This window comes from Tachysurus fulvidraco, chromosome 1, assembly GCF_022655615.1.
Source record: "Tachysurus fulvidraco isolate hzauxx_2018 chromosome 1, HZAU_PFXX_2.0, whole genome shotgun sequence".
In the NCBI taxonomy this organism is placed as follows: domain Eukaryota; kingdom Metazoa; phylum Chordata; class Actinopteri; order Siluriformes; family Bagridae; genus Tachysurus; species Tachysurus fulvidraco.
In genome coordinates this window covers 24143154-24215242 of record NC_062518.1, presented here as the reverse complement: position 1 = coordinate 24215242, position 72089 = coordinate 24143154, and the positions used below count along the sequence as shown (strand labels likewise).

General features: G+C 38.9%; 2 long non-coding RNA genes, 1 other non-coding gene and 1 pseudogene across 3 annotated transcripts; all 4 read left to right on the top strand.

Moving 5' to 3' along the window:
• Positions 1-15800: 15800 nt before the first annotated feature.
• trnav-cac lies at positions 15801-15873 on the top strand. Its single transcript has one exon. It is a non-coding gene; the product is annotated as a tRNA-Val (tRNA).
• Positions 15874-33300: 17427 nt separating this feature from the next.
• On the top strand, positions 33301-35882 carry LOC125138997. The gene is made up of 3 exons (XR_007138084.1): positions 33301-33418; positions 33700-33841; positions 35734-35882. It is a non-coding gene; the product is annotated as an uncharacterized LOC125138997 (long non-coding RNA).
• A 4097-nt stretch (positions 35883-39979) lies between these two features.
• LOC113633907 lies at positions 39980-48219 on the top strand (annotated as a pseudogene).
• Positions 48220-66632: 18413 nt separating this feature from the next.
• On the top strand, positions 66633-67001 carry LOC113664093. The gene is made up of 3 exons (XR_003445595.2): positions 66633-66662; positions 66737-66799; positions 66886-67001. It is a non-coding gene; the product is annotated as an uncharacterized LOC113664093 (long non-coding RNA).
• The last annotated feature ends 5088 nt before the right edge of the window (positions 67002-72089 follow it).

Genomic DNA, 72089 nt, shown 5'->3' with positions numbered 1-72089 from the left:
TGTGATGTGGGACTCGGGGCTGCTCTCATGCAAAGAGATGACAGGGGCAGAGATGTTGTGGTGGCTTATGCAAGTCGCACCCTGCACAAGGCTGAAAGACCGTACTCTACCTCCGAAAAGGAGTGTTTGGCGGTCATATGGGCGTTGGAGCACTTCCGGTCGTACATTGAGGGTCTTCACGTGACTATTTTCTCAGACCACAACAGCCTCCATTGGCTAATGTCTCGCCCTAACCTCTCTGGCCGGCTGGCTAGATGGTCTCTGCGGTTGCAGGACTTTGACTTTGATATCATTCATAAGCCTGGAACATGCAACCAAGTTCCAGACGCTCTTTCTTGCAACCCTGTTTTTTCTTGCGAAACCCAGATGGACATTCTCCCTGATTATGCTGTAATCGGTGGTCTGGATTTGCGTACTTTGCCTCCGGTGATTTTCTCTGATAGAGAGCGCCTCAGACAAATGCAGCTCAATGATCATGATACGGTTAAGCTACTGCAACTGTTGGAAGGCCAGGTGGAGAATACGGGAGCTGTCTCAATTCAAAATCCAGGACGGACTTTTTTACTTTGTGGATAGCAAGGCATCCTGTAACCTCCACCCAATGAAGCGACTCAAATTGTATGCGCCTACAGCCATGAGGAGGAGTTTGCTGGAATACTATCATGACCACCCGTTGGCTGGACACTTGGGAATGAGTAAAACGATTGCTAGGCTGAAACTTCGGTTCCATTGGCCAGGCCTATCGTCGGATGCTAAGCAGTATGTCGCCTCCTGCCCAACATGCCAGTTCACAAAGCCTAGCCAGAAAAAGCCTGCTGGTCTTATGATCCCCATCCACCCTCAGAGGCCCTGAGAATATACAGGTGTGGACTTTGTGGGTCCTTTGCCAAGTACTCCTGGCGGTAATGCGTACATTCTGGTCTTTGTAGACTATTTTTCTAAGTGGGTGGAGATTAGCGCGGTGAGAGAAGCTACTGCCCGGGTCGCAGCCAGCAAGCTGTTGTGCGATGTCTTTGCACATCACGGTGCCCCTACTTACCTGATCTCCGACAGGGGGTCTCCTTTTGTCAGTGAGCTCTTTGATCATGTTCTTACCACTTTGGGGTCAGAACACAGACTTACGACAGCGTATCACCCGCAGACAAATGCGACAGAAAGGGTGAACCGCTCTCTTAAGACTGCTATACGTGCGTATGTTGGTAACAAGCATACGGCCTGGGATCGTTACTTGCCACAAATCTGCTTTGCCTTGAGGTCAGCGACCCATGAGAGCACCGGCCACAGCCCGTCCATGTTGTTGTACGGTCGGGAGTTGAATACTCCTCTTGATATCATAACCCAACCTGACGGTGATGGGATGGATGAGCCAGGGATTCCTTAGCCTGAAAGTTTGGAATCTTCTATCAGGGATGCACATGATCATGCTAGGGCTGTGTTGGATGATAGCCATGCTAAGAGACAAAAGGTATTATGATCAGAAGCGTCGATTGGTGTCTTATTCTGTGAATGACTTGGTCAGAGTTAAAACCCATCCTCGATCAGATGCCCTCGCTAACTTCTCTGCGAAGCTTGCTCCTTTATATGCGGGCCCTTACCGGGTCACACAAAAACTGTCGGATGTGAATTACCGACTCGTTGATGCGGATTCAGGGTTGGATGCAGGGGTCTTTCATGTGGTAAACCTACTGCCTTTTCGTACCTGGGACTCACCCAAGCCTGGGGCCAGCGATGACTCGAATGACGTGTTAATTGACTGTTCTTTGTTTACAGACATGCAGGAACACGATGTATCCGTGCATGATCTCCAGTGTGAGGCCACCTGTGGTCAGTCACTGGGTTCTGATGACCGTGTTCTTACTGACCATGTTGATGATGTAGATCGCTTGCCTACCCAACAGCTGGGCGGTGATGAACAAACAGTTGTGTTGCCTGTGGGTGGGGGGAGTTCGATCAGTTCTCCCTATGCTCTGAGACCTCGGCATGTGCTGAGGATCACCTCTGATTGGTCCTCAACCCGGTGGATGAATGTTTATCACACTGATAGAATGAATCTTTAGAGGTGTTTATTCTGATGCCCTGTGGTTGTGTGTTTTGAGTCGGGGTATGCTTCAGGTATGTGTTATGTTCCATGGCTCAAATGTTTGACTGTTGTTACATTGTGTACGGTTCTGTGTTCTGTTTATGGTTGATTCCCTACATTTATTTTTCTATTTCTTTATTTGTTTTTGTTTTTTTTCTCTCTCCATGTGCGAGAATTGTTTTGCTACTCCAAATGTTATTCTTTGTGGCTGCTCACATTGCCTTGTATGTCAGTGTGTGCCTTTCTGTATCATGCCGTGTGGTATTGCATGTTTTAAATGACTTCATGTATGTGGTTGTTAAAATACGGTACTCTGTTGTGTACGGCTGAGGACAGCCTTAAAGTACCTGGGGGGATCTGTAATGGCCACTTTAATATTGTAAAGGTTTATGTGTTACTGTGCCTTTATGAGAGTTCTGCTGATGTATGCACTTAGACAGCTGAGTGCGCATGCGCCAGACAGAGCTAGCGCGAAGTTAAATGTATTCAGACGTGTTGTTATTCTGCCTTCTGAGTTGAGCAAACCAACGTTTTTCTTTTGTTTTGTGACGGGAACCGAGTGTTTTGTTTCTCCTTCGCTTTTACTCCGTTTATATGTGTGTATGCTGGATGTGATTGCTGAAGAGGATCAAATACAAAGGCTTTTTTGGGATAACTTGCTGTGTGCCTCGAGTGTTTATTCCCTTTATAAGTCACCTTGTTTTTCTCCGGGTCAAACCTAACACTCCGACCACGTTACACTTGCCACTGCTGCCTGAGTCACCTCAGACTTGCTCATAGGGGGATAAATACATACAGATTGTGAACTATTTATATCTAATAATAATCTAGAATTTTTTATTCTGTCAATTCTCTTTCTTTTATTATTTGTTATTTCCTTTATCATTAATTATGTTTAACTTCTGCTTTATGTTTATGTTCTGTAAAGCTGCTTTGAGACAATGTCTTTTGTAAAAAGCGCTATACAAATAAACTTGAATTGAATTGAGTTGAATTGTAGGTTTGAGTCCTTTTTAGGGGTGAGCTGAAGCATAGTGGTGCAAAGGAAGAGTGCTGGGCCCATAACCCAGAGGGTGTTGGATCGAAGCCATCCTCTGCTAAGAGCAGCCTATACAGTATTCTAACTGAAAAGAAAATGCCTTAAAGTTCAGAATTGTTGCTGTCATCCCTAATTGTTGCCGGTCAACCCTACGATCCTGGTGGCCTACTGGATTATGTTTTGGCCTCTTGCATAAAAGACAATGGGTTTTGTCCAAAGACTTTTCAGTGTAGCTCTTCGATGCCTCCAGCAGAAACTCAAAACAGCAAAGGCGTCCTAAGCCAAGGATTGTAGGTTTGAGTCACATCTGGGGTGTGCTTAAGCAGAGTGGTGCAGGAAAAGCATGTTGGGAGCAAAACCAAGAGATCAATAAATCACAACCATCTTCTCCAAGAACTACTTTTTAACTAACATAAAAAAAGGCTTTAATTTCAGAATTGTTGCTATCAACCCTAATCATTGCAGGTCATCGCCACAATCCTGGTGGCCTACTGGATTATGTTTTGGCCCCTTGCATCAGACAATGGGTTTTGTCCAAAGACTTTTCAGTTTAGCTCTTAGATGCCTCCTTCAAAACAGCAGTGCCCCAGTGGCCTAATGGATAAGACACTGGCTGCCTAAGCCAGGAATTGTTGGTTTGAGTCCCATCTGGGGTGCTCCTAAGCAGAGTAGTGCAGGAAATGCATGCTGAGAGCAAAACCAAGAGATCAATAAATCATAGACAACCTCTCCTAAGAATAGCAAACATGCAAATAGGACTCAAACCTACAACCCCTGGCTTAGATGCCTCCATCAGAAACACAAAACTGCAGTAACTTAATATAGCCATGCTCTAGTGGCTAAGCCAAGGATTGTAGGTTTGAGTCCCTTTTGGAAGGTGTGCTGAAGCAGAGTGGTGCAGGAAAAGCATGTTGGGAGCAAAACCAAGAGATCAATAAATCACAACCGTCCTCTCCGACAGTCAAATGGCCTGGCGTGAACAATCGGTTGTAAATAAATAAATAAAAAACATGTTTAAACATATTTATGTGACAAAGTTTTGTTCTTGTACAAAAATGGTAATGCAGGCGGATTTGTGATTTAATTTAATTTTTTGAAGCTCCATAGGAGACGGTGTATAAGTGTAAGTATGGCAGGTTGTAACTGTAATTACACCTTTATATTATTTTATTATAATTGAATTTTTACTTAAGAATTGACAAACATTGTATGTTTGTGAAAACATAAATAAAAAAGGTAGTGTGCGATTCTCATTTTCTGAATTAATATTTAGAATAATTTTGTTGATGCAGTTATTGAAACTAATGAACATTCATTATACAAACAATGCATCTGTTTATCCACAGACTGTTTATGACTGAATGTCAGTTGTGATGACACAGTCACATCAATCAGCTGCATGAAGACAGCAGAGAACTGTTGGACAGGACCGAGATGGTATTATTAACAATAAACAACATTAAAGTCTGTTCTTGGTGAGTTGGGCTTCTGTTCCCCACATTCATTTCAATAATTATAATAAATATGTATGTAATATATACTTATTGAACACTTTATTGTAAATATATGTGTATTACACACACACACACACACACACACACACACACACACACACACACACACACACACACATATATATATATATATACATACAACCCCTCAACTTACTTTTTATCTTTTCCCCTTTTTCCTTCTTTTCTTCCCCACAGTTTGTTGCAGCTGAAACAACATAGAAAAAACCCACCCACAACACAAGTGGAAATCAGAAAGTGCTCTTACATCAGTCTCTAACGAAAGCAAGTCAATTGTGTCTGCTTCTCGACAGTTTCACTCAAGACTTTTAGCCTCAAACGAGCGTGTTAATGGTCGTGCGTTGGCCGGGAGAGAGAATATACTGGTCATATTCCATCAAGGTGACAGTTTTATTACCCCTGGCAGCTGCAATGCCAGCTGGTATGACAGCTGTTATGACAGCTGTCATTAGTGATATGAAATTATTAAAGGTTAAAGGTCATACCTTTTTGTGTGGTAGATATTTCTTGACTCCAAGTCAAGTCAAGACCTCCCACCACCACCCCTCTCATTTCATATTGTTTTAACACCATCGTGCTTGGTTTCCATAGACAGGTGACAAGTAATTAAAACAAGGACCTATGTTCTTTTTTTTTTAAATGGGGTTTTATGACCCCTCAGAGGAAGCAGTACTGAAAAACAAGGAAATATGTTTTTGCCTTGTTCCCGTAGACAGGTGACAAGTAATTAAAACAAGGACCTATGTTCTTTTTTTTTAAATGGTGTTTTATGACCCCTCAGAGGAAGCAGTGTTGTAAAACAAGGACTTATGTTTTTTAAAAATGGGTTTGTTTTAACCCCCATCAGAGGAAGCAGTATTGTAAAACAAGGAAATATGTTTGATTGACTAGATAGAGATAGGTACTTAAAACTCGTGTTTGATCGGGGGGTGTTTTGCGATAGGTTACCCCTCCCCTCAGACCGGATGGTTTTCAAATCAAGATTATGACACCTCCTTTGTGTTAGGAGCGTCTCTCAGTCTGATCGTTAGTCAATGGGGAGGTGCTATCTATAACGTCACACACGCGCATCCTGACCAAACGCGCGTGAGAAGAAAGACGCGCACACGCGCACCCTGAGCGGAAACGTGCACCTGAGCGGAAACGCGCGTGAGAAAAAAGAAAAAAAGGACGCCTGAGCAGACACACCCACACACGTGTAGGTAAAAAGTGAGAATTTTCCGAAAATTTGGCTATGACTTTGCGTCTTTGGATTTTCCACAACGGAACAGAACATCTACGATCTTCTAAGCATTGAGAGCATGGCCTTTTCCATAGGTAAGAGCTTATTATTAACTTTATTGTAAATTGATAAGTATTAGAATGCTTATTGTTTGATATTACCATATATGAGATTTTCAATATTTAGAAGAGTGACTTATGATAACTAGTTTTAGTTGGGTTTATACGTAAAGTCTGTTTTAATTACAGAAGAAGACCAGCCTAACACAATTGTCTGTGAAAACGTATCAAACAAACGTGACCCTTCCAGGGTAATTTCATTGTAACTCTTAGATCTGTGTTTTTTTTTTTTCTTCAGTCGATTGTTTTATCATATATTACATTATAATCTAAATGTTATATTTATTTATTTAACTCATTGTTTATTCATTTTTAGAAAGTTGTATTGAGATTATTTCCGACGACGAGTCTTCTACAACGCACGTGCTAGGCCTAAGAACGGGGGAACATCCGGGCTCTATCCAAAAGTTGATAGCTGTAGTAACCCCACAGCTCAGACCAGTTTTACAAACTACGGGTAAGTTACACCATGAAAATATGTATGTTGTAAATCTTTCATTAACCTTATATGATATTTTAATTATTTAATTATCCATTATTTTGTATGTGTGACATATTCAGAAGACACCGGAACAACGTCTGACTACTCTGACTCCGATAGTTCAAATTTTTTGTGTAAGGTCGTTAGCATTCTCTTTTCAATCAACCCTTAAGAGTGTAAAACAATCCTCCACACATTTTTCTGTAATCTGTATTCTATTTAGATACCGTCATTGAAGGAGTAAGAAACTATATTCAATCCCTTGAAGAAAATTTCAACATTGGAGATGTCGGTGCTAACGTAACCGGAGGTGGCTTTGAAGGACAAGAAAATTTCAACATTGGAGACACTCTTCAGGATTTTTTTCAGCTAAGGGATAGAATAACTGAAAACTTTGAGCATGTCTACAGTGAGTATGTTCAATCCTTGCATAATACTCTGGAATCCTTAAATTGGTGTGTTATGGTGAATAAAGAATTGTTAAGACAATATTATTTTAGAAATGGCTCAGAAGCGTTCGAGTAATTCTCCCTCTTCAGAAGCTAAAAAAATTAGAATTGAAAATGACCCTACATCATCACATGATCTCTGCTTTGGTGAAACTTCGACTTTTTCAAGTAGTCTGTTACAACGTGACCCGTACACAACCCTGAACCACAATTTAACCGATGCAATCAATGAGTTGAATGATGGTTTAAGATCGACACTTAGACATGATATTCAGAGCCCTAATCCGGGGTTGACCGATAGTTTAACAGCAACACATACACAGCTGCCTCATCATGACGTGTTCTTAGAATTGAATCAGAGTCTGTTAACGTTGCAGAATAGTCTAAATGATCAAGATCAACCTGTGCCGTTAAATCCCTTTTTGATAGAAGCTGTAAACCAATTGAACGATAGTTTTAACTTATCTAACGAACAAAGTGTCGTTAATGCAACACCTCCAGTAACCTGTCAACATCAAGAACCTGCATCTCAACAAAATTTGCTTCACGGTCTTAATCAAAGTCTTATTTTGTTAAATGACAATATCATTAACTTAATCAACCAACCTGTTAATGTTCTACAAAATCCCGAAACTGATCATGAGTACATTCCTGAAATGGTAAATGATACATCAGTAGACAGTGCGCCACCTACTGATGAAAATGTACCCTTAGATCACATAGACAGTGCGCCACCTACTGTTGAAAATGTACCCTTAGATCACGTAGACAGTGCGCCACCTACTGTTGAAAATTAGAGGCGTTACACTCAATGTGTCATCTCACATTCAACTAGTCAATGGAGCCATCGATTTACAGTCTTTTTTGACCATGCTCGAAAATACCATTCAAAGTAATCGTGACATGTTTACGGATAATTCGCTTGAACTGGTAGTACAGATAGTTCGACCACCTCGCGGTGGTATAGGTTGTAGACGGAAAGTTGCTACAATATTCAATTCAGACGTTGTACAGAAGAAGATGCGACACTTGTATATTTTTTACAATAAAGACAACATGTGCTTTGCATTATGCGTTACACAGCTTTTAAATCGTGATAAAAGTGATTTTCAAAATGAAAAAATTGCTAAACAGCTCCAATACGCTGTAGGTTTAACTGAAAACACACCCGTCACCTTTGCCGATGTGAGTAAATTTGAGGCACATTTACAGTGTAAAATTGTAATTGTGTACAAAACTAGCGATAAAGCAGGATTCTCTTTCTTTCAAACCAGCAAGATACCGCATGAAAAAACGTTGTACTTGTTTTTGCATGACCATCATTATTACGGTGTTAAAAACATGACGGGATTTTTGGGGTGTAGTTATGTTTGTCATTTCTGTCACTCGGGGGTTAAGGATATGCGGAACCACAGATGTGCATATAGTTGTAACGTTTGTTGTGATGTAGACTGCTACAAACACCCTCAAAACATAACAAAATGCCCGGATTGTATGAGGTTGTGTAGATCAAAATATTGTTTTCGATAGTCACAAAGCGTTGCGCCAGTCAGAAGGAGGTGAATTTTCTCAGTGCAATAGAGGATTCTACTGCAGCAAGTGTAATAGGGTGTACCGCGACCCATTTGGTCTTAAACGTCACGTTTGCCCTGAGAGTTTGTGTCAGTTCTGTGGTGAAAAACTTGATACAGATTGTGAACACAGGTGTTTTATACAGCCTTTAAAGAGGGAAAAGTCTAATAAGAGATACATCTTTTATGATTTTGAAACTAGACAGGAAACGGGTACTCATATAGCTAATTTCTTATGCTGTATTAATTACCGTGGTCAGACATGGTTGTTTTCAGGTGACATATGCGTCGCAGCGTTTTTTTAGACATTTCCGCCGTGAGATTCAGAGGTTATACCTTTATTGTGCATAATGCTAGAGGGTTTGATTCATACCTTTTGCTAAACCATTTAGTGAAAGAAGGAATCACGCCCAAGATTGTTGCACAAGGCGGAAAGATACTGTGTTTCACCGATACCGATTTCAACCAGAAATACATCGATAGCCTGTCTTTCTTATCCATGAAGCTTAGCAATCTTCCTAAGGCCATGGGGTTCTCAGAAAAAAAGAAAGGTTATTTTCCTCATTTCTGGAACACGTTAGAAAATCAAAACTATGTAGGACCGTACCCCGAACCTCGGTTTTATGGTGTGGATGACATGATGTCTAAAGACAGGGAGGATTTTTTCAAGTGGTATGCGACGGTGCATACGACAAATATGAATGTGACTTCTTTCGACACGAGGCTGCAACTGCCCTTTTCATGTATTGTATGTGGACCTAGTAATAGTGGGAAATCTTATTTTATCAAAATGCTGCTGGAAAATTGTAAAGAGGTGTTGTCCAAAGTTCCTGAAAATATTGTATGGATTTATTCATGTTGGCAACCTTTGTACGATGATTTGATGACCAAAATAAACGTCAATTTTATTCAAGGAATCCCTGATTCTTTGTGTGATGACGAACTGTTTCCTCCCAGCAAAACAAATTTGGTGATAATAGATGACTTGATGGAATCTGCGAGTAAAAACGAGGAGGTGGAAAAAGCTTTTACTAAATACACGCATCACAGAAATCTGAGTGTCATATATCTGGTTCAGAATTTGTTTTTTCAAGGCAAGTCTAGTAGAACAATCAATTTGAACACCAATTACATGGTTCTTTTTAAAAACCCAAGAGATAAATTCAGATCAGTGTGCTAGCTCAACAAATGTATCCGAGTAACAGGAAATATTTTTTAGAATGTTTTCAAGACGCCACCACCAGACCGTACGGTTATTTATTTGTTGACCTAAAATCAAATACTCCAGAAGACTTCAGACTCCGATCAGGTTTGTTACCGCAAGAAAAATCACGTACCCGTTAGAGCTCGTGCCTGGTCTGAATGATCGCAATGTTTTAGTTGTTGCTCGCTGCATGTTCTGCACAGAGGGAAAAGGAGTTTGTTATTTTCACAGTACGGAAGAACTGGGGACCACAGACCTCTAGGCGGTAACACTTTTGCTCGAACTATACCGAAATAATTATCCAGAAGTTCAAAGTCATGAAAAATGATTGTGGGGTGACCGATAGGGTATGTTTTCGACTTGTTTACATACGGATAAAGCGACGTGAAATCGTAATAATCTATTCTCTCACCGGGTTGTGCTACATAGTGTAACTGCAAAGCGTTTGTTCGACCGCCGTAAAGGGCATCTCGAGGGATTAACCGTTTGGGAAAGTCAAACTCTTTTAGAAAGTTTATCTCTCTCACGTCGTTTTCCTTAATTTCACACCACTCGTGCTCCCAGAGCGTTGTGACATGCAAATTGTATGTGTCTTGCAAATACTTTATCTTTTCCAACGACTTAACCCTGACATCACCAAAGCTAACTTTGCGGTTAAGAGGATGCGGTGCTGATGAGGGAAAGCACTTTTCACAGCCGTGATAAAAACAACCGAGAAACTCAAAAACCTTAAGCGTCTGACCCACTTCACAATATCCGTCAACGAAATATGAAACGAACCTGACTTCACCTTCGTTCAGAGCATGTTGAATAGGTAGGTTATGTGTGACGGAAATGTATTCGAGCCACTGAATGGCAGGTGTTGAGTAAGATTTCTGTCTGTTGATGTAATTATCGAGAGGTGGAATGGCGAGAACGTTTTTTTCGAGAAACATTGTTCTAAATATTTTAAGACAAACGGAAGCTATCGTAACGGAATTAAAAGCATCCACCGTTGTACTTTTTTGAATTTCATTTCTGAAAGCTATACAACCTTTTCTCAAAATGTCTACGTCATTTACACAGTATTCAGTCATCTCTTTCTTGAAATCAAAAACTTTGTCAGACACCGTCGCATACCACTTGAAAAAATCCTCCCTGTCTTTAGACATCATGTCATCCACACCATAAAACCGAGGTTCGGGGTACGGTCCTACATAGTTTTGATTTTCTAACGTGTTCCAGAAATGAGGAAAATAACCTTTCTTTTTTTCTGAGAACCCCATGGCCTTAGGAAGATTGCTAAGCTTCATGGATAAGAAAGACAGGCTATCGATGTATTTCTGGTTGAAATCGGTATCGGTGAAACACAGTATCTTTCCGCCTTGTGCAACAATCTTGGGCGTGATTCCTTCTTTCACTAAATGGTTTAGCAAAAGGTATGAATCAAACCCTCTAGCATTATGCACAATAAAGGTATAACCTCTGAATCTCCCACGGCGGAAATGTCTAAAAAAACGCTGCGACGCATATGTCACCTGAAAACAACCATGTCTGACCACGGTAATTAATACAGCATAAGAAATTAGCTATATGAGTACCCGTTTCCTGTCTAGTTTCAAAATCATAAAAGATGTATCTCTTATTAGACTTTTCCCTCTTTAAAGGCTGTATAAAACACCTGTGTTCACAATCTGTATCAAGTTTTTCACCACAGAACTGACACAAACTCTCAGGGCAAACGTGACGTTTAAGACCAAATGGGTCGCGGTACACCCTATTACACTTGCTGCAGTAGAATCCTCTATTGCACTGAGAAAATTCACCTCCTTCTGACTGGCGCAACGCTTTGTGACTATCGAAACAATATTTTGATCTACACAACCTCATACAATCCGGGCATTTTGTTATGTTTACAGGGTGTTTGTAGCAGTCTACATCACAACAAACGTTACAACTATATGCACATCTGTGGTTCCGCATATCCTTAACCCCCGAGTGACAGAAATGACAGACATAACTACACCCCAAAAATCCCGTCATGTTTTTAACACCGTAATAATGATGGTCATGCAAAAACAAGTACAACGTTTTTTCATGCGGTATCTTGCTGGTTTGAAAGAAAGAGAATCCTGCTTTATCGCTAGTTTTGTACCCAATTACAATTTTACACTGTAAATGTGCCTCAAATTTACTCACATCGGCAAAGGTGACGGGTGTGTTTTCAGTTAAACCTACAGCGTATTGGAGCTGTTTAGCAATTTTTTCATTTTGAAAATCACTTTTATCACGATTTAAAAGCTGTGTAACGCATAATGCAAAGCACATGTTGTCTTTATTGTAAAAAATATACAAGTGTCGCATCTTCTTCTGTACAACGTCTGAATTGAATATTGTAGCAACTTTCCGTCTACAACCTATACCACCGCGAGGTGGTCGAACTATCTGTACTACCAGTTCAAGCGAATTATCCGTAAACATGTCACGATTACTTTGAATGGTATTTTCGAGCATGGTCAAAAAAGACTGTAAATCGATGGCTCCATTGACTAGTTGAATGTGAGATGACACATTGAGTGTAACGCCTCTAATTTCCACGGTGACATAATCCTTAGGTGAAATCATTTCATTCGCAACTTCTATCACGCTGTTTAAAATCTCTAAAACATAATTATAAAATTCAGCAAAACTGTTGACATTAGCGATAGAAGAAAAATTCACTCTTCTTATGATCTCTGTGTTATTGAAGTTGTCACGATTAATTATCCTAATATTACTATCTACACCATGGCCTATTTGATTGTTTTCATCAGTAGGTGGCGCACTGTCTACGTGATCTAAGGGTACATTTTCAACAGTAGGTGGCGCACTGTCTACGTGATCTAAGGGTACATTTTCAACAGTAGGTGGCGCACTGTCTACGTGATCTAAGGGTACATTTTCAACAGTAGGTGGCGCACTGTCTACGTGATCTAAGGGTACATTTTCAACAGTAGGTGGCGCACTGTCTACGTGATCTAAGGGTACATTTTCATCAGTAGGTGGCGCACTGTCTACTGATGTATCATTTACCATTTCAGGAATGTACTCATGATCAGTTTCGGGATTTTGCAGAACATTAACAGGTTGGTTGATTAAGTTAATGATATTGTCATTTAACAAAATAAGACTTTGATTAAGACCGTGAAGCAAATTTTGTTGAGATGCAGGTTCTTGATGTTGACAGGTTACTGGAGGTGTTGCATTAACGACACTTTGTTCGTTAGATAAGTTAAAACTATCGTTCAATTGGTTTACAGCTTCTATCAAAAAGGGATTTAACGGCACAGGTTGATCTTGATCATTTAGACTATTCTGCAACGTTAACAGACTCTGATTCAATTCTAAGAACACGTCATGATGAGGCAGCTGTGTTTGTGTCGCTGTTAAACTATCGGTCAACCCCGGATTAGGGCTCTGAATATCATGTCTAAGTGTCGATCTTAAACATATCATTCAACTCATTGATTGCATCGGTTAAATTGTGGTTCAGGGTTGTGTACGGGTCACGTTGTAACAGACTACTTGAAAAAGTCGAAGTTTCACCAAAGCAGAGATCATGTGATGATGTAGGGTCATTTTCAATTCTAATTTTTTTAGCTTCTGAAGAGGGAGAATTACTCGAACGCTTCTGAGCCATTTCTAAAATAATATTGTCTTAACAATTCTTTATTCACCATAACACACCAATTTAAGGATTCCAGAGTATTATGCAAGGATTGAACATACTCACTGTAGACATGCTCAAAGTTTTCAGTTATTCTATCCCTTAGCTGAAAAAAATCCTGAAGAGTGTCTCCAATGTTGAAATTTTCTTGTCCTTCAAAGCCACCTCCGGTTATGTTAGCACCGACATCTCCAATGTTGAAATTTTCTTCAAGGGATTGAATATAGTTTCTTACTCCTTCAATGACGGTATCTAAATAGAATACAGATTACAGAAAAATGTGTGGAGGATTGTTTTACACTCTTAAGGGTTGATTGAAAAGAGAATGCTAACGACCTTACACAATAAATCTGAACTATCGGAGTCAGAGTAGTCAGACGTTGTTCCGGTGTCTTCTGAATATGTCACACATACAAAATAATGGATAATTAAATAATTAAAATATCATATAAGGTTAATGAAAGATTTACAACATACATATTTTCATGGTGTAACTTACCCGTAGTTTGTAAAACTGGTCTGAGCTGTGGGGTTACTACAGCTATCAACTTTTGGATAGAGCCCGGATGTTCCCCCGTTCTTAGGCCTAGCACGTGCGTTGTAGAAGACTCGTCGTCGGAAATAATCTCAATACAACTTTCTAAAAATGAATAAACAATGAGTTAAATAAATAAATATAACATTTAGATTATAATGTAATATATGATAAAACAATCGACTGAAGAAAAAAAAACCCCACAGATCTAAGAGTTACAATGAAATTACCCTGGAAGGGTCACGTTTGTTTGATACGTTTTCACAGACAATTGTGTCAGGCTGGTCTTGTTCTGTAATTAAAACAGACTTTACGTATAAACCCAACTAAAACTAGTTATCATAAGTCACTCTTCTAAATATTGAAAATCTCATATATGGTAATATCAAACGATAAGCATTCTAATACTTATAAATTTACAATAAAGTTAATAATAAGCTCTTACCTATGGAAAAGGCCATGCTCTCAATGCTTAGAAGATCGTAGATGTTCTGTTCCGTTGTGGAAAATCCAAAGACGCAAAGTCATAGCCAAATTTTCGGAAAATTCTCACTTTTTACCTACACGTGTGTGGGCGTGTCCGCTCAGGCGTCCTTTTTTTCTTTTTTCTCACGCGCGTTTCCGCTCAGGTGCAAGTTTCCGCTCAGGGTGCGCGTGTGCGCGTCTTTCTTCTCACGCGCGTTTGGTCAGGATGCGCGTGTGTGACGTTATAGATAGCACCCCCCCATTGACTAACGATCAGACTGAGAGACGCTCCTAACACAAAGGAGGTGTCATAATCTTGATTTGAAAACCATCCGGTCTGAGGGGAGGGGTAACCTATCGCAAAACACCCCCGGATCAAACACGAGTTTTAAGTACCTATCTCTATCTAGTCAATCAAACATATTTCCTTGTTTTACAATACTGCTTCCTCTGATGGGGGTTAAAACAAACCCATTTTTAAAAAACATAAGTCCTTGTTTTACAACACTGCTTCCCGTGAACAAGGCAAAAACATTTTTCCTTGTTTTTCAGTACTGCTTCCTCTGAGGGGTCATAAAACCCCATTTAAAAAAAAAAGAACATAGGTCCTTGTTTTAATTACTTGTCACCTGTCTACGGGAACAAGCCAAAAACATAGGTCCTTGTTTTAATTACTTGTCACCTGTCTATGGGAACCAAGCACGATGGTGTTAAAACAATATGAAATGAGAGGGGTGGTGGTGGGAGGTCTTGACTTGACTTGGAATCAAGACATATCTACCACACCAAAAGGTATGACCTTTAACCTTTAATAATTTCATATCACTAATGACAGCTGTCATACCAGCTGGCATTGCAGCTGCCAGGGGTAATAAAACTGTCACCTTGATGGAATATGACCAGTATATTCTCTCTCTGCCGGGCTATCGGGCCCACTGAACTTCTTTTAAAGGCAGGTATGCTCACCACTATACCAGCAACATTTTGGCTGCTGAATTCGAAAAGTTTGGTAAATGAAAGTTGAAGCATTTTAGTAAGGCTTATTTATTTCGATACTTGTTGTTTCCCATGCCTCGGCATAGGTTGAGGAGTCTTTGCTGTGAACCAGTCACTTACAACACAAGTGGAAATAAGAATGAGCTCTCACATACAGCTGTAACATTTTGTCTGCTCCTCAATAATGGCACTCAAGTGTTTGAGCTTCAAACAAGTGTTGTTAAAGGTTGTGCATTGGCCCGGGAATCAAACCCAAGTTAACTGCTTGGAAGGCAGCTATGCTCACCACTATACCACCAACGCCTTGACTGCAGTGACCCCAACTTTGGTGAATGAATGTTGATGCTTTTTAGTAACGCTTATTTATTTCGATACTTTGATGTTTCCCAGGCCTCAGCAAAGGGTGTGCAGGTTTTACTGTGGTTTCTGTAGTGTAGTGGTTATCATGTTCGCCTCACATGCGAAAGGTCTCCGGTTCGAAACCGGGCAGAAACAAGAATTTGGGCTTTTTGTTTATGGGAAATAAGAGTCGGGTTTGGTGCTCTGTGTCCGCCGTTCCTTCTGGAACACCCTGAAACCAGCCTGATTTCCACATAGTGCAACAGTTTTCATGTGGATGCTCATCTGCTATTGCGATCAAAATAAGAAACAGTTTCTTTCTTACTTTTGTCGGTTCCTTAATTTATTTCAGACTGAGCACCCAAAGTCACATTTTGTAGTTTCTGTAGTGTAGCGGTTATCATGTTCGCCTAACATGAAAGGTCCCCGTTTCAAAACCGGGCAGAAACATGCTGATGCTTTTGAGCTTTGCTTCAGTAAGCAGCCTGTTGTTTCAGCTCGCATGACACAGTCAGACATTGAGACCCTGAACGTGATAGATGCAGTTTCTCCACAACAAGGTGCCTCCCTTAAAAATCTCTATACTGCATGAACGAGTGTTTGTTGCAGCTGAAACCACATACAGAAAATTTTGCAAAAAACAACCACCCAGAACAAAAGTGGATATCAGAAAAAACTCTTACATCAATTTAATAGTATTAACTATTAGAAGGAAAAGAAAGTGTCAAACATGTTATGGAGATTATAAAGGAATACTGTAAAGGCTCGGTGTAGTATTTTCATTTGTAATTATATGTGTATGACATGCATCGAGGTGAGAGGAAGGAAACAGGTAAGCAGACTGTTTACACTGGTGGCCTAATAACTCGGCCACTTCTGGTTTGACGTATCTGTGGAGGAGAAGAAGATTGCACACATGCAGCCTCATCAGCACTGGTACTGTAGGAGCGACCGGGGTGCTGTCTATCTCATCCTCAAGACTGTCTGGTTCAGTGTACACCTGAATGTCGTTAGGTGTCTTCCTCAGGTGTCTCCTGTTGTGTCTGTACTGTTGTCCTGAAGATGTCACTATGTCGTAGGAACGGGGTTCAGCACGCGTCGCCATGACAATAGCAGAACGAAATCCTCGTTCAGTTTGCATGTGAACAGTCCCACCTGACGGCAGCAACGGAAGTTTCTTTGTGCCTCTGTCGTAATAAGCACGCAGTCTTCTTTGGAGGTCCTGAAGAGTAGAATGTGCATTAGTTGGGACTGCAGGCTGGAGCACTGTGCCTGAGCTGGGTAAAGTGCGTCTCAGGACCCTGCCCATAAGCAGTTGTGCTGGAGAATAACCCATACCTGTGACAGGTGTGTTCCTGAGAGTTAGAAGTGCTAGAAATGGGTCAGTGTTGGTTTGTTTGGCCTTCTTTAACAGATGCTTAACAGTCTTCACAGTTCTCTCAGCCGGGCCATTTGACTGCGCATAGCCTGGGCTGGAGTGAGTAAGCTTAATTCCCCATGCTGTGGTGAACTTACTCATTTCTTGGCTTGCAAAAGGCATATGGTCGCAAGATGTCCTTTTGTGTCTCATGCTTTAACTGAATCAGAGTCTCTGGGCTCAGGGCCTCTGTTGGCTCAAGGGCATAGATCACTTTTTCGTCAAATATATTATCCTGTCTCTGTTGCTCATGTGTCGTTGCTCGTGAGAGTGTGTCTGCTATCAGTAGCTCTCTACCTGGCGTATAGATTACATTCAGGTTATAGAGTTGCAGCTGAAGTAGTATCCGCTGAAGTCTGGACGGAGCTGTTCCAAGTGGCTTTCTTAAGATTGTTTCCAAAGGTTTGTGATCCGACTGCACATTAACCTTGACTCCATAGGCATACTGATGAAAACGTTTCACTGAAAACACGATAGCCAGAAGCTCCTTCTCTATCTGTGCATAGTTTTTCTCTGTGTCAGTTAAAGCTCTGGATGCATAGGCGATAGATGTCCCTCTTGCATTAGACATGCGCCTAAACTGTCCTTGGATGCATCTGCTTGTATCATGACAGCTTTCTTTGGCTCAAAGAATTTAAGAACCGGGGCTGTTACAAGAGCATTTTTTAGTTTCTTTACAGCTTCCTCATGTTCATGTTGCCATTGCCATACACTGTCCTTTCTCAGCAGTTGTCTCAGTGGCGCTGTGGCTGTTGCTTCTCCGGGTATGTATTGTGCGAGATACTTGATCATCCCAAGCATGCGTTGCAGTGCAGGTCTGTCTGTGGGGGATGGCATGTCAACAATTGCCTTAACTTTTGCAGTGTCCACTTTGACACCCTCTGATGTTACAACATGACCCATGTATTTGACACTGTTTACCTTGTATTGGATCTTCTGTTGAATTTGACGTTAGCTTCCTTTGCTCTAGTCATCACTTTTTGCAGAATTTTGTCATGTTCATTTTCTGTGGATGCAGCAATAATCATGTCATCAGCAATTATATGAACACCCGTGATGTCCCCAAATGTCTCACAGTTGCGCTGCTGAAAAACTTCACTCGCTGACTTAATCCCAAATGGAAGGCGCTTAAACCTATAGCGTCCCCATGGCGTGTTGAAAGTGCACAATAGTGACGACTCCTTGTCAAGCTTTATTTGCCAATAGCTGTCCTTCTCATCCAGCACCGTGAAGATTTTCTTACCAGCAAGCTTGCACAACACCTCATCTGCTGTGGGAATTGAGAAATGCTGTCTCAAAATGGCCTTATTTAAGTCAGTAGGGTCTAGGCAAACCCTCAGCTTCTTCTTGCCTTTCTTTTCGGTAATCACAAGACTATTGACCCATGTTGTTGGCTCAATCACTTGTTCAATAATCAGTTTTTAGCAGGTCATCAAGAGTGTCTCTCAGTCTATCCATAACTGGCAGTGATACTTTCCTGCAGCCATGTATGACAGGAGTAACTGTAGGATCAATGTGGATGTGATGTTCTCCTGAGAACTTACCAAGTCCTTCAAACACACTTGCATGTTGCTTTAGCAGCTCGTCTTTTGTAGTTGGGTACTTGACTGCGAGCGTATCGATGTCCATCCTTTTAATTAGACCTAATGCTTCACATGCATCCTTGCCTAGGATAGCTGTGTCAGAGTGGTTTGACACATAAAACAGCTGGTTGGATTTGGTTTGAGCATTGGAGCGCTCCAGGGAGATTGTTCCTTCTGGTTTCAGTTTAACTCCACCGTATGCCACCAATACTGTATTTGTTGGTTTCAGTCGCAGGTTTATTCGTTTTTCACGTTTGATTTTTCTCCTCAGTGTTTTGTACACCGCCTGTGTACTACACATTTGTTTCTGCTCCTGTGTCTAACTTGAACTTAACAGACATGTTTCCTACATCTATGTCTGCATACCAGGAATTGTCTCTTTTAGCGCTCATGTGGTCTATGTTCACTGTCCCAATGAAAAGTGAATCTATTTCTGAGCTCAAATTATGCATTTTCAACTTATGTGTTGCTTTTGTAGACTCACACATCTTTGCGTAGTGATTGAGCTTACCACACTTTTGGCATGCGACACCAAATGCTGGGCAAAGCCTTGGTTGATGTGACTTTCCACATTTCCTGCACACTTGACCCTTTAATTTCTTGCTATCACTTTGTACCTGTGGTTTTCTTCCTTGTTTCCACTGTTGGTTGTCTTTGGTCTTGTTCAGTGCATGTATTGCTCTTTCTTGTGTCATAGTACTCATTGTACTCTGCTGCTCTGCAGATGTCAATCGCAGATCAGACTCTCTTAACAGCCTTTCTTTGAGCCTTGTATCATTTAAACTGAATACAATCTTGTCTCTGATCATGTCATTTTCTGATGCACCGAATTCACAGTCCTTGCTTTTCTGTCTCAACTCAGTCACATATTTCTCAATGGTAACTGATTCTGACATGGGATGAGCCCAAAACTGATGTCTTTCAAACACAGTGTTTTTCTTTGGCTGGCAATATGTTTTGAAAGCATATAAAATATCATCCACAGTTAGTTCTGCTTCATCCGCCTGTGCAATATTTAGCGTGTTGTATACATCGAGAGCATCCTCTCCAAGTGCATGCAGTAAGATAGCTACCTGTACTTTAGCTTCCTTTTCAGCAGCACCACTAGCAGTCATGTATATTTGGAAACGTTGTTCCCATCTTCTCCAGTTTTCACTTATATTGCCTGTTAACACGAGCGGGGACGGTAGTTTAAACTGATCCATCTCTTTACTGTTTCCAAGCGTAGCTGCCTGCTCGCTCCCACTAGCTTAGCAGTTAGCAAAAGTCCGTGTCTAACTTCGGCAAAACAAAATCGGCGCACTGGACCACTTATACCACAATACCATGTAGTATTTTTGTTTGTAATTATATGCGTATGACATGCATCGAGGTGAGAGGAAGGAAACAGGTAAGCAGACTGTTTACTCTTTATTTCACAATGGCCACGCCGGCCACAGCCTTCATCAGTCAAAAACACAGAACAGAACACACCACCCCCGGAAAATCCCCCCGCCTCTAAGCGGGCACTATTTAACATTAGTATAGGTGCGCTATACAATATACTACACTCGGGAAGTAAATTAAATGAGGACAAAACAGTATGCTTGAGGTTTGGGAAGGCACTGATTTTAAGGGACTCATTTAACTTTAAAGAAGTAGATGCACTGAAAATTCTAGGGACTTTGATTGGTAAAAACAAGAAGAAAGTAAGAGATGAAATGTGGGAGGAGCTTTTAACAAGAATAGAAAAGGAGACTAAACTTTTGGAAACAAAGAGCACTGAACTGACTCGGTAAAACTATTATTCCGACCACTAAAGACAGATTCACAAATAACCTGCCTGATCTGTCTGGACTTCTTACTGTACCCTCAAACACAAACGATCTAGATGTAATGTCTAACAGCATAGACACTATATTCACTAGCACATTAGACACTGTTGCCCCAATCAGGTTAAAGAAGTTTAGAGACAAAACATCTGCACCGTGGTATATTAGCCATACTCACAACCTTAAGAGAGAAACCCGTAACCTCGAGCGAAAATGGAGAAAAACTAAATTAGAGTTTTTTAGAATTGCGTATAAGGACAGTATGTCCAGCTATAGACAGGCTCTAAAAGCTGTTAGGGCTGAGCACCTGCTCAAACACATAGAAAATAACCAGAACAACCCCAGGTTTTTATTTAGCACAGTGGCTGGATTAACAAAAAAACAGAAATGTGAACACACTATTTCATCACAGTTCAGTTGTGAGGATTTTATGAGATTCTTCACTGATAAAATTAAAAGCATCAGGAAAAAAATAGGTGATGTTCAACATGTGAGAGCAGCTTGTGACCCAGTCTCACCTAAAGTGCTACACTCACAACTACAGTGCTTTACAAGTACAGGACAGGAAGAGTTAGATAAGCTTATTACTACAGCTATATCAACAACTTGTTCACTAGACCCCATCCCAACTAAATTACTAAAAGAAGTGTTATATAAAGCTGGTGAGCCTCTTCTAAATATTATTAACTCCTCGCTATCTTTACAGTAGGTTACGTCCCTAAATCTTTCAAGTTGGCAGTTATTGTCTGTTCAGCTGAGCTCCTTCTTACAGGAGAACAATATCTTTGAAGAGTTTCAGTCAGGTTTCAGGCCCCATCATAGCACAGAAAAAGCACTTGTTAAAGTTACAAATGACTTCTTCTTAGCTTCGGACCAAGACTGTATGTTACTATTAGTGCTACTTGACCTTAGTGCTGCATTCGACACTATAGATCACAACATTCTCCTAGATCGCTTACAAAATTACACAGGTATTCATGGATAGGCTTAAAGTTGGTTTAAATCCTACCTGTCTGATCGATACGATTTTGTAGAATTAAATGGTGAATCCTCCAGCTTATTGCCAGTTAATTATGGGGTCCCTCAAGGATCAGTCCTTGGACCCCTGCTCTTCTCGATATACATGCTCTCAATAGGGAACATATTAGAAGACATGGGATTAATTTCCACTGTTATGCTGACAATACACGGTTATATATCTCATCAAAACCAGATGAAATAGCTGAATTGTCCAAATTAACTCAGTGCCTTAGAGAGATAAAAGATTGGACGAGCTGTAATTTTCTGTTATTAAACTACGATAAGACAGAAATACTACTTATAGGTCCAAAAACCAGTACACAGAAACTCTCACAACTTAACTTCCATTTAGAGGGATGTACTGTTACTAGTAGCTCAACAGTGAAAGACCTGGGTGTTATTTTAGACAGCAAATTGTCCTTTGAAAATCATATCACCCATACTACAAAAACAGCCTTCTTCCACCTTAGAAATATTGCCAAGCTAAGAAACATCCTGTCTGTATCTGATGCTGAGAAGCTAGTTCATGCATTCATGACCTTCAGGACTACTGTAATACATTACTAGGTGGTTGTCCTGCATCTTTAATAAATAGGTTACAGTTAGTACAAAATGCAGCTGCCAGAGTTCTCACTAGGACAAGAAAGTGTGACCATATAACCCCAATTTTATCATATCTACACTCTCTACCTGTTAAGTTTAGAATTGATTACAAACTGCTGCTACTCACGTACAAGGCTCTTAATGGTTTAGAGGCTGACCAGTGAACCCTGAGGCATCCAGCTACACTTACATTCTGCTATACTAAAAAAGATGTGAACTCCATGTGATTTGCATACTGTATATTTATAATCACACCCTCCAGTGTCACCCATATGAGGATGGGTTCCCCTTGAGCCTGGTTCCTCTCAAGGTTTCTTCCTTACCATCTAAGGGAGTCACCTAAGACTTGCTCATTGGGGATATATACTTACACATTGTGAACTAAATCTATCTAATATTAATCTTGAATTTTGTATTCTATTAATCTTTATATTATTCTTATAATAACCCTTTGTTCTACGTTTATGTTCTGTAAAGCTGCTTTGAGACAATGTCAATTGTAAAAAGCGCTATACAAATAAACTTGAATTGAATTGAATTGAATTGAACTTGAAAGGGAATGTTTTAATGGTGTTTAAGCTTTGGTAGGTATATGTATATGATATGCCTGTTTGGACAGAAAAGAGGCTGAAAAAATGCTTTTGTGACTTTTTATGGGAGGGTAAACCAGCAAGAATAGCTTACAACATGATCTTAGGGGTGGCGGAGAAGGGAGGCTTAGGTTTAAAGGATGTAGAACAGAGGAAAATGAGTCTGAGTGACAGTAGTCAAGAAATATCTACAAGAAGAAAGCCAATTTGAATAGGAAAAACAAGAAGAAATGTTATTTTGGACAAGGGAATTCTATGGATGAAAACATATTGGATGACGGAAAGATTACCGAGATTTTACACAGAAATGTTAAATGCCTGGTAAAAGCTGTTAAAGATTATTGAGCACATTCCACAAGGGAGAGAAATTATTTTAAATCAACCTCTGTTCTTAAACAAAAACATTTTAAAACAAGGGAAAATAATTTTTTTAAGAAGTGGATGGTAGCAGAAAGAAGGATTTCTACCAGAACGGTTTCTTATCGATTCAATGGAAGAGGCAAAAGATCAGAAAGAATGTGATCAGAAAGAACTGAAGGATGAATATAAGATAATCAAAGATGCAATACCAAAAGAGTGGATAAGGAAAATAGATAACATGGAAGCAGAAAAAGAACAGATGAACATTTATCTGAAACAAGAAAAATTGTATGGTTTGTTTTAAAAGCTGTACAGTTAAAATGTTTTATGAGATTTTTAGGGAAGAAGTTTTTAAGGAACCAAATACAAACGAGTACTGGGTGTGCTGAAGCTGGTGCAGCGGAAGCTTGCTGGGCCCATAAACCAGAGGTTGATGGATCAAAATCATCCTCTGCTAAGAGCAGCCTACTTTCTAATAAAAATTAAATGGCATAATGTTCAGTTTTGTTGCAGTTTAGCGCTTAGATGCCTCCAGCAGAAACCCAAAACGGCAGACATTTCAAACAGCAGTGCCCCAGTGGCCTAATGGATAAGGCACTGGCCTCCTAAGTCAGGGAGTGTGGATTCAAGTCCCATCTGGGGTGTGCTAATACAGCCAATACATGGCTGTATTAAGTCACTGCTGTTTTGATTTTCTGCTGGAAAAGCATGCTTGTAGCAAAAGGCCTGAGCCAGGGATTGTAGGTTTGAGGCCTATTTTGGGGGTGTGCTGAAGCAGAGTGGCACAGTGGAAGCGTGCTTAGCCCATAACCCAGAGGTCGATGGATAGAAACCATCCTCTGCTAAAAGCAGCCTACATTCTAACTAAAAAGAAAATGGCATAAAGTTCAGGATTGTTGCTGTCATCCCTAATTGTTGCATGTAAACGCCACAATCCTGGTGACCTACTGGATTATGTTTTGGCCTCTTGCATCAAAGACAATGGGTTTTGTCCAAAGACTTTTGAGTTTAACACTTAGATGCCTCCAGCAGAAACCCAAAACACCAGAAAATCAAAACAGCAGTGACTTAATACAAGCATGCTCCAGTGGCCTCCTAAGCCAGGGATTGTATGTTTGAGTCCTATTTTAGGGGTGTGCTGAAGCAGAGAGGTGCAGCGCGAAGTGTGGTGGGCCCATAAATCAGAGGTCGATGGCTTGAAATCATCCTCTGCTATGAGTAGCCTACATTCTAACTAAAACGAAAATGGCATAAAGTTCAGAATTGTTGAAGTTTAGCCCTTAGAAGCGAACCCAAAACTTCAGATATTTAAAACAACAGTGCCCCAGTGGCCGCACCCTGTGGTAGATGGACTGGAAATCAGTTCCTAACATTTCCTAACCAGGTCCTAACACACTTTAAATGATTCCGCCCATAGGTCCTAACAGTCCTAACAGTTCCTAAAGACAAGTCCTAACAATTCCGAATGGGCCAAAACAGTCGGCTGCAGCAGCTGGTTGGGGCGGGACAAAACAGTCATTCAATGAAGCGGGGATATAGGGCGGGTTAAAACAGTCATTGGCCGAAGGAGAGGGTTGGGGCGGGACAAAACAGTCATTGTCTGAACACGGGGTTGGGGCAGGACAAAACAGTTAATTGGCCGAAACATAGTCTTAGTCACCTGGGGCCAGTTGTTCAAAAAGTTTAATCCGGATCAAAATGATCCGGATTTGGAAATCCCATTTTTTCTATTCAGGATCAGGTAATCCGTCTTACTTTTACGCCGGTTTTCAAAGCAACATTGGATTGGATCACCCTGATCCACATACACCGTTTTCAAGATTACCAAATCTGGATTACCTGCACTCTAAATGGGAGAACATATCACAACGTGGGCTACCAGCTATATAAAGAACAGGTAGAAGAGCCAACATGGGGTCACTGTAAGAGTTTTTTATTTTGAGACAAAACCCAAAAATAACAAACATTCACTTCCACTCATAATTTCTTTTATGACCCCTCATCTGAGTCATAAAAAATAAATATACATTAACAAATACATTGTGTATATTTTGAAAACGTCTTAAAAAATTTAAATGGCTAAATGTCCAATAGTTACCAAAATAAAGGATGTTCAGGGTTCTTTTTCATCAGAAGAGGAGAGACCAGCATTTCCAAGCTCTGCTTTTAGGAGGCGGATCTGAAGTTTTATTTTGAAGTTTCTGCTTCAATAAAAGTATATACACTAAATGATACAAATGTATTATTTGACCCATTTTAAAGTTTTACTACATTTTCCTCCTGGAATCCACCTTGAAATCCTACCCCCTGTTGTAATCAGGATAATCCTGTTTTTTTGGATCAAAGTTATCCAAATCCTACTGACAAGTTTTGAACAACACAAATTGAAGGTTTGATCCAGATTCTGAATCTGGATCTAGAAAACTAGGATTGGATTTCGTAATCTAATCGGATTTCAGATTCCTTCTTTCCCTTTTGAACAACCCATTTTCAAGATTTGATCCAATCCGATAACCAAAATCTGATCAGCTTACCTTTGAACAACTGGCCCCTTGTGATCCTGGCTCAATTTATCCATGATCCGGTTGCACTAAAGCTGGATTAGGGGGCAGTAGGATTTTATGGTATTAATTACCATAGAGATTTATTCTGTTGAGCTAGCCTGCTCCAGACCAGGCTAAGTTCCAGGATCTATTTAATCTCATCTCCCTTATGTCAGTCAGGAGTCACCACAAATGGAAACCAATAGTTATTCCACTGCCCACTATACATTGTTATCACATGTAACTAGACTCACTGTCATTATTTAAACGTTTGCGATCATTAATTTTGGATAAATTGATGATTGATGATTTTTAGATGATGTTGCTATCATTAGATAATATACAGTTTCCCATAGACTATAATTTTAATTAAGTGAAGTGACATACGGCTAAGTACGGTGACCCATACTCAGAATTCGTTCTCTGCATTTAACCCATCCGAAGTGCACACACAGCAGTGAACATACACCCAGAGCAGTGGGCAGCCATTTTTATGCTGTGGCGCCCAGGGAGCAGTTGGGGGGTTTGATGCCTTGCTCAAGGGCACTTCAGTCGTGGCCAGCCCGAGACTCGAACCCACAACCTTAGGATTATGAGTCAGACTCTCTAACCATTAGGCCACGACTTGCCCCCCTATAAGGCTATATATAAAATGATAGAATATTAGGGCCACAGAGGAAAAAAAAAGAAAATTCGCAGACTTCGAGAATGAAGTCATAATATTGTAACCCATTGTTTTAGAGGAGGACAGTTAAAATGACAGCTATGGGGCATTTCATGGAAGTGTTATTCAGTATGGTTTCACAAAAAAGGACATACTTAATTTTTTGGCACATCAGAATCACATTGTCATAAGTAACAGGACTGTAAAAAGAATATGCATCTTTTCCACAGAAAGAACCAGCCTCATAAATTTGTCAATTTCCTTCTTCCTCAGTGTGGCCCTAATACTCTGTCGTATAAAATATGCATTCCATATAAATATAAAAACACAAAGTGTAACATTATGTTCCTTTATTGAATAAGGATAAAACAAAGCAGGTAAAGCATCAGCTCCTTTCGAAACTGAAGTCACACAGTGACACTACAAGATGGAAAGCACAGAATCAAAGCATATTATACAACAAAAGGATAAATACACATTCAAATGTCTGTATATAAAACACACCCCACATGTCTGCACACTGAAATAAATGCAGGACAAATCCATACACATCAACTGAACAGACAAATAAATGGGTGCAGTAGCCTCCCTGCAAGCTTGTATTACACACAGTATACAGCACAAACATCATAAGAGGCCAAATCACTTAAAAAATATATATATATTGAACACAAAAAAACCTCAAATTCCTCTGCCACTGCAGGACATATTTAACCAAAATTGAAAGCACACATACTAACTAAAATAATTCAACACATATCGGTCCCTGAGCAGCCGACCACTGACGTCATCAGCGAAGATTGCCGGCTTGTCCCAGTCCATGGCTGGTGGCACTCTGGGGGCCCTCTCTTTCCTCAGGCAGGCCACATTGTGGAGGACAGCACAAGCCACAATAATGTCACATGCCCTCACAGGGCTGACCCTTAATTTGTGAAGGCAGTGAAAGCGTGCCTTCAGGAGGCCAAAGGTCATTTCAACTCTGGGCCTGGTCCTGACATGGGCATGGTTGTAGGTTTGCTGTGCTTCCTGGGGGTCTGTTAAAGGTGTCAGGAGAAAAGGCTGGCAGCCACACCCCCCATCTCCCAGCAACACACCAGAGAATTCACCTGTCAACACAAAATCTCATAATTACTACCTCATAAACACAGTGATATTCTTGACACAGCCATGATGTAAAAAGTGGACCGTTTTGGCCGGGTAATATTTAATCTACATCACACACACACACCACACACCACACACCACACCACACACGAAAAGAGACACTTTCTTTATCACACAAGAACATTCAATGGAGTCAGTGAGCAAGCGAACTTGGGTCCTTTGAAAGGTGCTATATAAATTAAAGCGATTACTATTATTAGCTCATCTATTTATTCAATTCAATTTTTTGTTATTTATATAGCGCTTTTCACAATTGTTTCATTGTTTCAAAGCAGCGTTACATTAATAAAAGCAGGAGAACACACAGAAAAAAACAGTGGACAACATCAGAAGCAGAGTACAACAGCTAAGATTAAACCTTACTAGTGAGGGTAGTAATAATGTACAGTGTGATGGAGTACAACTGCGTTTTTTGGAGATATGAATTAACTATTTGGATTGTAATTGTGATGTTTCAGCAGAGCGGTGAGTGTGTAATTGTGCACTACTTAGGCATTCAGGCAGTCTGCAATACTTTGCCACGCTTTTTCTCTTTGCTTTATCATGGGGAAAAGTACGCCGCTCTAGATGCCATGGTGAATCAGTGAATCTGTGATCGGTGGCTGGTCTGTTTGAGTGAGCCGTGAGCGTGCACACTTGTTCTTCTATCATACATACCACTGATATACGTAATATCCTAACCCCTGCCCTGGTTACTGTTAGTGCCTGAGTTCATTTCAGAGATACAATTCTGATTAAACAGCACAACTGTCCACTTCAGTCTAAACTGTCATAAGAATAAATACTCATCTAATGTCACTTCTCTGACAAACAAAAGCACCTGCTGTGTCAGAAACACTGAACACTGGAAACTTCTCTGGAAATCTGAATGTAAAGCCAGGATGTTTCAGTAAGAATCAACAATCTGACAACAACATTGGTGACAATGTCATGTGATGCTGTGGGGTGGAGCTCTTTAAAGCTTTATGGTGTTAACATATTAGATTACATAAAGATCTGGGCTATTTTTACTAAGCTAAGACCAGTCATCATGTTCACTGTTATATTCATGTATCTGTGGCTTTCACTAGGTGACTTTTTGTTACAGCAGAAATATTAACTAGATTATATTAAACATTAGTCTGTGTGGTGATGCAGTGTGAAAATGCTGCATGTGGATTTGACTTAAGTATTTTCTGTTTATTATTTAAAGATTAAAAACAATATGTCCTCTTCTCTATGACAGGTGACTCCATGGCAGATTCAATAAAGGCACTTTTCACTCAGAAAGTTGTAGATGAAGGTGATGATGTTACTCTGTCCTGCAGCTATAAAGACTTTAGTGGTGCTGTACAGAATCTGCACTGGTACAGACAATACCCAAAATCTAAACCTTCTTTATATTCATGAAAATGAATATTCCTTCTTTATACTTATGAAAATGGAATTCTAAGTCCCAACACTCCACCAAGAATGTCTGCTAAAATTCATGAAGTTAAACAAGTGGATCTGATCATCTCCTCTGCCGCTGTATCAGACTCTGCTCTATACTACTGTGCACTGGTGCCCACAGTGACAGGAAATCCAGCTGCACTGTACAAAAAGTAACTCACAGTTTTCTTTAAACCACACCTGCCAGTTTTTTATGGAAAGTTGCATGCCCTTTTTGGGGGTCTCTCTCTTTCTTTTTCATGATTTAAAAGAGTTTATGTTATTGACACATTGTATTATTAAGAGACAGCACATTCATTCATTTCATGCATTTATTTATTCATTCATTCTTCTGTATTTACCTGACAACACTAGGAGGAATGTGGATATTTAGAAAACATTAAAACCGCAGTTACCTGAGCTCAAAATTAAATATTTATGTATAAACTGCTCATCTAGATCCAACATGCTATAGCACACATAGTCCACATGTCCTACACAGAACAGCATCACTCTCAAAAGAATAAACAGTTGATTCACTCCTATCTTATCCACACTGCATTGTCTCCCAGTCAAATTTCACATTGATTATGAAATACTAGTTCTGACCTATAAAACACTGAATGGTCTCATGCCAATAAGGAAACTTTTGAATAATCTGCCACATCTACTTTGATCAAAAGGTGCAGGTTATTTGGTAGGAATTAAAGTAGTAAAGTCTACAGCAGTGGGTGGAGCTTTCTCTAACAAAGTGTTATCACTGAATATTAAAAGCTTTGCAGGAAAACAAGCTGGACCGTCTTTCTTTTTCTGAATTTATCCCACTCTACATTTATCTATCCATCTTATCATTCTTAAAGTTGTATTGCTGTTCTTCAGTATTCATGCAATCAATTTTCCCAACTTCCACGGTCCTGGAATTATAAATTATATATGGGAATGTCATTGTTGTCATGGACTGCTTGGACAGTTCCCTATCAGACCACCAGAGGGTACATTTACTATGTCACTGTTATTTTTGTGCCATGTGATTTTGTTTATGCTTTGTGTTGTCCACGTGTGTTTCCTGCCCATTCCTCTGTCCTGTATCCCCACCTTTCACACTTGTTCCTCATGTTTTTCTGAATGCCTATTTATACCTGTTGTTTTGTATTAGCATTTGCTGAGTCCTTGTCTGTCTTGTGTTTTTGCCTCTGTTTTTGTGGTCTAAATTGTGTTTCTGTCTTTTGCAATGCTTCTCACTTCTGTTGTTTAATCTTATCCTGAGTGTTCTCCTGTATTTGTCCATTTAATTAATTACAAAACTAAAAACTCTATCATACACATGAACAGCCACACAACACTACCTACACATACACACTTGACTTACACATAAAATTGCACATAAAGAAATATTTGTCTTTGTGTTTATTTAAAAGGTTTCAGCATAGTTTCCATAAATCCAATGGATCAGAGTGAAGGATAAATGTAATATCTGCATTATAATATAGAAAGATATTATCTTAAATGTTCAAATTTGGGAGAAGATCTTGGAAAATTCAAGGAAAAAAAATTGAGCTCATGGTCTTGCAGTATTGAGAGGAAAATATAATTTCTGAGGAATGTCATGACTGGAATATTTATATAAAATATAGTTTTGGAATATTTAGACGGAAATATGTTTGGTATATATTAGACACGGTAAGTGCGGAGGTATCGCAGTACAACACAGGCTGGCCCTTTAGCTGGACTGTAGCTTTCGGTCCCACCCATTTCTGTGGGGATCTGGTCAAACTTGACGATCTACCGCTGGATGAAATATGTACAAAAAGCATTTATCGATGGCTGCTCCCTGTTTTCCCTGGATCTTTCACTGGGCCTACTCGGGCTTTCCCTCATGCACACCGAGGTGGATTTAATTTGCACAATCTTTGACCGCTACTCCGGGCAAAACAGATGGATACAGCCCTGCTACAACTGAAAATGGCGCCCATAAATGCTCGGTCACTGCTAAACAAAACTCTCTCTCTCACTCATTTTCTACCGCTTATCCGAACTACTCGGGTAACGGGGAGCCTGTGCCTATCCCAGGCGTCATCGGGCATCAAGGCAGGATACACCCTGGACGGAGTGCTAAACAAAACTTTTATTTTGATTGACTTTTTTTTTTACATCAGAAATATTGGATTTATTATACATCACAGAGTCTTGGATGAAACCGGGTGAGTTATCACTACTTTCTGAACTGGTACCTCATGGCTGTACTTTTCTAAACTCCCCGCATCTATCTGGCCATGGTGGGGGATTGTTAACTGTATTTAAAGACACCTTGCACTGTCAATCTCTACCTATTGGCTTATACAACAGCTTCAATGTGCAACTATTCTTCATAAACCCAATTGTTATACAGTAGAATTAATATATCACCCTCCTCAACAAAACCATTCCTTTTTACGTGAAATTGCTGAACTGTTGGGGGACTTGGCCTCCAGGTATGGGAAAATACTGCTGCTGGGCGACTTCAACATTCATGTTTGCTGTCCCTCTAAACCATACTCTGCAGAATTTTTAACTCTGATGGAGTCTTTGGAATTTACTCAGTGGGTTTCCAGCTCTACACATAATCCTGGCCATACTCTTGACTTGGTTTTAACTCATGGCTTGTCTATTACAAGCATTGATCTTACTACTGCTGTTTTTTCTGACCACAAGCCCATAATTTTTGCCCCTTCCCCTTACAAGTCATATTACTAGAAACACAACATCAGTACGTTTAACTTGCTGTTTTACTCAAAGATCTAGTCAGGATTTCTCCGAAGCCTATCTTAATGTACGGAACTCTCTGGAGACTGATAGCATCCTGGACACATTAGATACTGATTCACACCTCACTCTATTTAACTCTACCTGTGCTGAAATTCTGAACTCTATTGCTCCATTGAGGCATAAAAATCATAAACCAGCCCTAGTGCCCTGGCATAATGACACTAAAAGCTCTCTTTGGCAGGTTTGCAGACATGCTGAGCATAAATGGAAAAAAGACAAACTACAGATCTCCTTTGAAATTTTAAGAAACTCTTATCATACTTTTCAGAAAGCGGCAAAGGCTGCAAAATGTACATATTTCGCAGAACTTGTTACAAAAATCATCATAAACCTAAATCTCTGTTTTCAATTGTTAATTCTGTTTTAATCCCTCCTATTTTAGAGCCTTCTCTAACCCTCTGTGAAATATTTGGGATTTTTTTTTGTAGACAAGATTACAATTCTAAGATCTCAGATATCAAATTCAGTAATAACATTTTATGGACCTGGCCTCACTTATAGATATAGTCAGTAAATTAAAACCAACTATCTGTCCCCAGGATGTGATTCCACCCCCCTTTCTCAGACAAATTATTGACACTGTTGGTCCAGGTCTCTTATTCATCTTACTTTTATTAATAAATGCTTGTCTACTGGCTCTTTCCCAAAAGATCTAAAAAATGCTGTGGTAACACCTTATCTAAAGAAACCTAATCTTGATTCCGCTGTATTTTCAAATTTTTGTCCCATTTCAAATTTGACTTTTATTTCCAAGATACATGAAAAAAAAGTATTACCTAAACTGCAAATTTATCTAAACATGAACTGTGTACAGGAAACATTCCAGTCTGGTTTTAAAGCATTACACAGTACTGAATCTGCTCTGTTGACATTTTTATGGAAACTGACTCTGGAGAATCTGTGGCCTTAATTTTATTAGATCTTAGCTCTTCCTTTGATCATGAGAAACTACTTACACACTTAGAGAAAGCTGTGGGCATTCGTGGCACTTTCTACAATGGTTTCACTCTTATCTTACAAATAGATGGATCACGTTAGCTTAGCATAAGGCATCAAGTCGAACTGATTTTATCTGTTAATGTTATTAATTAACTGTTAATGTTTGACGTGTGCATTTTTGTGTTTGACAGCTGTTGCTGATGCCATCAGAACAAGTCTCGGCCCTAAATGCATGGACAAAATGGTAAGTTATTTTCCTACTGGTTTTTTTTCCCCCTCTTTCCCCTCTATCTTTGCTCATATTTCTTAAAAAAAGGCAGTACCTGAACATTATTGTAACTTCATATAAATCTCCTGTTAAGCTTTACCAACCTTCTACATAAAATAAGAATTTTGAATGTTGTTTAAGGTTTTATTTTTTTTTTTTTAATTAATTTTTTAATTAAATAAATTTCTTACTTTACATTCGTAAACAGTCCACCCCTCAATCAGCGCGGATCCATTGATATGTTGACTCTTTAATGTGATGTTTAGAGAGACTCTATATACAGTAGGGTTGCTTTGTGTTTGAAAATGATGACGCTGCTTTGCATCCTGTTTCTGTAGAGTCTCAGGGACAAGATGGAAAAGGAAACATTTATTTTGTGTGTGTGTGTGTGTGTGTGTGTGTGTGTGTGTTTTAGCTGGTCGACCTGTCCAAGGCTCAGGACATTGAGTCTGGTGATGGCACTACGTCGGTGGTGGTGATCGCAGGAGCTCTATTAGACGCCTGCTCCAAGCTGCTACAGAAAGGTACACAAACATCTTCGACAGTCTTTAACACACTCCATCATCCTACAGGCTACACATACAGGGCTGTTTTATATTTAGATAAAACTCTCTCCGATCCTTTTTGTACACATTTGTGGTATTCGGTGATGATCTCAACTGTATCACTTTACACTAAAAAATCTAAATGGATATGTCATTATGAAGATTTTCCTTAATACACGTCACGTTAATACGTGTGGCGAAAAACGTATGCAGTGGTGAGAACTACGGTGAGATGTCCTCTGTTCAGGTTGTTTCCCCAGGCATCCACCCGACCACCATTTCAGAGTCATTCCAGAAGGCGGTGGAAAAGGGTGTGGAGATCCTGACCTCCATCAGCCAGCCGGTGAGACTCTGCTCAACAGCGCCACCACATCACTGTGCTCCAAAGTGATGTTCGCATAGGTCAGTATTCCTCTTCTGTCATACCGCTTAACTCTGTAGTTCCTTAAGGATCAATCCTTGGACCAGTTTTGTTTACTCTATGTATGCTTCCACTTGTCTCTATTTTCAATAAGTATGGAGTGTATTTTCATTTATATGCTGATGACACACTTTATTTCACTATAAAACATAATGACCAAAACAGCCTACAATTGCTTTTGGCTTGCCTGAAGGAACATAAGATCTGGCTCTCTATAATTTTTTTTTAACTTAAATGAAAATAAAATAAACCTATTCGGACCTACGGAAATCTGCATTGTAAACGTTGACATTTAGATAAATGTTCTGATTGCAAATAAGTGAGAAAAAAACAATAATCTATATAATCTTTAATCACTGACAGTGTTTTCTCACAAAGAACAATGAATCTGGAATCTCCAGACACATTTAGTGTAGAAAACCCCAGAGATAAACTCATCAACTAAAACTCAGGAGGAAACCCTACCACACTGTACAAGATGCACTACACATGACTGGAGCAGAGCCATGCTTTTCTGACAAGATGGAGCTATTTACATGTTTACACTCACTTCTTCATTTGTTCAACTCTACTGTTGTTGTTTGAGTACAGTAAAGACCAAAGTACTGACATCACAACAAAAATATTACTCATTCATAAAAAAAGTGAACTGGTAAGTAAAAAAAAAGCTAGAAATTAATCTATAGCATGTTTAAATAATACACTGTTATTTGCGAACTGGTCCTTAAAGCATCTTTATAATACATAAAAATATTTCTCTGAACAAAGACCAACAAAGAATGAGTGAAGACGTAAACAGCTTTACTCTAAGGGTTTATTTATTTATTCATTTATTAAGAATTAATCAATGAAAGTCTAATTTATAATGTTCCAAATACCAAAGTATTTGAGCTGTCTATATTAATACAAGTAATTCTGTATAAAAATATATTTACCACACCCCTTTAAGGGTTAATTATAGTGGCCCAGAAGGACAGATTCTCTCCTTTGGTAGATTTCATTTAAAGTTGCTCCTTATTTTGTTGCTGTTGTTTGTATGGTTTGTTTTTTCAGTTGACATCTATTTTTTTTTGTGCCTGGTCCTTCTGGGCCACCATAATTATTAAAAATTATTAAAAGAACAGGATTGGTTTTTAGAAAGGCAATAAATAAATCAGCAAAATTAAATACTAATGCTAAAATTGAACTATAATATTTATCATGACTATCATACATTATCATGGCTTTTTCTGATGATGCTGAAGCCCATAATACAGTGACATCACTATAATATTTAATAATTTAAATATGTGATGATTAATTTTTCAATATTATGTTATTCCTGATACATTTTATATTAATGCCATTTGATTCTCAATGTAAAGCCAAATGTTTCAGTAAGAATCTATAGCCTGTCAGTAACATTAGTGACGATGTCATGTGATGCTGTGGGTGGAGCTTCATGAACCTTTATGATGTTATCATATACAGAAATAATATTTTCATTCAGATAAAACTGTCATCATGTTCACTGTTATATTCATGTGTCTGTGGCTTTCACTAGGTGAGTTTTTAATTCTTGTTATTTTAAATAAATTGTGTTGAATTAGTGATTAATTACTGTGTGTGTTAAGAAAAGACAGACTCCGAGTCTTGCTTATGTTGTTGTGACTTCATTATGTGAAGGTTATAAACGTTATGTTCTCTTCAATATGACAGGTGACTCCATGGCAGATTCAATAGAGTCACTTTTTAGTCAGAAAGTTGTAGATGAAGGTGATATTGTTACTCTGTCCTGTAGCTACAAACCAACCTTTAATTCAGGAAACTACCTACACTGGTACAGACAATGTCCAAAATCTAAACCTGAGTTCCTTCTTTATATTTCTCAAAGTCGAGATTTAGTTCCAACATTCCCCCAAGAATGTCTGCTAAAGTTGATGGTAAACAAGTGGATCTGATCATCTCCTCTACTGCTGTATCAGACTCTGCTCTATACTATTGTGCTCTGGTGCCCACAGTGACAGGAAATCCAGCTGCACTGTACAAAAACTAACACAGGTTAGTTATACTGAACGTTTAAGTTTTACTGATAATTTTGAATTCACATGCCTTTTTTTTTTTTTTTAGGAAATTGTGTCTCTCTTGTGATTCATAAAGTGATCTGACACATGTTTAATCATTATTATTATTATTATTATTATTATTATTATTATTATTATTATTATTATTATTGGAGACAGCTCATTCATTTAGACACAAATCTATCACTAGTGATCCTCATTGATCAGTCTATGTTCTTCTGCTGGTCTTGGATTTTTTTTTTTTAATTTCCAGTATGATGTTGATAATCTTTATTAGTTTTTAGTTTCCACTGTTCATAGGCATAAGTTGTAAACTGCTAAATGTGTCTGAACACTACAGTTCCTGAGATCATGTAAACTCTGCCGACACACAAGTCTGTTTTAAAGCACAGCTTGTCTCATATCTTCAAGTATGCTAATGACAATACAGTGTTGAGCTTCATGAGCAAAATAGTGAGTGTCCATACAGAGAGATGGTGGAGAAGTGTGAGGACTAGTCTAGAAGCAACAATCCAGAGACAAAACTAGAGAGATGACTGTTGTTCTCAGGAGGTTGTTCTGCTCTGCTGAGACAGGACTGAAGTCTGAGACAGAACATCTCAGCTTTATCTTTATTTCCTGAAGACATACGAAAGAAAACACCAACCTCCCATCTTCACTACATTCATGGGAGGCACAACGAGCAAACTGTGCAGCTGTATCACTGTTTAATATGAAAAGTACATGCTGTCTCAGAGCACAAGACTGAACACCACTGAAAACATCATCAGGTTCTCTCTTAGTTCACTAAAGGATTCTTACTGTACCAGAAAGTCTACATTTATAAAGCCGCCAGTTTTGTGAATAACACCTCCCCTATTTTACCAAACTGGAAGAAAGAATGAGAACATGTGGACAAAACATCTGCCAAACGCTGGTACAGAGTACTTATTGTACAGTATATAGATGGCTATGTAAGTTTAAAATTATGTAGAAACTGAATGAATTTCCAATCTGAAATTTTGAGCTCTGTTTGTAGCTCGGTTTCATTCATTTTAGTACAAAAATAGTTCAGATTATACAGAAGTTATACTTAATTCAAGTTTTTTTTTTTTTTTTAATTTTTATTAGTGGGCAAAGATTTCATCCTGAACAGTGTCACTTCCTGGGTGTGGCCTTCTAGAGACGTGTAAAGTTCAGCACATACAGCACTATTATACAGAATCGTCACAGAGCTGTGTTCAGAAATGGCTCAACTATACAACTTACTGTACATAGTGAGATACACACCACTGATTCTCACTCTAGTTACAAGTAATTTATTGTATTATATAATATGTTGATTTTTAAAGCATATAGTAATTTCTTCATTTACCAGGTAAATATTTGCTTTTGAAAAATTCTTTGCAGATTTATTTCTTTATATTCTTTTTCACTCCAGGTAGTTTTGCAGATAAAATTGGACCAAAGGATGAAGATGCTAACACTGTGGGGAATGAAACAGGCACAGTTACTCTGAAATGTTCATATGAGACAAGCAGTGAATATGTTTGGCTTTACTGGTACAGACAATATACTAACAGCGCACCACAGTTTTTACTGTATAAAGGTGCAAGGTCAGATAGTGCTTATGCAAGCACTCCTGCTGACACTCGATTAGAGACAAGAACAAGTAGAGACACTACTGAACTTACTATCAAAGGCCTAAAGCTCTCAGATTCTGCTCTCTATCATTGTGCTCTAAGAGTAACACAGTGATACAGTGTCAGTGAAAGGCTTTACAAAAACATATAAAAACACATCAAAGATCCTCCCTTTACCAACCTGTTATCAGTTAACCACAGACAGAAATGATAATTGTGGTAATTTTGTAGTATAAATGAATAAAGAAGCAAGCAAGAAAACACTCCACAGTGTGTTACAGGTGCACAGGACATGAAATTAAGTTTATTGAACTCTTCTTGCCAGTTTTTTCCATGATACACTGTAATCAATAGTTATTTGAAATTTACTGATTAATTAAATGGTGCATTCTTTTTAGTAATTCAGTCTTGTGTGTTATGCATGTATGTACAGCTGCATGTTTCTTTGTAGGATGTGAAATAAAGCAATGTCCTTTTACAAACCTCCCAGAACTAGTTACAGGTCATTATCTTTCATTGAATTTATTGTATTAGCTGATGTTTAAGAATCAATCAAGCAATCTTATATTTAGACAATATTTTGTTTGCAAAAATAGGTTAAAAATTTCTAACATTTCTTAAATTTTCTTTTTCACTCCAGGCAGTTTTGCAAATAAAATTGGGCTGAAGGACAAACTACAGTACCAGCATTACCAGGAAAGAATCAAATACTGTTACTCTGAAATGTTCATATGATACTAGTAGCAATTACATTTATCTTTACTGGTACAAACAATATCCTAACAGCGCACCAGAGTTTTACTGTATAAAGGCGCAAGATCATATAGTGCTAAGAGCACTCTGACACTCGATTAGAGACAGATACAAGCAGAGACTCTACTGAACTTACTATCAGAGGTCTAAAGCTCTCAGATTCTGCTCTCTATCATTGTATTCTTAGAGATGTAACACAGTGATGCAGAGTCAGTGAAAGGCTGTAAAAAAATATTATAATGGCAAATACACATGCAAGAGGTTTTTAAAAACCACATCAACTTTTTGTCAGTTAAAAAGAAACTGTGCAGTAGATATAAAACACAGAACTATTCCACTGTTGCTGATCAACCCACTGCATCTGAATTCACCTCTTAAACATATCTTTTGGAGTTAGAAGTCAGGGCTGTGTTTCAGGACTCCAACACCAAAAGACCAAAAGAAACTGGAACAGAAACACTATACTTTTTTTTATACTTTTTTTTTCAGGCTGTATAAGTAACACATTGTTTTGTTTTGTATCAGAGAACAAGAGAGAGAGTTAGTAGAAAGACAGAAGGAACAAACTCAAACAGAACTTAACATTAATCTAGTGAATTTACACTACAACATGGTTCTTACAAGTTGCTGATCTGATAAATGAGTCAAAGTTTGTTATAGTTCTTTTTGTGATTAAAGTTTTGCGGTTTTCTGTCATAGCATAGTTTTTTTTTCAGTTAAAAAAAATGATTTTTCAAGTCAAAGGATGTTTCAAGAACAATTAATATAATGTTATGTTTAGAATTTTTCTTAGTAGAGCAACATGAATGAACCTGCTCTGGCTAGTCAGTGTTATCATCTCAGCTAGTTAAATTATCCCCTCATGGTAACTAGCTAAAATTAGCTAAACATTGGTTTTAGTCATAGTTAGCATTAAATATGCTAATGCTGATATGCTATTATTAATAACTAATGTTAGCAGAAGTGACTGAACCTGTATTGTATAAATAACTAAGAGCTAGTGAACAGATCAGAGGGTTTAGAGCAGAGAAGACTTTTCTGTTTATCAAAGCCTTGTGTTTTAATGAGCTTGCTAGCTTGTGCTGTCAGCTCTTGGCTAATCACAAATAACATGCAACACCAACACTAACAGACAGAAGGATTTTTTTTCTCTGATTATTTAATCACTAAGCATTACATCCGATATTCAAAACAAATAAACAGTCTAAGAATTTGAGTATTTGAATGAAAAGCTTTGTGACCTTCATTACCTTTGTTTTTAATTAAATGCTAATTTTGTTCAGAAGTGAATGGAGTAACTAAAAGACTTACAGCTCACATATTTGCTTAGAATTTATTTCATTTCTTACTTTGCACCTTCAGGCATCAAAAAGACATTTGTTAATTTTCTTGTTGATGACTTCTGCTTAAATAGGAGCAAATTTAGTTAGGTAGAAAGTGAATAGAAATGTGAAAATATGTGTTTAGATAAAGATAACAAGCCCATCTTAAATAAAAATAGTATAATACCCAGTAAACAAAAAATGTTATCGTGTGATTACAAAAACAGGGTTGTGTTCGCTTATTTGTGAATGATGTACTCACACACTAACTCTGCAAGCTTCTTGTTATGCCAACAAGACTAAATGGTATGAATCACATGAAACAATGTGCATCATAATTCTTGGTGTAGCCTGGCAAGATGGATAGCATGTGCAAGAAATGCAAGTTCTTCTCTTTTTGCCAAGCTTTAAGGGACCATGAACCTCTGCAGGTGTAGGAGGACATGCGCAACATGGAGTTATTTCACTGGGAAGAAGGCACCTGGCAACGGACATACACTCCATCTGAGGCACTGCTGTATGCCATCATGCACGAACCCCAAGTTTACGCACAATACTTGCTGAATCAGTTCTCAGACGGTGCTCTTGCCATGTCAGGTGAGAATTTCTGCTGCTGTCCATCATCTGCTCCACAGTTAGCCATGGCTGTCCGCTACAGGAAGGAAATAATGGCTCTCATTCTTCATGTGGCACATAGAATTGTCACTCTACGGTCTGACATGAACCAAGCAGAATGCAAACACATGGAGGAGGGCAGAACTCCACTCCATCTGGCATGTGAGCTGTCACACTCAGATCCTGTCATAATATTACTGCGAAGTTGGGCTTCACCACAAGCTGAGGATCACAATGGTATGACACCACTGGATCTCATTCTCAAGCATCTTCAGACCTCCAAAGTGAACACACATGCCAAGATGCCTGGAAAGGCTGCTCATGTTCATGCCTGAAGTGCGGTTCAAAATTCTGGCAGTGGAGACATTTAAGAGACTTTCTCATAGCTATGGAAAGAACTCTGGCTCAACTATCTCCTCATGAATTTCCTAAAAGTCCGGATGAACTGCCCATTCCAGTTTTTCTGAAAGCCCTCCCACACAACCCTAAATGTAGTCCTAACAGTGGAAGTCCTACTGAAACACACTTTTTTCTTTTTTGTAATGTAAACAAAGAAGGATTTGTTTGTAAATTTGTGTGCATGTGCCATTTATTGACTTTTAAAACAATTTAAATGATTTAAGTTTAAATGATGATTTAAGTGTAACCATTATTATGTCAAGACATTTACGTTATTGTGGAAAAAATAATAAGGGTTATTTTTTAAAAATAATTCTAAATCTCCACCCCACCATCTCTTAGGGCAGTGGTCCCCAACCACCGGACCACGGACCCAGTGCCAGTCCATGGGTCATTATGTCCCGGGCCGCACCAAAAGTATAATTCTTAAAAAAAAAAAAATTCCAGTTTATTGACAAACACACTTTGAAAGATGTTTTATTTTTAAAAAAAATTCTGTCACTTCTTATGCAAGAGACTCTACTAATTTTATTTTACTATTGCTCTGCTGTGCAGCTGCTTTTTCAACTCTGATCTACAGTCTTTGTAGCCGACCTTCAAAGATTAAATATTTGGTAGCTGCTTTTTTACTGAAGAATAATCTACAGATACTGTAGTTGTAGCCAGCAGATGAAGACATTTGCTTTGTGAGTCTACAGTCACTCTAATATCCCGTACATCCTTACCAATGTTCACAGTTAGAGGTTTTCTACATGCCACCATTAAGACTTCATTTTAGCCTGCTGCTGGGTTTGTGATGGTGTTAATGACGGGTGTAGCGTCTTGTACCAGTCATTTTAGATTTCATGTCCCAGGCACCCTAAATTTCAACATCTACTCCTCAATTAACCGATGAGCAACCCAGTTTTGCACCCACACCTGGCTCCAGAATGTCTGGAGTCTCCACAAAGACCAGATAACCCCATGCGGCTCATTGGGGCCTGCAAACAGAACTCTCACACACACACACACACACACACACACACACACACACACACACACACACACACACACACACACACACACACACACAACACAATGAGACATTCCGTTTACTAATAAAACCCAAGATAAGGTACTCTAAGGTTCTCATTCTTATAACCCTTTTTGTAATGTGTTTCTTCTTTTAAGGCTTGCCTGTCTTAAAATTATTTGCTCCTTAATTTCCTGACAAGGGTGTATTTTATTCATGTGTCAGAAAACAACATTGTATTTTAAAATCCGTTATACTCTATCATCATATCTTACTGATCATGGCATGTTAATGTATACCTGTTCTAATGCCATATGCCCCTTTAAGGTCTGATGTCAGAATGTATACGAAGCTATCGTTTTCTTTTTACTTCCCTAATGAAAGTGCATCTTGTTTATGTTTCATTTTTGTTTCTTTGCCTTTATCTTTGCCTTGATTAATGATCTATGTATGTAATGTACCGCTGCCTTCATACCGTCATTACCCTTCATGTTTAGTATCCAAATGACCACAAAATTATTGGTTACTCATTTTTCAAGCACTGGTGTATTTTATTTGAGCACGAAAGGCACCATACCATCTTAATACACCCTGGATCAAACTTTAAAGTCATCTAAAAGTTTGATAGCTAAACCACGCCCACAGACACCTGAAACAAAGGGAGTTTTTCCCTTCAAAATCCTGACCGAAGTATTGGTCATCTTCCCAAAGATGGGTGGAGCTCACGACCTTTAAATTGTCAGAAACACCACTAATCCGTGGTCAGACTTTCGGAACAGCTTCAAGACGACTCCATCTTCCTTCAAAGAAGTTCCAGCAAGCTTCATTTCCAAGAACGACAACTGCTCTGATCTTCAGGAGAACTTGGAAGTACGTCTGACCCCACCCTAACTGACTTTTCAGAGATTTCTCTGTTGCATCCGGACTCTTGTTCAGTAAGCCAATGCAAGTAACCGTTTCCTTTACCAACCAATTTAGATGCGTAATTTTAAGTAGGAATCTTTCATTGAATCTTAAGGTGAATTTAAGTTTCTGTGACGATTTCCCAGTTAGGGTGTGATTAATTTTTGAGTCTAAGCTTGCCATTCCTTTCCTTCCTTTCTCTAGTTTTTCTTTCCAGTCTCTTCCTCCCTTTCCCCAATTTTAATTTCTTTTGTTTTATTTTATTTTCATCTTCATTTTCCCTATTTCTTTTGTTTGTTTGTGTAGTTAGTTTTATGTTGTGTTTGTCTCATTCATTAAATGTCATAGTTTTGAGCCACAGGTGATTTGTCTCTGAGTGTCGCTCACAAATTAAGGTACCTGCAACATCGGGTCTGAACTACATGCTCTATTGAGTTAATTTAATTTAAATTACGGTATACAGTAAAAGGAAAGCGAATCTTTCTTGGCCGGGAAGATACCGCCTTCATAGAATTAATAAAGGTACACGGCCTGTTCGCCGGACGAACAGACCAAATAAGCGTAACCTTAATTCCAGTACCGTTAATTTCAACTTAGGTTAAAATATTTAGAAGTCACTATAACACGTTATAGTTACTTATAAATATTTACCTTGCTTCGCGAGCCAAAATCGCTACACGGGGTATCAATAATGTAGCTGCAACCACATGTATGTAATACTTAACAGTACAACAAATAGGAAAGTTATATATTTAAAAGAAGAAGAGGCCTTTATTTGTCACACAAATAATATAGCACAGTGACATACTTTCCTTCACATATCGCAGCTTAAGAAGTTGGCTTCATAGCACTGGGTCGCTGAAACTCTGATATTCCAATCAACAGTATATATATATATATACACACACACACACACAATAAATAATAATCTAATTTATGTTATTTTATGCCATGTATTTTGTTATTGTTTGTGCTTTCTAAGCCTCTGGCTTAAATTTAACAATTTATCTGACTGGTGTAATCAGGTATCATGACTGTTTATACACTTCAAACAGAAATTACAAGGATCTATTTTTGATGTATGTCACGGAGTCACCAGGTCCTTCCCTCACTCACCAGCATTCACATTCACCTGAGTACTTCAGAGCAGTTGTGAGATGGATCTTCCAGACAAAACATGATGAAATGGATGAATAATAAACAGCAGCAGTGTCATTACTGGTTTTGCACAAGATAAATATTTCAAGCAAATATAATATTTAAGCCCAGACTAGAATAAGAAGGTTGTGTCAAAAAGAGAATCTGGTTTAAAATTTGCTATATCAAATATGAGGGCCGGATGATCTGCTGCGGTGACTCTGGACAGGGAGCAGCCGAAAGAACAACAGCAACAACAAAAATATGTGTTAATTAATATCATATCATGTGCAATATTATCTTAATTCACAAGCACTTCTTTTCAGACATTTTGTATATGTTGCATATTTTATTTATAATACATTTATATTTATTTTCGTTGTGTACTGGCAAAAGAATTTCCTTCACGATTAATAAAGTTCTGTCTTACCTTATCTGTGACTAATGCTCTTAGTGCTGTATGGACACACTAACTGAATCGTACAGTATTAATGTATAATTTGCAACAAGCTTGAAATATCTAAGTCTAATGTCTAAATATAGACTAAAGTGTTTAACAGAACAAGTGTCAAAACAGGTTCCTCATATGAGGCTGAATGTAAAGTCATCTATCCGTCAGTAACATTAGTGACCTGTGATGCTGTGTGGTGGAGCTTCATGAACCTTTATGATGTTAACTTATTAGAGTACAGAAAAACTTCTGAATATTTTTATTCAGCTAAAAACATTCTTCATGTTCACTGTTATATTTATGTATCTGTGGCTTTCACTAGGTGAGTAAACATTATTTTTCTGGTATTTCAGAAATTATTGATTACATTTATTATTAATTAGTATGTGTTGGAAGTTTGTCAAATAAACTTTTTTGTTAGTACAAGCCATGTGTACTTAAGTATAAGTACCAAGTATAGGCCAGATACTTGGTAACCTTGTCTGTGTATTTGTCAATATAAGCATACTTACTTAATTTGAACTTACATATAATAATTACATATTAACAGTACACTTGAATAAACTTATTATTTGTATTACTGCAGAATTCTGATCTGCTCTCCTACAGCTCTCAGTTCTGTGCGTGGCTGCAGCTTTTCTTTCCAGACAAAGAGAAGCTGCTTCTGCTTGTTTTGGGCATCACTGTATATATATATATATATATATATATATATATATATATATATATATATATATATATATATATATATATATATATATATATATACGCACACTTAGATATCGTATCCAATCTGTAAATATATAATACAGACAGTCATACTACAATTACAAATGCAGGTTTTACTTGATTTTTTCTTCATGTGTGTTTTATTTTTACCTTGTTCGCATACAGATGTTTCCAAACAACCTTCCATCAGCACTGTGGCAATGCTTGTAAACTTAGAAGATCTGGGGTAGGAGGCTGTACGAGCTCGTCTATGGATTCAAAGATGATATAGAGAGCCTTGACGATGTTCAAGACTCCCTTGAGTGTTTGTGTTGCCTTTGACGACTGGGCATAATAATAATGTAAACACAGCAAAACAGGTAAAAGCTTGCAGTATTGTATAAATGATTAATCTTGAAATACTGCACAACACAGCCATATTAATGACTCATGAGTTATATAAAGTAAAAATGAACAGGTGCTGTATATTTAAGTTAATGAAATGCTTAGTGTTTCAGTACAATATTACAATGCAATTGTATTATTAAACGTATAATGATATATTGCCAAAGAACAAAATGACAATAACCAGAGAACGTCCATATAGATTTGAACTGTGTAAAATTATTAGAAGATCCAGCAAAATATGGAAACATTAAGAGAATTAATACGAATGATAAACTGCATTATCAACATTCAATATTTGTTTGAATAATTTAATTAGTATTGATTTAAATTAATCAATGTAAATGGATTTCCCATCAGTTGAGGGACTGATGTCAGAATTGACATGACGACACCTCAGTAGGTGGAGCTAGATTTGGTGAGATACAGTTTATACAGTTTCACAGAGATACTGACATTTATATCTACTGCAAGAGACACACAGAACAATCTTGTTATTCTTCTTTGTATTAACAGTTGTCAAAAATATTGGTAAGTCATTTATATTATACATAACCTTTAGGTGAATGCTGGATATTTGAACTGTTACCTAAACATGATGATTCATTTAGCAAAATGAAAATAGAACTGTTTATGTTGGTACAATGTCTTTACAGCAGGTGCTGTTGACAGCAGAATTACACCAGACCAAACCACTGTAGTGTCTTGTACCAGTCATTTTAGATTTCATGTCCCAGGCACCCTAAATTTCAACATCTACTCCTCAATTAACCGATGAGCAACCCAGTTTTACACCCACACCTGGCTCCTGAATGTCTGGAGTCTCCACAAAGACCAGATAACCCCACACAGAAATAATGAGAACACACACACACAAACACACACACACACACACACACACACAACACAATGAGACATTCCGTTTACTAATAAAACCCAAGATAAGGTACTCTAAGGTTCTCATTCTTATAACCCTTTTTGTAATGTGTTTCTTCTTTTAAGGCTTGCCTGTCTTAAAATTATTTGCTCCTTAATTTCCTGACAAGGGTGTATTTTATTCATGTGTCAGAAAACAACATTGTATTTTAAAATCCGTTATACTCTATCATCATATCTTACTGATCATGGCATGTTAATGTATACCTGTTCTAATGCCATATGCCATTTTAAGGTCTGATGTCAGAATGTATACGAAGCTATCATTTTCTTTTTACTTCCCTAATGAAAGTGCATCTTGTTTATGTTTTTATTTTTGTTTCTTTGCCTTTATCTTTGCCTTGATTAATGATCTATGTATGTAATGTACCGCTGCCTTCATACCGTCATTACCCTTCATGTTTAGTATCCAAATGACCACAAAATTATCGGTTACTCATTTTTCAAGCACTGGTGTATTTTATTTGAGCACGAAAGGCACCATACCATCTTAATACACCCTGGATCAAACTCTAAAGTCATCTAAAAGTTTGATAGCTAAACCACGCCCACAGACACCTGAAACAAAGGGAGTTTTTCCCTTCAAAATCCTGACTGAAGTATTGGTCATCTTCCCAAAGATGGGTGGAGTTCGCGACCTTTAAATTGTCAGAAACACCACTAATCCGTGGTCAGACTTCCGGAACAGCTTCAAGACGACTCCATCTTCCTTCAAAGAAGTTCCAGCAAGCTTCACTTCCAAGAACGACAACTGCTCTGATCTTCAGGAGATTAAAGATGAACATTTATTTTAAAAGGAAATCTTTTATTATTCAACCAATACTCATTGCAAATAAATGTAAGAGGATCATCGTTGATACAAAGCAAATAAATATCAAAGCCTGAGAATTAAGAAAGAAAACTGTATTTAAATTAAACAGGTAAACAGCTCCACCTGCTGAGAAACAAATATAAAGCTTGACTTTTTGTACAGTCTGTTAGAGTTTTGTGTCACTGTGGCACAGAAGTACATTGCAGAGTCTGATACTGCAGCAGGAAAAATCTCCAGATCTACTTTCTTCTCCTATTTACGAAGTTTGATGGATAGTCATGGGTTCGAAAATAAAATAAAACAAAAGAAATTAAAATTGGGGAAAGGGAGGAAGAGACTGGAAAGAAGAAACTAGAGAAAGGAAGGAAAGGAAATGGCAAGCTTAGACTCAAAAATTAATCACACCCTAAATGGGAAATCGTCACAGAAACTTAAATTCACCTTAAGATTCAATGAAAGATTCCTACTTAAAATTACGCATCTAAATTGGTTGGTAAAGGAAACGGTTACTTGCATTGGCTTACTGCACAAGAGTCCGGATGCAACAGAGAAATCTCTGGAAAGTCAGTTAGGGTGGGGTCAGACGTTCTTCAAAAGCAAATATTAACCTGGTAAATTAGGAAATTACAATATGCTTTAAAACAAACATAAAAATTATATAATATAATGAATTAATTATATAAATTATTAAAATATAATTAATTAAATTCATATAATGAATGAATGAATGTAACGAGGGAGAATCAGTGGTGTATCTCACTATGTTACAGTAAGTTGTATAGTTGAGCCATTTCTGAACACAGCTCTGTGACGATTCTGTATAAAAGTGCTGTATGTACTGAACTTTACACGTCTCTAGAAGGCCACACCCAGGAATTGACACTGTTGTAGTGTAACATTGTACAGATCATCACTTGTGAACTGAGTCACCAATAAAACCAGTGTTACTTCATATCCCACTGCATTAGATGTGCTATTTAATTAATGTAAATTATTTACTCCTAAATAATAGGATATATTTAAAGGATAAATAAAATATTTATAATTAAGTAATTATTATTTTTTTTAATTATTAAAACATTCAAGACATTTAAGAGTCAATTCTGTCTTTGCGTCTTTCTTTCTAATTTTTCACACTTTTGCCAGAGTGCTTGCAGTTCAACCACATGATAAGATCATATCTAATAATCTGTGGTCTCTGTGTTTGTGTTCAGTGAACTGAACTTTCTCACACTGAACATTGTGCACAAGAGCAGAAAACAAATGATGCACTAATATTTTTGACCGTGTGACGTCACTTTCCACCCCAAATCTCTCAAAACTGGCTTAGTTCGTTTGTGCTCGATTTGTGCCGTTAAAACAAACACTGTATCTGTTTTCCTTCCTGAGATATAACCTAAATATTTTCGGGAAATGTGACATCACTCTCCACCCCAGTTCGTCTAAATCACACAAAACTGGTGTCATTCGTTTTTGCTTGGTTTGTGGCGTTGAAATGAACATCAAGTATATTTCCCCTTGTTAGAAATAACAAAAACATTTGGAGCTGTGACGTCACTCTCCACCCCGTGCCGTCCAAATCTCTCCAAACGGGTGGTGTTCGTTTGTGCTCGATTTGTGCCGGTTTGCGCCGCTAAAATAAACAGTGAATCTTATTCCCTTCCTTAGAAATAACAAATACAATACAGGACAGTGATGTCACTCTCCACCCCACTTCATCCAATTCGGACAAAACCGGTGGCGTTCGTTTGTGCTCGATTTGTGCCCATTTGTGCGGTAGGAAAAACGTTTAAAAACTAACTTACTCACTACTTGAGAAATTATAAAATCACTTAAGAAGCACTCGCGTCACGCAAACCGTCCTCCATGCATCTCCCCTACACGTCACTCTCTTTTTTGCTTGCATGGTGCTGTCATTGGACAAATAATTTTATCTGTGACTTAATCAAGCTCAAAATCTAATAAAGAAGGTCAATATTTGTTGATGTTTATTACATTTATTCACATTGTGCATCACAGTGTTTTATAACTTTTGCAACTCAATACAGCTCTTCATTTGCTTGTGTTGAGGTTTAACGTTAAAAAAGGTATTATCCTTTGTTATCATTATCCACGTTTCTTTCTTTCATTCTTAGTCTAACTTTAACTGCGGGATTAGTCTAGTTTAGGCTACTGCGTTACCATCACTTTGCTCAATTGATAGCCTATAAAATTGTCAGGTAAATTTGTTTTAAATGTGTGCATATTATTTTACACACAATGCAAATATATAAACTAATCGGAGCATTCTGCAAGATACAAAGACAACTACCGCATATTTTTTCTCGGAAGAAGGTGCATAACCAGTGAAGCAAGCAAGCAATGACGAATGAGATGTGTTTCTTTTTGTTCAAAATATTTTTAAAACAATACATGGAAGAATTGTTTTAATTACCTGATGACTTGATAGTGTGCTGGTTTGTTGTTAGCATGATTAACCTTTCCAACCATAGATCATAATGGCAAACCAGCTAAAGGAACAGTTTTACCCAACAATGAGATTTGTCATTATATACTTGCCCCTCATGTCATCCTAAAATGTCTGTGAATTTCTTTGTTGCTAGCAACATAAAATGAGATTTTTTTGAAGAATGTCCACACAGTATAAATTAAAAAGATCCAAAGTCAAGCTATGTTTTGGTCTTTATTTACTTAAACTATGGGGACAAAATCATTCTTTAAAATAACTCATTTTGTGTTCATCGGAACAAAGACAATTATAGACACCAATACCAATCTAAAAACAATCTGAAAAAGTGTTAAGGTCAAAATATGTTGCCTATTATGTATTTGTAAATTAGAGGTATCAAGTTTTTACAGAGACTGTTGTGACATGATCACAGAGGTCATCATATTTCTCCCAGGCAAGTGAGGTTCTTCTGCAGTAAGCCACGTAATGTCCAAGAGCTAACCTTGTAGGACCTGGAGTGAATGCAACGACCCCTCTCAGAGTGAACAAATGGTTGTCCATCTCCATGGTCAAAGGGATTTCGGATAGTGGATAGTTTGTATCTGAGCTTGTTTCAATGCACAGTAGAGGTCCCGTGATGCAGCTGTGTTTGACTGAGCCATTGCAGAGGAATTTCATGGATGAAATATCTTTTGTTGTCTGGACACTCTTAGGGTGATTTCAGTGTCTTCAGACACTTGGACATGTTGAGGTGAAGTGCTTTTTCCAGTGCTGCTTTGAGACTCTTCAGTCCACCACTCTGTAAAATATCTACGTTGACTGGTAGGAGAGAGATGGTCCTTAATGATTTTGTATTTCGACTGCAGTGTGGAGAGGAGCATTCAGTCATAATTTTTGCGCTTGGTACTTGTTTCATTGTTGATGTGATTATGTTAGCAACGTTGCCTCACACCTGATTTTAGGCGAACACATTGAAATATTTCAAGCAGCATTTTTGCCCTCTTTGCATAAGCTTCTTTTCCAACTCCTTTTGTGACGATGCTCTTCACCAAATCAAACATTTCAGTTTTTTGTGCTCTTTGTCAAGATAATGGCAGAATGATCCACTGTCACAGAAAGCAGAGCAAAGGCACTGGGAAAAGGAGTCAAAGGCACAGGTATTATTTACACTTACAAGCATTTTGTCAACTGCAATGGGTGTTTTAGCCTGGTAGTTGCCATTCTTCAAGACATTAATTTTTGTCTTTTTTCTTTTCTTGTTTATGTCTGCATGTAACCTCTCAGAGTAAGGGGTCAGGTAGGACAGTCGCTTTTTTGGAGGGACACAGAGGCCTTTCCAGTTTTCAACAGGGTCTGCAGGTTGTTGCTTAACCTCTGCATCCTGCTCACTGTGACCAGGTTTTGGGTCAGTCTCCTGTGTCGTTGTCTCAGTATTTTCTGTTTTCTTTATTGGTGCAGATGAAAGCCTCATGTTGCCCTCAAGAAACTCAAGGTAGCATTTGACAAACCGATCGACTCGGATGGGAATGCTTTCATGTTTGAAGAGACCATGTTTTCAGCTTCAACATTTGTAGAGCTTGCTGTGTTGTGTACACTTTTGAAGTGTGGAACCATCACAGATGTCCAAAGAGGGAGGTAGCATGCCATTCTTATGATATTTGGGACAAGCTCTGGAAGGAAATGCAAATTGTTTCGGTCACCATGATACCTTCTGATTCGCTGAAGGCAACAACTGAAATTGAATGAATGAGCTCCCTTGCTTCTTCAATTCTGTAACTCTGTTTCTTCTTCGTTTTAAGCATTCCCACCAGCTGATGAGCTTGATGCAGTGTGCCACATCTACCCTGATGAAGCAAGGTGGTAGCTGTGAGTCTTCAGGCTTCCTCGTCAGCACTCCAAAGCACTGATTGATGTAGGTTTTCAGGTCTGGGTAAGGAGTAAAGGCCTTAACCAGTGCTTCAAGCAAGGCCAAGGAGAAATCACAGACTGCTTCTTTGGGCGCAGCAGCACCTGCACGTTGCCATTCATTGAGCCAGTTGGCAATAGAATTGATGGCGTGGTTCTCCGTTAGCATTTGCGCTACTGGAATGTGATCTCCCTGTGAACACAAAAATCCTTGATATAGGAAGACATGCCCAGAATTGCCACAGGGTCTTCCCAGTCTTTTAACAATTGAACCTGTTGCATCAAAACTCAGAATGGAACCAGGGTGCTCGGATTTTATTTGATAAACTTGCATCTGGGATGGGGCTCAGTAATGGCAAAAAAAAAAAAAACTATCAAGGCCAATGTCATGAATGCTTCCATTGTGGGGTACACTGTATTTTAGTAGATGCAATGACATGATTGGGTCTTTGTCACCAAGCTCTTTGTCACCATCTCTTGTTTGGCTTTTCTTAATGTTGCCAGATTTGGTAAATGGCTTCCATCATTTTGTAAGCCTCAGTTGCTTGCCATACTTGTGCTTGTTTTCGACCTTCCCAGAGTTCTTTAGATACATGTGTTCTCAGATCTCCTGATAACTTGCATTTTGCTTTGCCAGTATGGAGGCTGTCAACAACATTGTGGATTGTACATTTAAGCACGACTGGTTCATTAGTTGCTGGCATGTCTGCTGTTATAGACAGTTGTGCATCACATTCTGTGCACTGCCCAATTATGTCGACGTAGTGAGATGCACCATCCGAAAAAACGTTTGCTCTCCTGAATCTAAGAGTGCATGAGGTTTTGATATTTTTCCATATCTCCTCATACAAGACATGTGTCCAGGCTCCATGTTTCAGGAAGTTGTGTGATTTGTCATTGTAAGCAACCTTTTCAAGCCAGATTTCTGTCCATTTCTGATGAGAGAGACTGACCTCAAACTCAACATTATAATGTTGCCTTTGCTGATGTGTGTCTGCCTTTGACTCTGGTGAATGAAAATCTGCTGAGCTTTCTTGTGAGCTCTTAGTGTTTGGATCTTGATCTTAGGCATTTGTGCTTAGCTCAAGGATTTGCCAGATATTGTCCCTGTTAGTCTTGGCAAAATATTTTTTGTTGAAACTTTGTTGTTCAGTTGTTGGCTTAAGTTTCTCCACTATATTCTGTCCTGTAATAATCTGCTCCTTTGCAGCACTGATGACTTTGATGAATTCACAATTTCATAGGCCGGTTTCCTTGGCATCTGATTAAAACAGGATTTTAAAATGTAATGCCAAATGAGTTAGGCCAAAAGCTTATTCCATGTGTAAAAAAGTTATGGGAAAAACACGGCAAACAGTAAAAACCAGCACCGCGCAAGCACAAAAAAAGCGTGACCGTATTTAAACAATAGGTATATAGAACAGCTTGCGTGGGGTCACATCTCCTCCAGACATTTTATAATTTCCTTATGAAGGGAATAAATAAGTCGTATATGGTGTTATACAGCACAAACAAATAACACCAGGTTAAGTTGATTCGGACGACAACCCGGTTCTATTTGTGATTCAATGACCCATTCATAAAAACAGTTTCTTTCGTCCTGAATGAACGAATCAGCTGTTTTGAATAGATTTAATAAATGACTCAGGACTCAAAAAAACAGTACATTGGGGCCTTCTATTGGGAATTTTTTTGGGGAAAAGTGTAATTAAATTATTTTTCTATCGTTTCATATTTCTGTGTTCTAATTTTTTTAATTAATCATAATTATTTATACACTGTAAATGCATGCAGGAGGTCCTTATAAAATATCTGTTGGCTATTAATAGAGCCTTGCTTGTTTAATTATTCTTGTCTCTTTAAAAAATTATGCCACTTAACCATTGTAACTTTTAAACAGTTTATTTGAACTGTGTCCCGTGTATTCTGGCACATAAATGGATGTCTCTGGTGTACGTTACTGATATCTACTCACCTTAGACACGCTATTTTATTCTGTTTGCAAATTAGATACAATGTTTATTTTAGAGGCGCAAATTGAGCACAAATGAACGCCACCGGTTTTGTTCGAATTGGATGAAGTGGGGTGGAGAGTGACGTCACTGTCCCATATCGCAGTGATTTTCAACCTTTTTTGAGCCGCGGCACATTTTTTACATTTACAAAATCCCGGCACACCACCAACCAAAATGACACAAAATGACACTCTAACACAGTGCATATAATACATATAGTTAATAATATAGTTTTTTAATGTCTTTATACTCAGTGTGTTTCACACTGAGTATAAAGACATTAAAAAACTATATTTGGGGCTATTTCGATGAACACAAAATGGATATCCTGGCAGTAATGGTAGAAAGACACACACAAAGCTCTTGCTCAACAGCTCTCAGTCTCTCTCTGTTTTTAGTTTTTATCGCAGTCAAGCTTGAGAAGCTCAGCTCACACAGATATGTGGTTGAAAACGGGAGCAATTTCAAAATAGCTTTGTTGGCCAGAATGGGGAACTCCTTGGCAACAGATAACCAAAAACTGTCCAAAGGAAGATCAGCAAAGTTTAGCTTTAAACTACGATCTTGTTTCAGTTCAGTGAGTTCCTCTTGCGCCTTTAAAGTCATGTCCTTTCCAGCAACTGATGCTGAGCTGTATGGGTCCCTAACCCAGTCAAGGCATTCTGTGAAGGCTAAAGAGAAATAAAATAATAACTTCTCCTCAAGAGTTTTCAAATGTGTGCCAATCACCTCGCACAAGCAGCAGTGTTGCCATCATGCAGTTTCTCGGTCAGTGGGAACATCTCAAGGTTGCCACGCTGCACATGTTGTTGCTAGGACTTTAAACGGAATCCGTTCACTTTATCAGTGCTTATAAGCAGGTTTTCATTTCGGCCTTGCATCTGTGTGTTCAGTTCATTCAGATGATGAAATATATCAGCCAGGTATGCCAGCTTTGCACACCACTTAGTGATTTAGTATAATAATTTAGTGTACAAGTATTCAATTAATATATTAGCCCTATCTGAGACACATCTCGACAATTCTATTCTAAACTCTGAATTACCAGTTAAAGGTTTTAATGTGTTTAGAAAAGATAGAAATAAATTTGGTGGTGGTGTGGCCATCTTTGTGCAAGGTAACATTCCTTGTAAGTTAAAACAAAATTTAATACACGAACACATTGAAGCTATATGGGTAGAAGTCCATGTACCTTATATGAAACCAGTGCTTGTGGGATGCTGTTATAGACCTCCTAATGCACACATGGACTAAGGATTGTGGGAGAAGTAAAAAAAGTCAATTGGAAAGATGTGTACAGTGGCCACAACACAGGAGCTTCCTTGGATATTTTTATGAGTATGCTTTTGAGCATTGTTGATAAATATGCACCGATGAAAAATATGGTAATAGAAACACATACTGCAAGGTGGATAGATTCAACATTGAAAAAGATGATGATGCAAAGAGATGAGGATAAACAAGTGGCTGTGAAAACAAGATTATTAGAGGACAGATTAAAATACTGTAAATTAAGGAACCAAGTTACTAAAATGAATAAAAGGAAAAGGAAAGAGTATTACAAAAACAGAATTGACAGTGTTAAATATGATGGCAAAAAGCTTTGGCATATCTTAAATGAAATTATTGGTAGAAATAGAAATGCATCCCCTTCTTTTGTGGAGTCTGATGGAGGATTTATAACAGAATCTAAAGATATTGCAGACTATTTTAATAATTATTTTACAAATAAAGTTAGTAATTTAAGAAAAGGTTTTGGAACACAAGACTTTAATTACTGTGAACTGATCAAAAATGAAATCATGGCTAATAAAACGTGTAATTTTAACTTTAATTGTGTGCAAACTGCAGAAGTGATGGCCCTGTTAAAGTCTCTTCCAACATATGGTAGTCCAGGCACAGACAACTTGGAAAGCCTAGTATTGAATAAAACCGCAGAATATATTGCTGATCCGTTGTGTCATATATTTAATCAGTGTATAGCGAGTATCCCACTCTGTGGAAGGAAGGGAAAATTATTCCACTGATAAAAGACAATCGACTATCTTTTAATGGGCAGAACTGTAGACCTATAAGTATTTTGCCTGCACTCAGTAAAGTTAAGGAAAGGATTATTCATACTCAAATTAGTAATTATTTCCAGAAAAATAATTTGATGTCTACTGTATGTTTCAGCATGCATATAGAAAGGCACATTCTACATGTACAGCTCTCACACAGATGACCGATGGATGGCTTAGAAGCATGGATAATTCTGAAGTAGTTGGAGTGGTCATGTTGGACTTTAGTGCTGCTTTTGATGTAATAGACCACGATATTTTAATTGAGAAATTGAAGAGCTATGGCTTCACTCCTTCTGCTGTTGCACTGATGAAACGGTGTTATGTGTTGATGTAGGTTTTATATGTCTGTTATGAATTATAACCAGATTTTTATGTATGTATGAGGATGCATGTGTGTGTGTGTGTGTGTATATATAATGTATACCTATATATATATATGTATGTATATGTATATGTAATGTGTATGTGTATATTTATCAATTGTGATGATTGAAATGTTGTTATTGTTGTAATGTAATTTTTTTTTAGTGGACCCCAGGAAGACTAGCTGATTGAGTACACTTTCAGCTAATGGGATCCATATAAATAAACAAATAAACAAATAAACCACTCATCACTTGCAAGCAGCTTTAAGAAATCGGACCTCATGTTTGTCAGGAAAACTTTACACACGGGCCAGCACTTTGCCGCACGACAGCCACCGGACCTCCATGTGGAGCAATAAGCATTTATGTTCTGCTCCCATTTCCTCACACAAAGACGCAAATAAGCGACATTTGAAAGGTCGCATCTTCACAAAGTTCACTATGTGCACAACATCATCCAACACAGGAGCTAGATCTGCTCGTAGTCTTTGCAACGAGGGCCTCACGGTGCAAAAACAGTGCGTAACAATAACATCTGGGTTTTTTCTTTGACCCTACTGTAGCATCTTGTACCAGTCATTTTAGATTTCATGTCCCAGGCACCCTAAATTTCAACATCTACTCCTCAATTAACCGATGAGCAACCCAGTTTTACACCCACACCTGGCTCCAGAATGTCTGGAGTCTCCACAAAGACCAGATAACCCCATGCGGCTCATTGGGGCCAGCAAACAGAACACACACACAACACAATGAGACATTCCTTTTACTTATAAAACCCAAGATAAGGTACTATAAGGTTCTCATTCTTATAACCCTTTTTGTAATGTGTTTCTTCTTTTAAGGCTTGCCTGACTTAAAATTATTTGCTCCTTAATTTCCTGACTAGGGTGTATTTTATTCATGGGTCAGAAAACAACATTGTATTTTAAAATCCGTTATACTCTATCATCATATCTTACTGATCATGGCATGTTAATGTATACCTGTTCTAATGCCGTATGCCCCTTTAAGGTCTGATGTCAGAATGTATACGAAGCTATCGTTTTCTTTTTACTTCCCTAATGAAAGTGCATCTTGTTTTATGTTTCATTTTTGTTTCTTTGCCTTTATCTTTGCCTTGATTAATGATCCATGCATGTAATGTACCGCTGCCTTCATACCGTCATTACCCTTCATGTTTAGTATCCAAATGACCACAAAATTATCGGTTACTCATTTTTCAAGCACTGGTGTATTTTATTTGAGCACGAAAGGCGCCATACCATCTTAATACACCCTGGATCAAACTTTAAAGTCATCTAAAAGTTTGATAGCTAAACCACGCCCACAGACACCTGAAACAAAGGGAGTTTTTCCCTTCAAAATCCTGACCGAAGTATTGGTCATCTTCCCAAAGATGGGTGGAGTTCGCGACCTTTAAATTGTCAGAAACACCACTAATCCGTGGTCAGACTTCCGGAACAGCTTCAAGACGACTCCATCTTCCTTCAAAGAAGTTCCAGCAAGCTTCACTTCCAAGAACGACAACTGCTCTGATCTTCAGGAGAACTTGGAAGAACGTCTGACCCCACCCTAACTGACTTTTCAGAGATTTGTCTGTTGCATCCGGACTCTTGTTCAGTAAGCCAATGCAAGTAACCGTTTCCTTTACCAACCAATTTAAATGCGTAATTTTAATTAGGAATCTTTCATTGAATCTTAAGGTGAATTTAAGTTTCTGTGAAGATTTCCCAGTTAGGGTGTGATTTAATTTTGAAGTCTAAGCTTGCCACTCCTTTCCTTCCTTTCTCTAGTTTCTTCTTTCCAGTCTCTTCCTCTCTTTCCCATATTTTAATTTCTTTTGTTTTATTTTATTTTCATTTTCGTTTTCCCTATTTCTTTCCTTTGTTTGTGTAGTTAGTTTATGTTGTGTTTGTCTCATTCATTAAATGTCATAATTTTGAGCCACAGGTGATTTGTCTCTGAGTGTCGCTCACAAATTAAGGTACCTGCAACATCGGGTCTGAACTACATGCTCTATTGAGTTAATTTAATTTAAATTACGGTATACAGTAAAAGGAAAGCGAATCTTTCTTGGCCGGGAAGATACCGCCTTCATAGAATTAATAAAGGTTACACGGCCTGTTCGCCGGACGAACAGACCAAATAAGCGTAACGTTAATTCCAGTACCGTTAATTTCAACTTAGGTTAAAATATTTAGAAGCCACTATAACACGTTATAGTTACTTATAAATATTTACCTTGCTTCGCGAGCCAAATACTTTTCTCAGTATTTTTGTAGTAATTCTAGAGTTAACAGTGAAATCTAACTAAAGGCCTAAGAGAAGAGATCACCCTGCGATGTGTCGGCTTGGAGACCGGCTCTGAGTTCCGACAATCGCTACACTACTTACGAAGCCTTTGGTGCACCCGACCATGGCTGCGGCTCTATCAGTGCTGACAACTATGCAGTTTTCCCACATAAGCCCGCTTTTGTCAAGATATTCCGAGGTGACCCGAAATATTTCCCCTACTGTTGATTTTTCTGGCAGTGTCTTGCAAAATAGGAGGTTTTCTATAATGGCTTCTCCATCCACAAAACGCACGTTGGCCAAGAGCTGACAATGTCCACTAATATCCGTCGACTCATCAAGTTGCAAGGCAAATTTCCTACTGATGCGCATCTTTTCTAAAACAACAGTTTCGATATCCGCAGACATGTCATCAATACGTCTGGCAATTGTGTTATCTGAGAGAGGCACTTTAGCTATCTCTTTGGCTGCGACAGGGCGAGCATCTCATTTACAATGGCTTTACAAGCTGACAGTATTAATGTTTCTGCCACAGTGTGGGACTTTTTTGATTTAGCTATGAGTTCAGCAACAAGGTAGCTAGCTTTGAGGGCTCTCTCGTTTACCTTTGTGGTTTTTCTCAAAAAAATTGCCTGTTTCTCATTTTTTGTATGTAAGCGTAAAAAATAGTCCATCGGCTTGTTTTGAACAGAAGGGTGTTTGGAGATGGCGTTTAAGCTTGCTTGGCACATGGTGCTATTGGATAGCTTCTCGCCACACACGAAGCACAGCGGAGTCGGTGCCGTTGCATTCCCGGTGAAAGTGAATCCAAATGAAAGATAGTTTCCGCTGTATTGCCTTGAGCTCACCGTCTTTTCTTTTTTCTTTTGTCGACCACTCATACTAGGGCCTTCATCTGGGTCATAATTTTGTCCAGGGCCCTGTTCGGCATTTGCATTTTGTCACTCGCTCGTCTTGCTGTGACCCCAAACTGCCACTGTCATGTGTCGTGCAGCACTAACTCTAACTAATTAACATTGTTTCTAACTTAGCATCTGAGCGAATCCAAGATGGCGTGATGCATGTGTGTATAACCTGTACGTCATCGCGTCACAGACATGATGACGTAGCGAGCAGTGTTCCATTTAGGGACAGATGCACCTTATAGTTCGGTGCGCTTTATATATGAAAAATAGACCATTCATTGACAGTGCACCTTATAATCCAGTGCGCACTGATAATTTCCCATGGCACACCTGACGATCTCTTACGGCACACTAGTGTGCCACGGCACACTGGTTGAAAATGACTGCCGTATCGTATTTGTTATTTCTAAGGAAGGGAATAAGATTCAAATCGAGCACAAACGAACGCCACCGGTTTGGAGAGCTTTGGACGGCACGGGGTGGAGAGTGACATCACAGCTCCAAATTGTTTTTCTTATTTCTAATAAGGGGAAATATACTTGACGTTCATTTCAATGGCGCAAACGAGCACAAACGAATGACACCAGTCATTCGTTTTGTGTGATTTAGAGGAACTGGGGTGGAAAATGATGTTTGATGTTGAAAATATTTTGTTTATATCTCATGAAGGAAAACATATACAGTGTTTGTTTTAACGGCACAAAAGGGCACAAATCGAGCACAAACAAACTAAGTCGGTTTTGAGCGATTTGGGCGATGTGGGAGGGAAAGTGATGTCACACGGTCAAAAAAATAAGGTTTAATATCTCAAACACCAAACCAGCACAAATGTTTGTTTTTGCGGCACAAATCAGCACAAACATAGCATAAATGAATGGCATAGTTTTGGTGATTATTTCTTTTTATGACGTATTGACTGTAACAGTAATAAACTCACAGAAGGTTCAGAGCAGGGGGGTATTCCAGAAAGCTTGGTTAACTTACCATTTGGTAAATCATAACCTCTGGGTTGATTTACCCCAAACAGGCATACCATGAGTATGTCGGTTCCAAAACACCTGAGAAGAGTTAGTTTAATCAACCTCCAACTGGTTACCCAGAGTTTATGCGCGTGCATGGTGCATGTATAAAGACATTTTCAATGGATCGCCGAATTCACGAGTCACCATGGAAACTCAAAACGAAAAAAAGAGAGCGGCGTATTTCACAGAGGCGGAGTTGGAGGTTTTAATGCACGCTTATGAAGAGTTTAAGCCAATATTAAAAAGAAGCAATACAGCTGCATCGGCTAAAGCAAGAGAGTTGGCTTGGCAAAAAATAATGGACAGAGTAAATGTGTGAGTGTATTAAATTACAAATTTGGTATTGGCTCCCATTTTATTATAATGCAAAATAATGAAGTATGACTTATACATCATATCATGTTATATCACTATGAAAGCATTTTCTTTTCCTGCTATTTATTTCTTTAGTTTAAAATAATAATGTATATTTTTTATTTAATAAGGTGTAATCCTTCTTGAGCCAGAAGAACTTTAAGCCAAGTCAAAATGAAACACAAAAACATTCTGCAAAAAGGTAATATTTGATTTCACAATTACTGAACTATTATTATAACAGGATTTAGTATATTCATTCTGTCATGTAGCTAACAGAAAGAAGACTGAAGCCCATCTAACTGGTGGGGGCCCATCACCACCTCCCCTCACCCCATCTGATCAGTGGTTGCTGGCATTCCAGGGGGCAGTTCCTCGCACACACCATGCACCACAAGTGATGGTGAAAAAATGGTGAAATGTAAGTTTACCTCTATGATTTGTTTTCATTTTTTGTCCTAATAAATTACTATCTCTGTCACTTAAAGGCTTTTTGAACAAGATTAATTTTTATGTAGGCTTATTTTATTTAACTGCATATGATGTATAGGCTACTGTGATCTTAGTCTGACATGTTACTCTTTTCATGTATTAATTTCTTTGATAATATTGAGAATTTTTTTTTGCGAAGTCTTTTTATTGTAAACAAAGTCAAATAACAATACAATCCCATTTTAGTTTTTCATCGAAAAAAAAAGGAGTAAAGTAAATGTATTACAACAACAACAATAATAACAATAATGGAAAGAAAGTAAAAAAAAAAAGAAAAAGAAAAGAACAAACCACCCCCCACCCACTTACCCCAGGTCCTGGCCCTTTTTAACTATCGAATACAAGTCATTTAAAATTTACAAAAGAAGAAAACCTAATCTGGCAAAACCTGAAGGCCCATGAAATATGAAATAAACGATAGCCATTTATGAAGAAACTTGGAGGTATTACCTCTTATCGTATATTTTATTTTCTCAAGCTTAATAAAAAATGCTGTATCCTTTAGCCATTGTGAGTGGGATGGTGGGACAGAGGACTTCCACTGAAGAAGAAGGCGACGTCTGGCCAACAATGATGTAAAACTAATAACTTCTTTTTGGATATAGTTTAACTGAGATGCTTCATCTGGAAGTCCAAATATAGCAATCAATGGGCAGGGTTGCAAATGTACTCCCAGAATAGTGGACATCGTGCTGAAATAACCCAACCAATAATTATATAGTTGTGGACAGAAGAAAAACATGTGACTCAGGTGGCATTGTGCGTTAGAGCATCTGTCACATTTGTCCTCGACATCTGGGTAAATTTGAGACAATCTATATTTAGAAAAATGCACCCTATAAATGACCTTAAACTGGATAAGTGCGAGACGAGCACACGAAACATTACCAAAGCCATTCACAACACTATCCCACCACCCGTCCCCAAGCTGAAGTCCCAGCTCTCCTTCCCAAGCAGCCTTTGTTTTGGAGGTAGTTTGGTCACAGAAATCCAGAATATGTTTATAAATCTCAGAAACAGCACCTTTTCCTTGTGATTTATACGTAAGCAAACCTTCCCAGTGTTGGAGAGGTGGTGCTGAGGGAAAGCCAGGAAAACATTTTTGAACAAAATGCCTAACTTGAAAATATCTAAAGAGGTGGCTGGCAGGTATCCCATACAATGACGACAAATTAGCAAAACTGTGAAAAAGTCCCTCTGAATATAAGTCAAGAAGACAGTGTATACCTTTGCTATACCACACTAAGAAAAAAGAATCCAGACACGAAGGGGGGAAAAGATGATTGCTACATAATGGACCTAAAGGAGAAGCGGTTACAAACTTGAAACGTTTCCTAAATTGATACCAGATTTTTAGAGTATTAAACACAACAGAACTTTTAACATACAAAGAAATTTTTATTGGAAGAGAAGAGTATATAAGAGCAGGTATAGAGGATGAGGAAGAACATGACTGGGCTTCTAACTTACACCATGCTAAATGAGGTGACTCAACCCAGCACCGTATCTTATGGATGTGTGCTGCCCAGTAATAAAACTGAAAATTTGGTAGTGCCAGACCACCGCTAGACTTACATCTCTGGAGTAATGACTTACGCACCCTGGGACATCCCCCGGACAAAATGAAAGCATTAATCGTTTTATCTAATGAGTCAAAGAAATGTTTAGGTAAGAACAATGGGATTGTTAGAAATAAAAAAAGAAATTTAGGCAGAACATTCATTTTTATAGCATTAATCTTCCCAATCAGAGACAAAGACAGACTATTCCATCTCTGAAGGTCAGACTTCATCTTAGTTACGAGTGGAGTAAAGTTTGCAGAAAAAAGACCTGAAAATGTACGTGTCACATTAATACCAAGATATCTAAATCCAGCGGGACTGATTTTGAAGGGCATGTCCAGATGCTTAAGTTGCAAAGCAGTTGTGTTAATTGGATAGCATTCACTCTTCTGAAAATTTAATTTATATCCAGAAAAGGAGCTGAATGTATCAAGAGTGGACAAGATACCAGGTAGACCAGACACAGGGTCTGATACATAGAGCAACAAATCATCTGCATACAATGATAGTCTGTGTTCGATGCCGTTCCTAGTGACGCCTTTAAATAAAGTAGAGGATCGTAATGAAATGGCCAATGGTTCAATGGCCAAGGCAAATAAAGATGGAGAGAGAGGGCAACCCTGACATGTCCCACGTTTTAATGGGAAATACTCTGAACGCACATTGTTTGTTTGAATGCTGGCTTGAGGTGATGTATAAAGTAATTTCACCCAACCAATAAATTTATTACCAAAACCACATTTTTTTAATACAGCGAATAAATACTCCCACTCTACCCTATCAAATGCTTTTTCGGCATCCATTGAAATCACAATCTCAGGTACCGTTTCGGAATGTACAGTATGAATAATATTTAAAAGAGTGCGAGTATTAAAAAATAAATGACGTCCCTTAATAAAACCGTTTTGCTCCTCAGAAATAATGCTGGGCAACACTCTCTCTAAGCGCAGAGCTATAGTTTTTGCCAGAACTTTAACATCAGCATTTAACAAAGATAGAGGCCTATAGGAACCACACAAAGTTGGATCTTTGTCACTCTTCAAAAGAAGAGCTATCGAAGCTTGGGTCATAGTAGTTGGGAGCAAACCATTTTCCAAGGATTCATTAAACACTGACAAAAGTAGAGGTGCTAATTTATTAACAAATTTTTTAAAGAACTCAATAGGATACCCATCAGGTCCCGGGGCTTTATTGGACTGCATCGCTTTAATTGAGAATTTTATTTCTTCAAGGGAGAGTGGGGCATCTAGTTCTTGTACATAGTCAGAATCAATGGTAGGGTTTTCAAGATTGTCCAAAAACTGATTCATAATATCAATATCATCCGGAAATTCGGATTTATACAAAGAGGTATAAAATGATTTGAACGTGGCATTAATTTCTACCAGGTCTGTAACAATTACATTAACATTATTATTAATTTTAGGTATCAAACGTGAGGCAGATTGACGTTTCAATTGGTGAGCCAATAGTCGATTCGCTTTATCCCCATGTTCATAGTAAGTGCCGCGTGTCTGTAATAACAATCGCTCTACTTCCTTAGTGGAGATCAAATCAAATTCTGTCTTAAGGTTAAGACGTTTCTTAAACAGTTCTGGAGAGGGATTGGATGCGCATTCTTGGTCAAGGATACCAATGGCAGAAGTGAGTTCTGTAAGCTTGGTCTTATGTTTTTTATTATAATGTGAAGAGTATGAAATAATCTGCCCCCTAAGGAAAGCCTTCAGTGACTCCCAAAGTAAAGACGATGATGTAAGTTCGTTCTGATTGAAAAGGAGAAACTCATCAATAGAAGTGGACAGAAATTCACAAAATTTGTCATCTGCCAACAATAGAGAATTAAATCTCCAAAGGGGGGGAGTATATCTCTGTGTGGACAGCTGAATATCCAGAAATAGTGGTGCGTGATCTGATATTAAAATACTTGAATAATCAATGGCAGCAACAGATGAATTCAAGCTGTTATCTATGAAGAAATAATCTATTCTTGAGTATGACTGGTGAACCTGAGAGAAATAGGAGAATTTTTTAGTTAAAGGGTTACGAACTCTCCAAGGGTCAACCAACCCATTCTGATTCATAAAGTCAGAAAAGGATTTTGACATAGCTGACTGAGATATTGGTCGTGAACTAGATCTATCTAGCACTGGGTCAAGTACACAATTCAAATCACCTCCAAAAATCAATAAATGAGAATTTAAATGAGGTATGCTACTAAGTAATCTGTTAGCGAATTCAACATCATCAAAGTTAGGTGCATAGACATTTACCAGCAGCACCTTTGCATTAACATGCCTACAACCATAAGATATCTGCCATTTTTATCAGCAATAACATCAGTAGGTAGAAACTGAATATTTTTATTGATCAAAATAGCAACTCCTCTTGATTTAGAGTTAAAGTTAGAATGAAAGACATGCCCTATCCAAGAAGCCTGCAGCCTATAATGATCTTTAGATTTGAGATGAGTTTCTTGCAAAAACACTATGTCGGAATTAAGCCGTTTCAAATGGCTAAAAATTTTACCACGTTAAGATGGGCTACTCATGCCACGTATATTCCAGCTAGTGAAACGAACAGGTGGGCCTACACCAGGATTACCGGAATTCGACTTAACAGTACTCATTTAAGTGCACATGAGTAGTACCAAATGGCCAGGAGCCCCCCCCCCCCCCACACACACACACCCATGAACATATACACACCCCGAAAAAAAAAGAAAGAAAGAAGACAACTATACAAGAACAAGAGAAAAAAACATTGATGCCACATGATTGTGACATCAACTCGGAGAATAGCCTGAGACTAAGCTGCAGTAGAGAGATAGATAACTCCCACAGAGTCTTAATACTGAACATTAGGCAATATTATTAATGTAAACCCCATAATATAAACAGGAAGTAAACACACACCGATATTGCCGTATTACTGCAAACTGAAACGCTACCCAATGTTCATCGTTTTTATATACTTCTTGGCCTCTTCTGCAGAGACAAAGTCTTTTTCCACGCCTTTATATGTAATCCTCAAACAAGCCGGAAAGAAAAGACCAGGCCTCCTGACCTCATTAAATGCAGCTCGATCCCGGGCCACCTTGGCCGTGTGGTCGGGGAAAACGGACATCTTTATTTCACCCACAGCCTCTTGTCGTCTCTCTCTGGCACGCCGTAGAACATTCTCACAGTCGCTATAATAGTGGAACCTGGCAATAACAGTGCGCGGTCGCTCACCGTGTTTGGGCTTCGGCTGAGAGGTTCTATGTGCTCGGTCTATCAGCGGTGTTTCATCAAGTTTAAAAGTTTCCTTAAGTAGGGTAGAGACAACTGTATTGTTAATGACGGTATCCTCAGGAATCCCGACTATCCTAATATTATTTCGTCGCGACCGAGATTCGAGGTCCTCACATTATTTTGCAGTGAAACAAACTCCGCGGTTAAATGTGCGAGTTTGTTTTTAAGCCCTGCTACATCATCAGTACAGACGGAGAGAGAATCCCCCATTTCTCCCACTGTACCTCTGAGTGCGGCCAACTCTGCGTCTGAAGTGGCCTTATCGTTCACCAACTGACTTTTTACTGGCTGTAGGTCAGCTCTAATTGTGGACAAATCATCACCCAGTGCCGCACGAAGTTCGGTCTTAAAAATCTCAGCAATGTCTTGCTTTAAAGAGATTAGCAGTTCTCGCTTCAGGGACTCCGCATCAATTACCTGGGCGACTTCCCTGGGAGAGGTGGAGCTGCGGGGTGAAGACAGAGCCCCAGGGTCCGGGGTCGCTACCTGTGTAGCAGGCCTCAGTTGTTGGGTCGTGGTGGCACGGTTTTTTGCTGTTTTACCAGCCATGATATTATGTCCAAGTGGTGAAAAAAGGCTTTAACACAATATCCCAGGGCTGAATATATCAAAAAGGTAATCCAAATTGCGATATAAAATAACAATTACCATAAACTCTGCAGGAGTCTCAAATCACACGTCTTACTCCATTGGCTGCTCAACAGCGCCCCCTAATATTGAGAATTTAATGGGTTGTGTGTTCTTATAGATACTGATGGACGGATTGTATCATTGGACCCTCTAGAAAGAACACAGTCTGTGACAGTTGTAAGTGATTTGTTGTCAGGTACCTTTAGTTACTTTTAGGTTTTTGTGTTTTTTTGACAGATAATGTATACTTGAATATTTCTCCTGTAGGATGAAGATGATGAAGATGATGAAGTGGACAATGCTGGTAGATCCACTGAGGTATGATGCATACCATTTATAATGTATGGCCCCTTTTGGCATTAGAGTAACAAACTGTCATTGTCCTTCCATAGTACATACCTAGGGATTTGCCCACAGATGAGGGTCCTTCAACCTCAGCACACAATCTAAGCAGGGTAAGAATTTGTGTCCAGGTGTCCATATTTGAATTTTATTGTCTGACCAAACAATCTCATTCATTACATTTTTTCCACCTTCCTAGTTGCCAGCAAAGGAGCTGTATAAGGTCCATCTTCAAAAACAAATAAGAAAAAGTGACATGGAGATGGACCTTATACAGCTTCAAATGGAAGAGAAAAGGCTCCTCATTAAAAACGCAGCACTCGAAATTGAATTACTGGAGCATTGCCTTAAGTTGAGAACTTTAATCTGTTGCATGTTGAAAGTGGTTTGTGTGTGTGTGTGTGTGTGTGTGTGTGTGTGTGTGTGTGTGTGTGTGTGTGTAAAGCAATATAAAAAACATTTTATTGAATTTTACTTTTATTGTTTTTCAGGAAATAAAGAAATAACCTGCATGGCAGACCAGTGCAAAAAAATGAATAAAAGTAATTGACAGATCCTGTCTCTCAAAAGTCTTCCGTCTCTGTTGGCCTCTAAAATCTGTAGGTGTTCCTCTGGGCCATCTTCCTCAATACAAGGAGGGTGGCTTTCTCCTCTTATAGTGGCAATATTGTGAAGCACAACACAAGCCACTAAAATGTCTCATGCCCTCTCTGGACTAACCCGGAGCCCACGCAGACACTGAAACCGAGATTTGAGGATCCCTATAGTCATCTCCACCTTGGCTCGTGTTCGGTTGAGAGCCAGGTTAAACCGTGTCTGTGGTCCAGGTTCAGGGTAAGGTGTCATTAAATAGGGCAGACAAGGGTATCCTCTGTCCCCCAGCAAGTAACAATTGTACTGTCCTGTAATGATTGAAGTGTACAACACAAATTGAATGTAAAAAGGAAAAAAAAAATTGTATAAAGCAAAACATACCCTGCTGAAATGTCTGACATAATGATGACTCGCGGAAAATTCTGGCATCATTCACAGATCCTGGGCATTTTGCCTCGACATTGGTAATGATTTGGGTTGCCTCACATATTACCTAGTTAGTGGAAAAAGCAATGACTTTAATGATTTTAAGAAGGGAAAAAATTAAGTTGTTACCTGCACATTGATACTATGAATAGATTGCCAAACAATAGGCTCCCTCATTTATTGGTGGAGCTTTAATAGGAATGTGAGTGCCATCAATGCACCCAATTACATTTGGAAACCCTGAAACAGAGTTATGGAAGTATGAAGTGTGTGTGCATAATGAATACATGTATAGATATAAATAATATGACTAAATATTAAATATGCATCATAGATTTTACTACAAAGGACAAACCTGCCACTCTGTGGAATTTCTCTTTAATAACAAGCAGAGGTTTATGGCCAGGGAACTGCACAAACGTGGGTAAGAACTGTTTAAGTGCCAGACATACTGTACGAACGGCTCTACACACAGTTGCCTTTCCCACATGCTCTGAATCGCCCACACTGTACAAAAAATGGCCAGACGCAAAAAAAAAAAAAGTGCTAAGCGCAGAAGTTTGTCACATTTGCGATATGCGGTTTTAAAAGACGTGTTAAATAAACTAACGAATCTTTTGAAAAATGATAACGCTCTTTCAAATATTCATTAGGGTATGCAAACACATCAATACGCGGTCTTATAACCCTCTCCCGACAAAAATAAACTCGTATAATTTGTGCTTCTACATCCACAGGATCCTCATCAAAAGGGCACGCCATGCTCACCAACCTTCTGCAACGAAGTTACACTGAAACATAACCTGCTCCCGAGCAGGTTATCTTCAGGGAGTCAGTTGCTATGGTTACATACATACCCAGAAAGTTACCTCCGTTTTTGGAACCCGAAAGTTGAGGTTATCCACAAACTTACCCTTAAACATACCCAGGTATGTCACATAACCTGCTTTCTGGAATACCCCCCAGATGCACATGTTCATGAATCATGTTTACAGACTCAGTTGTATGTTTGGATGGAATTCTGTGTAAAAATACATTACTTTGGATGAAATCAATTAAATAAAAAAAAACTTTAATTAAATAAAAGAAAATTACATTTTCCCAATGCATGAGTTATGTTGTAGTGTAGGTACTGAATGTATAGCATGGAATATGCGGAGGTATTCCTGGACCTGTGCAACCAGGTCAACTTTGGGGAGAAGGCTCTCAAGGACATTTTTAAGTATGGACTAAAGGACATCCTGCAATACTTGATGCCGTCTACCCGAGAGATAGAATCATTCTCGGAGTTCGTCAACTTGGCGTTGCTCCTGGGCGGGTCCGCGCTAACCTTGAGCAGTGTAGAGACGGAAGCCGGCCGTAAATATTTTTTTCCCGTACACACCCGTGACCGAGCCGGTTCACATGGCTACGATACAGGCTCGGGGTCCGTGCAAACCGGTTGATCTCCAAACTGGTAGATACCCCGATGAGGTCAGTTCGGGCGGCCGGCATCCCTAAGCCGTCGGCCGAACCGAGCGGGTCGACGGAACCGAGCGGGTCGACGGAACCAGCCGAACCGACCGGGTTGACGGAACCAGCCGAACTGACCGGGTCGACGGAACCAGAGGAACCAACCAGGTCGACGGAACCAGCCGAACCGACCGGGTTGATGGAACCGACCGGGTTGACGGAACCAGTCGAAGCGACTGGGTTGACGGAACCGAGCGGGTCGACGGAACCAGCCGAACCGACCGGGTTGACGGAACCAGCCGAACTGACCGGGTCGACGGAACCAGAGGAACCAACCAGGTCGACGGAACCAGCCGAACCGACCGGGTTGATGGAACCGACCGGGTCGACGGAACCAGTCGAAGCGACTGGGTTGACGGAACCTGTCGAAGCGACCGGGTTCACGGAACCTGTTGAAGCGACCGGGTTGACGGAACCTGTTCGAAGCGACCGGGTCGACGGAACTGACCGGGTTGACGGAACCAGATGGGCCAACCGGGTCGATGGAACCAGCCGGCTCGACCGAAATTACTAAGTCGGAGAACGCATCGACATGGTTACACCCAAACTCCCTGAACTCTCTGCCTGGCCTGAACCTACCAATGTTGCTGTGGTATCTGTCCTGTGTTTTGTTTCACTAGAGTTGCCAGCCCTTCTACCTCCTCTCCCTGTTTACAGGCTCAGAGCACCTCCAGCACCACCCTGGTCTCCGGTCCTGCTCTGGTGTCTGGCTCCGCCTCCAGCACCACCCTGGTTTCCGGTCCTGCTCTGATCTCCGGCTCCGCCTCCAGCACCACCCCGGTCACCTCCTGCTCGGCCGGCGCTGCCCTGGCCTCCTGCTGGGCTGGCGCCGCCACTACACGAACTCGACCTGCCCTCCCACCCTGGTTGCGCCTTCGCTCCACACTCCTGGACTGGTTTCTGTAGACTAGGGAGCGTCTGGAAGCCGCTCGTGGGGGGTGGGGGGGGGGGTTAATTGTTGGCCCCCGCCCACCTATTTGTTACCATGGACATTAACTGCACTCATTCTCTTCCCCGGGTGTTTTGTCTTAGTCTGTGATTGCCTCCGTTTTGTGATTGGATCTTGTTCCCTATATCTACTCTGTTTGTTCATTTCCCTGTTGTGAGTCGTTGTTATGTGCTATGCTGTCTGTTCATGTCTCTGTTCCTGTGCCCTGTCCTGCTCAGTGTTCTGCCCTGTTTTTGCCTGCTTGTTTGTTTCTTGTTTCCTGTTTTGTCTATTAAAAGGGTTTAACTGCATTTGGATCCACGTTCGCCTGTGACTAATCGTGACAATGTTAATATGACTAATTACAATATGTATTTACATGTGTATTATTATGTAAGTGAATTCCACAGTGGCTTCATTTATTAATCTTCAGTAAAAACTTTATCATGGACTTCAGCCTTAACAACTTTAAAAGCTTTTGATATATTATAAACATTCACCCTTTTCAATCATTTAACTTAAACACTGGATTTATCATATATTGTCAGTGATGCGGGGATAAAAACAGACCCAAATGCAGGGTAGCTGAAATAAACTGATTTATTAAATAAAAACACACAAAAAAAGGACACAGACAAAACAAGACGCGATTCCGCGCCGCCGTAGGCAATGCGGCATGGCTCCCAACCTGCCAATCCCGTATCAATGACAACATCCAAGGGGTCCAGGAGGGGGGAGCAAGGCACACGGCAAGGCAGGTGGGAGAGCAAGGCACACAGCGAGGCAGATTCTCAAACTTTGATGTTTATCTGCTTCAAATATTAATGTTGATCCTCTTACATGTTTAGTGATTGAAGAGATGAAATCGTTTAAAAATAAATGTTAGTCATTAATCAAAAAGAATATTTTTATGCTGTTTCATGCTGCAGTCTACGATAAGCCATTTCCACTATAATTATCTATGAAGTTTTTACAGTCAGTAATAATGGACTCTTCTAAAGATCATTAAAATGGAGAGGAGGCTAAATCCAACCTTTAAAGATTATTCCTAATACGCTCTCTATTGTAACAACACCACCTTAAGATCTCTGCTCAGCCCCCAGAGGAAACCCTTCAGCATATTGAAGCACCTCCGGGTCTTCTCCCACCACTGCTGGTACTTACAGTATTATTAGTGTTAGTTATTGTGCTATGTTAGTTATTACTGCTGTGTATTGAGTATTGATCTCTACTGTGTTTATTGGATTTTCGAGTTTTTGGATATCATTATTGTACCTTAGACTTTTGGACTTATTTCCTGTTTTTTGGATTTGTTTGTTGTCTTTTCTTCATTAAATCTTCCTCATATATAATCTAATCCTTCTGTCTCTGTGAATCTCTCACAATCATTAATTCACTAGCACTTAGTTATTTATACAATACTGGTTCAGTCACTTCTGCTAACATTGCAGTTATTAATAACAACATATATTTTCTCATGCTCATGTTTTCAAAGGTAAAACACAGTTAGCTTTTAATGCTAACTATAACTAAAACCAATGTTTAGCTAATGTTAGCTAGTAACCATGAGGGGAATTTAACTAGGTGAGATGATAACACTGACTAGGCAGAGCAGGTTTATGTTGGTCTACTAAGCAAATTCATAAACAACATAAATGTATTAATCAATTGATTACTGATATATGATAACTTACTAATTAATTGTTCTTTGAATTTTACTATAAAAAAGCTATGCTATGACAGAAAACCACACAAACTGTCCAGAAAAGAACACAAACCAAACTGTCTGAAATAAACACAAGCAAAACTTTTATCACAATCAGAACTATAACAAACTTTGACTGTATGCTCATTTATCAGATCAGCAGCTTGCAAGGACCATGTTGTAGTGTAAACTCACTAGATTAATGTTACTGTATGTTCTGTTTGAGTTTATTCCTTCT